General features: G+C 30.8%; 1 protein-coding gene and 1 non-coding gene across 2 annotated transcripts; one reads left to right on the forward strand and one right to left on the reverse strand.

Annotated features, from left to right (window-relative positions):
• Positions 1–22,332: 22,332 nt before the first annotated feature.
• Positions 22,333–22,406, reverse strand: TRNAI-AAU (transfer RNA isoleucine (anticodon AAU)). Its single transcript has one exon. It is a non-coding gene; the product is annotated as a tRNA-Ile (tRNA).
• Positions 22,407–37,554: 15,148 nt separating this feature from the next.
• LOC126685696 (MADS-box protein CMB1-like) lies at positions 37,555–57,481 on the forward strand. The gene is made up of 8 exons (XM_050379623.2): positions 37,555–38,013; positions 42,635–42,713; positions 51,480–51,541; positions 51,623–51,722; positions 55,076–55,117; positions 55,410–55,451; positions 57,030–57,166; positions 57,274–57,481. The coding sequence occupies exons 1-8, from the start codon at positions 37,829–37,831 to the stop codon at positions 57,359–57,361; spliced, it is 735 nt and encodes a 244-aa protein (XP_050235580.1). The 5' UTR covers positions 37,555–37,828; the 3' UTR covers positions 57,362–57,481.
• The last annotated feature ends 14,608 nt before the right edge of the window (positions 57,482–72,089 follow it).

Below are 72,089 nucleotides of genomic sequence, written 5' to 3' on the forward strand. Positions count from 1 at the left end.
AAAATCTCTCATTTTTTTAAAAAAAGTTTTTATGTCTATCTTTTTATAATTATCATTTCTATTTTATATTTATGATATATTTTTTCTATTATGTTCCTATACCTGCTAATTTATTCATTTTTTTCCTCTCCTGCTCATTATATTTTTGTTCACACTTGTTTATGGATTTTTTTTTTCATAGTCCCCTACCTGCTCATTTAATTATTTTTCCACTCCTGCTCATTTAATTTTTGATAACAACTGCTCATTAAATGTTTTTTATAAAAAAAAAATACGAAAGCCAATTGGAGGTTCCTTGGACTATAAAAACGATTCCAATCTCTTTTCTTGAAAAGTTCCGCCATTATAATAATATTTATTTTAATATATAATAATAATTATATAAATTTTGTATTACATTAATTTATATATTATTTAAATTAAAATTATTTATAGCCAAATACGTGGTGGTATAATCCGTTGTGATCAATATAAATTCAGTATAAATTTAATGTCAACGTAAAGTAAATAATTTAAATTAATTTTTTTATTAAATTGATTATAAATTTAAATTTGACTGTCAACAACGGTCAATGTTCAGAGCACCGCCAATCAACGTGGTCAACGTCCAAACCACATCCGTTCAACAACAGTCAACATTGGCGAACCACCACTGGTCGAACCAATAGTGGTTGATGGTGTGACCATTTTTAATGGTTGATGGTTTGATATTTAAAAATTATATAAAAGACCATTTTGTCATCAATAAGATTTGAATTCTCGACCTTTTATAAGAAAGACCATGCTTTGCCACTAAAATCAAGGCTTATTGTTATTAATATTTACTCAATAATATATATATATATATATATATATATATATATATATATATATATATATATATATTAATTTATTAGACACGACGAGACCCCTAGGACTCGGACATCGTCAGCTTTGGATTTTTGTCTTGGACGAGTCACTGGATTCACTCTGACGAGCGGATCCTATCCGACTCAGTTCATTGTACTTATTCTGAAATTCGGTTTCATTATTAACTAAACATATTTATTTTCAAAATAAAACTAAACTGAAAAATTCGATTTTTATAACATCAAACCTAACCAATTTTGTTTTTATTTGTTCGACTATCTCAGATTGTTTTATATTAGAATTTAACTAAAAAGAATTAAATACAAATTTTATGAAACATAAAAAAACAATTTCTTATATTATAACTAAAACAAAGTCTTATATTTTTGGCTAATACGAGTTGAGCATAAGAAGTAAGACTTAGATTACCAAATCTGAAATTAACCTTTTTAAAAAACAAATTGAACTGAACCAAAAAAATAAATATTTTGCTCCAGACCGGCCAAAAAATTTATGAATTTAGATTTTCCATATCGGACTTGTTAGCTAAGCCGAGTTTTGGTTCTAATATTTCGGCTTGACTTATTAATAATTAACTAAAAAAATTTAATGTCCAAAATCAAGTCGTATCAAATTGAAAAATAATATTTTTATAATATTAAATTAGATATAATTTAGTTCGATTTTTATACATGTCTACTCCTACTCATTATCATTTTTTCTCATTTCTATTTCTATTATCATTACCATTTTTAATCTCGAACCAAGCAATCTCTAAGAAATTTCGACGGACGAAGAAGGAGCGGCCGCCTATATCCCCACACCCTTGTGTTCTTTTATCTATCTTTCATTTCTTATTCTGTCATTGTATTTATATAGACTTAGGACCATCTAATATCACATAATTTTCAATGAAAGTTTTGATACTTTCATGATAAAGTATATTATGATAATATTTTGATAGTATGATAAGGTTATGATAAAAGGTTACGATATAGTTATGATAAAATACGTCATGATAATATTATGATAATATTTTATGATACTGTTATGATAAAGTATATTAATAATGTTAATGATAACTTTTATAAAAATAGGTTATGATAATAGTATGACAAAGTTAATGATAATAGTATGATAATGTACGAAAAATAATTTTTTACAGAAATATTATGATACCGAGATGATAATGTCACTGCTGCTTTTATGATAATATTATGAAAAAATTGTTTTTTACTGATCGTTTTTTTTTTGCATATTTTTAAATCAGAAACTAAAATAATCATTTTTAATTAATTGCAAGTTAAAATTAACATAAATTATTAAGTAAATAGTAACACATATTATAAAATTTATAGAAACATTTGATATTTTAATTAAAATGATTATATTTATAATTAATTTAAAAGAATAAAAAACATATAAACGAAAAAATTAAATATTTGGACAATTAAAAAAGGTCAAATTTATGATACTGTCATGATAAAGTATATTATGATAATATTATGATAGTATGATAAGGTTATGATAAAAGGTTACGATATAGTTATGATAAAGTACGTCATGATAATATTATGATAATATTTTATGATACTGTTATGATAAAGTATATTAATAATGTTAATGATAATTTTTATAAAAATAGGTTATGATAATAGTATGACAAAGTTAATGATAATAGTATGATAATGTACGAAAAATAATTTTTTACAGAAACATTATGATACCGAGATGATAATGTCACTGCTGCTTTTATGATAATATTATGAAAAAATTGTTTTTTACTGATCGTTTTTTTTTTGCATATTTTTAAATCAGAAACTAAAATAATCATTTTTTAATTAATTGCAAGTTAAAATTAACATAAATTATTAAGTAAATAGTAACACATATTATAAAATTTATAGAAACATTTGATATTTTAATTAAAATGATTATATTTATAATTAATTTAAAAGAATAAAAAACATATAAACGAAAAAATTAAATATTTGGACAATTAAAAAAGGTCAAATTTATTAGTAACTGAAATATGCACATTTGCAATTAATTAAAGAATGAAAAGATCAAAAGAATGAAGAAAATTAAACGTTTGAGCAAATAAAAAAGAATGTCAATTTTTTTAGTAATTTGTGCATGCAAGTTGAAGGATGTGTCAGAGAATAATGAAAGAGAAAAAAGGAAAAGAGAAAGAGAAAAGGAGAGATGTGTCAGATTGTATGTGTTATATGTCAGAGTAAATTCATAAGCTTTTAGACACGGGGAGTAAAAATATAAAAAGGTTAGAATCGTGATGTATTTTTCATAAGTTTCCCGTGTTGAGGTAAACTTTATAAATATTATTTTATTTTAGGTAAATATGTAAATCTCCCTTAATATTTACTCAATAACATATATATATATATATATATATATATATATATATATATATATATATATATATATATATATATATATATATATATATATATATAAATTTAAATGAATTTGTTAGATACGGCGAGACCTCTAGGACTCGGACCAGCTTTGGATTTTTGCCTTGGGCGAGTCACTGGATTCCCTCTGACGAGCGGATCCTATCCGACTCACTTCATTTTATTTATTCTGAAATTCGGTTCCATTATTAACAAAACATGTTTATTTGCAAAATCAAACTAAACTGAAAAATCCGCTTTTTTATAACATCAATCCTAACCAATTTTGTGTTTTCTTTTTAGTTCGACTATCTCATATTGGTTTATATTAGAATTTAACTAAAAAGAATTAAATACAAACTTTATCAAACATAAAAAACCAATTTTTTATATTATAACTAAAACAAAATCTTATATTTTTGGTTAATACAAGTCGAGCATAAGAAGTAAGGCTTAGATTACCAAATCAAAAATTAACCTTTTTAATAAACAAATTGAACTGAACCAAAAAAAATAAATATTTTGCTCAAGACCGGCCTAAAATTTTATGGATTTAAATTTTCCATATCGGACTTGTTATTTAAGCCGAGTTTTGGTTCTAATATTTTGGCTTGACTTATTAATAATTAATTAAAAAAATTTATGTCCAAAATCAAATTGTATCAAATTGAGAAATAATTTTTTTATAATATTCAATTAGATATAATTTAGTTCGATTTTTATACATGTCTACTCCTATTAATTATTATTTTTTCTCATTTCTATTTCTATTATCATTACCATTTTTAATCTCGAACCAAGCGATATCTAAGAAATTTCGACGGATAAAGAAGGAGCGGCCGCCCATATCCCCATATCCTTGTGTTCTTTTATCTATCTTTCATTTCTTATTCTGTCATTGTATATATATAGACTTAGGACCATCTAATATCACATAATTTTCAATGAAAGAATAGGATTTCCAACTTTTTTGCAAGGATGATAGTTTTAATTAATTGTCCACATCAAGTCTCATACTTGCAATGAAATCTCATTTTGAATAAGAGCATGTTTGGTCCCTCCACCCACTAATTGCTTCATATGCTTTACATTACATTATCTTTTGATGGCTTGATATGCATCATTTACTTGGCATCATACACTCTCATGAGCCTTATTGGTGGTGCTTCCTTCATCATTCTTTCGAAAGCCTATCTTTAGTGCTCATCATCACTCTCCTACCTTTAAGCTTTATACATATTCATGTGTTATATTTGGCGATATTTATACTGTTCTTGCATATTACGGTTGGAATCTAAAGTTTCTATCACTAAAATAATCTTGCAAGCTACGATATTATGGTTCAGTATAATTTGTAAAGGCTTAATGCTTTAAAAAACCTCGACCTTTCATCTCCTTTTTAACTATACCATGACGTTAAAAATTTGTCAATTTTATGCCATTTTACAATTTTTTTAATTTAAATTGTACCCTAAAATATAAAATTGATCTTTATTTATTTGACGAAAATTCAAAATAATTTTTCAAAAATGAACAATTTAATATAAAAATTTAATTTAATGTAAAAAGGATCAATTTAGAAAAATTTTGCCAAATAAAAAAGGTCAATTTTATGTTTTAGGGTACAATTGAAATGAAATAATACAAAATAGGGTAAAATTGACTGATTTGCAACGTTAGGATAGGACTGAAAAGGAGATGAAAGGTCAGGATTTTTTAAGACATTAGGTCATTCGTAATTGATAGATTTCGCCTTTATGCAAAATTCTGGACCAATCATGCGTTTTCTTATTCTATTTAGAATAACAATATAGTATAGAGAAATATTTACATACACTACCAGTCATACACGGACAAGGCTGAACAATTCAAAAAATCAGTTATTTATATCACATTCAAAATTAGGTAATATTAAAATACTATTCTCTCTCTTTTCTCAAACTCTCTCAACTTAAAACCCTAGCCGCATATCTTCAAGGGAGGTGATTTTGGCCATTTTTTGGTCTAAAATCACCTCCCTCACTCTCAAATCTCTTCTATTGTAGTGTTTGCTTTCAATAATTTTAGATTTTAGTTTTATTTTGTGCTTCTTCTCTTCCTTTATGGAGTTTTTGTCTTCCTTTGTGGAGTTATTTTTACCCTTTGTGGATTTTCTTATTTCCTTCATGGAAATTATCTTGGGGTGTAGATCTAAAGTATTATCAAGAGAATTTTTATTTCTATTATTCTATCAATCGGACTCATGCAAAGACCAAAGAGTCGATTTGTGGTTTAAAATAATCACCGAGTGGAGCGGGCGGATCGCCGAGTTGCACATCCAAAGAGCTCCGTCAACGCGTTTGAAGAATTTAGATATAAATTTCTGCTATTTTACTGATGTCCTACTCTCTATGTACTTCTTGAATGTATTGTTTAGCTTACATTTAGATCAAGTTGTACGTTTATTTACCTATTAATGAAATATTATTATTATTATCAAAAAAAAAAATTAGGTAATATTAGAGAATTATTTATACACACCAACGGATTTGTTATATTACTAAAATTTAAAAATATCAAAAAAAATTGACTTATTATAAATTTATCCAAAAATTTTAAAGTTACCAAACCTATTCAATTTTAATCATTTTGTTGTAATCATATTCAATTTTTTCTAATCAATTTAATTGTTTCAATTTTCAGTTAAATTTCTATACTAAATCCATATAAATTTTTATATTAATCCAATGAAGCTATCGTGCGCCGAGAGAAGGAGAGAAGGAAAGAGAAAAAATCATTTTTCTATTTTATAAAATTATAGAATAACAATATAAAAATATTTTGTGAATCAAGAAATAATTACTTTATTCTTCGTCTGAACCAAATATATCGTTAAAGTGTTTAAAAGTTGGCAGGGTGCAATAGATTTAAAAATTCATGTGTGGACCTAGGTTGCATCAGTTTAAAAACAATATAATAACGTTTTATATATGAACAGGACTTATTTCAAAAAAAAAAAATATATGAACACGACACAATTGATCATATTTATAATTAGGCTAAATCTTCTAAAAATGCCAAATCTTTACTTTTTGTTAGTTATAATCAAACATTTTAAATTAGCAAATCTAACCAGTTTTTACATATTATATTTTTTTTAATAGGCAAATTCGAATCAACCCGATTTTTTGCCAACATGGCTACCATATGTATATAGGATTAATACAGATTTAATCACAATAAAATATCAAATATTTACGTGTTGTGTCACAATAAAAGGTTTAATCACAATAAAAAAAACCGAATCGATTGAAAAAATAGCTATAAAAGAAACATAATGTGCAAAAACGGATTATATTTACTAATTTTGAAAGTTTTGATTATAACTGACAAAAATCGCAAAGTTTTGATATGTTTTTAGAATTTGGCCAATAATATATAATTCAAATGCAACTTGCTTAAAACACGAGTCTCGTGACACATATATAATATTTTTTTAACTAGACATGTTATTGAATCAATTTGTTTAAACTAAAACTTTTACGTCATATGTCTAGTTATTTATATAAATGCATATTTATTTAATATTATATTCAATAGATTTTTCAATGTCTACTGAAAAATAACATAACAATTATACATAATGCGAACAAAATATACATATAATTAAAGACTCAACAAAGTTTTAAAAGTTTAAACTGAAAAACATTTATTGAATCAATTCTAACCATTTATTCAAGTTAGAATGAAAAAAGCTTCAAATATGCCTTTTTTGTTTTAAATTTTTGAATGTTAAAAAAGTAGCAATATAAAAAATAGGCTAAAATTAACAATTTCAAGAGTTGCTCCATAAATAAAAAAATGGAAAAAATAAAATATTTTTGGATGATTAAAATTTAAAAGTATTTACCATATTTAAATAGATTGTAAGTGTTTAATCCAATTAGAAACAAAATAGGCCGTATCATAAACGGATTAACGCGTTTATTATACAAACATGTTTCTATCAAACTCAATTCCCTTAACATCATGTGAAGTTGTATCATTTAATCGCATTCTATGTAAAATTATCAGTTACAAACCACTGCATATAAGTGTTAGATAGTAGTGCTTGTACTGTTCGAGGGAACATATAATAATAATTGAATCAAAGTCCCACCAATAAAGATTTAAAAAGAAATGTTGTTTAACTATATAAAGGAAATATTATTATAGATATGTTTATGAAGAAGAATCATATAAAGATGTTGTATACATGAATCGTACACAACTTTTTCTTTTAATGCAGGCTAAACTTGTTATAAATTTGGTCCATTAACCATCCCTTGGTGTTGGATGGAACAATGTGGTGGCATGTGTGGGGGTTTAAGCACGTGGGAGTGGACCGCCCATTAAAAATAAGTCAAATGTCGTAAAAAGACTAAATTTTTCACAAAAATTTTACAAAAATTCAGACCTTTCCATTTTGTCGATTTTGGCCAAAAACTAATTATTTGATTTCACAAAAGTCCTGACTTTTCAATTTTGTTGATTTTGACCAAAAATGGATTATTTAGTTTCACAAAATTCCTGACCTTTCAATATATGTGCATGCCACGTAGGCGCCACATCGGCAAAAGTGAAATCAAATTGAGAGTTGACCACAATTGAAACCAAATAATCTGTTTTTGGCCAAAATCGACAAAATTGAAAGGTCAGGACTTTTGTGAAACTTTTATAAAAGGTTTGGCGTTTTTACGATATTTGACCTTAAAATACACACATGACATCAATAAATGTTAAAATTTTATCAGTAAAACTCATTATTTTTTTTCTTTTTTTATCAGAAATTGAGCTACTCTATGTTAGTTGTTAGCAGAAATTAGAGTAAATTAGTATGCATTTTTCAAATTTAAACCAGGCAAATTACGGTCTCATGCAATGGAAGGACTTGGCCATTAGGCCAAGCCTTCACATGTTCATTAATTAGATGTATCATCCCAAAAGAACTGCTAGGGCAAATCTGAGTTTATGATGATGATGACAGTTCAAAATTGATCATAAGGTATAGTCAATTTCATGAACTTGAACTTATTAAAGAGTGTAAAATGGGATGGTCCATTTTATTAATGTTGTTTATTAACTATAAAGTAGCACCACAATTTAGTATCAAAATGAATCCCTTAAGAGAGTGACTCCTTACTGTCTTTTTTCATAACAAGATCTGTAGCAATCTATAATGTCAAACTACTTGTTCTACCAAAGGCTTTCAAAACCACAGAGTGTTAGTTTTGAGTGTGACTTATTGTTTCATTCTGCTCTCTCGCCCATGGCTACTAAGGTTTTTCCCAATTTTCTACATTGATCACATGGGCCATTGGCCTTATTAGGCTTGAGTAGAGGTGTGCACGAACACGAAATTAACCGACTGGACTGGCGTGCTGAATGATTATATACACATTTATCTATTTTTTCATGACAATCTTAAGATTTTTAAGTTATTAATTAAAGTGGAACTAAATTAGGTGATTATTACTTCTTAATTAGATGACAATGCAAACTATAAATTTGGATCATGTTAATCTGAATTTTTGCATTCATTTTGGTACATTAAATTCGCTCAAAAGAGTTCCAACGTATCCATTACATTAGTCTATATATGCAGGCTAATAATGCCCCTCATCTTTTCCTCAAACTTCACTAAACCTCCTATACTTTTAATTAAAATGGTCGCTAAACCCCCTGATCTTTGTGGCGGCGCTCATTCACAGTCCTTATGGACGAAAATACCCCTCAGCGCCGTCTTTTGTTGCGGCCGTAATTCTAAAAAAAAATTAAAAAATGACGGCGCCACGTGGCCAAATATCTAAAAAAATTGAAACACCCAAAACACCTCAACAACTATAAAATTTAATTAAAAATATAAATAAAAAATCAAACTAAATCAACCTATTCAAACCACCCAATGACAGAAACCGAACCGCCGCCTACGGTCATCTGTTCAAGTGAGAAAACGACCAAACTCGTCGTCTTCTCACATGAAAACACGGCCGTCTTCTCCGGTTGTGAGAGACGAGCTGCTACTCGTCTTCTCCAGTTTTGAGAAGACGAGCAGACGAGTTGCTACTCGTCTTCTCCGGTGTTGAGAAGACAGTCGTCTTCTCAGGTGAGAAGACAACGAGCTTGGTCGTTTTCTCACCTGAGAAGATGACCGGAGGCGGCGGTTCAGTTGCGGTGAGTGGTTCGGGTTGACGGTCGGTGGTAAATAGGTTGACTAGTGAGTTGGGTTTGATTGAGTGTGGTTGAATTTTGATTTGGTTAAATTCTTTTAGGGAGTATTTTGAGTATTTTAATTTCTTTTTTACATTAAATGACATGTCAACTGACATGTGGCGACGAAACTTAAATCACAACCCCCAAAAAATAAAGGGTCGTGAATGGCGCCGCCACAAAAATTAGAGGGTTTAAGGACCGTTTTAAAAATATAAGGGGATTAGTGAAGTTTGAGGCAAAAGTGAGGGAGCATGGGTGATTATTAGCTATATATGCAAGATTATGACTATTTTTAAACTTATTGAGTTTTTAGATTTTAGTCTAGAGTTCTTTTTATAATTAAAGACGATTAGAACAACTTTTGGTCTCACATATTTTTTTGAAACATCAACAAAATACATATACAATCATAAAATCATATAATTGATGTGAGAATTGAATTTGGATTTAAACGAAGACAAATATTTTTTCGGAAATATTATCGATAGAGTGGCATGGTGGCACTCTAAGGTGGCGGGATGCCACTGTGTACAGATTTATAGGCAGGTACGTTTTTTTGCAGTAGCTGATTTGTATGCAAAATACAATCAAACACGTTCAAATAAATCATAAATTGATAAAATAACATTAAAAATGTGATTTTTGGTCTAATAATTAATATAAACATATATAATGCTAGATTATACTGCTTATGAACGAGAAACGGAAAAAATCATTAAAACAAGAAATTAAATCAAAAGTAATTGACATGTGTGTGATTATTTTTTTGGTACAAGAAAGGAGGCAAAAGCCTAAAACACAACCAAATTTTCAGCATAACATTTAGATCCTTTAAAAACAATTTGGTTAAAATATCATTTTAGTCTCTAGAAGTGTTAAAAATGCCTAGTTGAGCTTTAAAAATTTGGTTTTCACACACTATATCAATCAATCTCCACAATTAAACAAATTGGTCCGTAAATTTCTCTTCTTTTTGGATTAGTTTGATTTTTTCGAACTTTAATCCATGATTTTTATTAGACTTCTATGGGTTATTCGAGACAATTACTATACAATCTTTATATATGTCATTATGTCTCAATCTGATCCTTCAAAATTTTCTCAAATAAATCAATATCTTATCATCTAGACGTGTTTCACTGCAAATCATCAGTGGACATATATAGGAAATTCTATTAGAAATTTTTGAATTCATTTTTCCTATACGATCTTAATAATAAAAACTAAATGGTCTAACGTTGAAAACTTGTCAATTTTTTCATATTTCGTATTTTATCATTTCAATTGTACCCTAATTTTTTAATTTTTATCAATTGTTTTACTTAAATGATGAAATCATTCAATTAACCATGTTTAAAGATAAAATTAAATTCATTTTTATTCAAAAAAGTATAAAAAAGTTCTTTATTGTTAAAAATTAACTAAAAACTATAATTGTTGGCAAAATACTGCAAGCGTACAGTGTCAACTCGTAATATAGACTGTAAAGTCCGGATATCGTACCCACAGAGAAAGCTTCTAAAGACAACCAATTAGGAGACTCGATTCGGATAGTTAAAAAGATAATTTGGATTGAAGTATGTAAATTTAAAAACTAGATTAAACAATTAAAGAATAAAGTAAATTAAGGCTGTAAATTAAATAAGATTTAAACAATAATGAGAAAGATCAGGGATTATTAATCTACTTTATGCCATTAATCTCATGGTTTATGGATTTCGTTATCAAATTGCGGTTCAGGCTGATCTAAGGCACCTATAGCTCTCTCTCAAGCCGCTACAGGCAAAAACAGTCGATTAAACAATTAATAGGCAACTATTCACTCTCGTGTTATAATTAACCTAAATAATTACTTGATTGATGTTTGTTAAGCAAACCTAAAGAACACACATTCGCTAATTCACTCTCGTGTTGTTAACTCCTGTGTTATTGATTACACGGTCTATTTCAATTCAACTCTCTCAAGTTACAATAAAAACACAAGCCAATAGTTTAAGTGATCAGATTAAACTAAGCATTAAGAACAGTAATTAATACGCAATTTTAATAAAAACCCAATAAACCAATTAATTAACAAAGCATAAATTCAATCAATAATCTCCGACGATGGGTTTAGTTACTCATGATCAAAGATAAACCAACAATATAATATATAGAATTCATAATTGATAAGTTAAACAATGAAAAAGATCTCTCTGAATTATCATACCTTAATCGCATAAAAATCCCAATATAATATCGAAGAATAAAATCCAGCTCAAAAAGTAATCAAATCGAAGAACGATGAACTAATACTGAAATAAAGCTAATCTATTGTTTTTTAGTCTAATACAATGATAGTCCAACTAAGCGAACCCTAATTTGGTTATAAACACCACTATATATACCCGTTGTCAGCCTTAGATTTGTATTTTGGTGAAGTCCCGAAGTCGCCCCTTCATAATTTTAGAATCGGAATGAAAGATCGGGGTCAAAACGTAATTTTGGACAACTCAACAATTAGGCACGATGGAAGGCGCGTTGATTCCATCGTGCCCTAAAATCTCAGCATAAATTTCCCTAAGGCACGATGCGAGGCACGATGCTACCATCGTGCCTTCCATCTCGCCTCCTCTTCAAGTAAGAAAACAAACAGAGGCACGATGCGAGGCACGATGCCACCATCGTGCCTTCTGATAGGAGTAGAAATACTCCTATATTATATGTGTTTTATATGTCATATATGTGCATTTTGACGTTGGTTTTGAGCTTCTTTGTACTCATTTTTGTGTTTGAGTATTTCAGGCAGAATGTGGAGTTTTTCATGATATTCAAGCCATTTGGAAGCCATTGGGATCATAATTGAAGCTTTGAGGAAAGTTGTGCGAAAATCCGATGAAAATAGGCGCCGAGAGCACAAGTTTCTACTTGTGAAATTGACCCCTCTTCATTGATTTAAGATTTTGGAATATTTAGAGACTTCAATTGACTTTATGTTCTTCACAAGAAATAAAGTAGACATCCTAAGATTTCCATAGAATCAAGAATCGACTCATTCCGACGTTTCTACACCGAGTTATGACCTTTTGAAGTTGACAGTTGTGCAGCAGAAAAAGTGCACGAACGTGTAACCTAAAGTGCACGAACGTGTACTTTGGCCGAAGGGAAATTGAAGGCGAAACTGAAGAAAAAAGTGAAAAATTGGCTTAAGTGTTGGGGTGCACGAACGTGTACCCATGGAGCACGAACGTGTACCCCCAGAATCAACAAAATGTGCACGAACGTGCACCAAAGTGCACGAACGTGAACTTGAGGTTCCTGCGACCTGTTTTGGACAAAAATGCCCCGAAACATTGCCAAACACCACCAAACTCGAGGGCACTTCTGGGTTTTCACTTAAACTCGACCTAAAGTCATTCTCTGAGCCAAAAGACATATAAAGACCGCATTAAAACATTGAAGGAGGGGTTCGCTTAATTCGCCACATTAGACATTAGTTATTACATTAGTTTAGCTTAGTTTTTGATATTCGTTCATCGTTTTAGCTTGTATTCTGGATTTTCTACATTGTTGTTTTGGGATTATTGTCGATCAAGGTACGATAACTATTAAGACATTAATTTTATAGTTTCTTATTCAGCCATGAATTCTTACTACTTTATTGTTGAATTATCTTTGAATATGTGTAGCTAAACCTTTCATTAGGGATTATTAATGGGATTTATGTCTGTTTAAACGAACTGGATTTGTGGGTTGTTGTTATTACTATATTTTAATTATTGTTCTTAACGCTTGAATTTATTTGGCCAATTTATTCATTGTCCTGTGTTTTGGTTTTAGCTCGAGAGAGTAAAACTAGGATAGACCAACATAATTAAGAACGTATGAGTTAATTGCGCGAGAGTGAATTGACGAGTACGTGTTCTTAGGGTTTACTTCATAAACATTAATTGATTAGTAATTTAGGTTAATCATTGTGCGAGAGTGAGTAATTAGCCTGTTACTAGTTTGTTATCTGTTTTTGCCTGCAATTGCTCGAGAGAGAATTTTAGGTGCTTACGATTAGCCTGAACCTTAGTAGAACAACCAACTCCATATTCCAATCTGATTAAACAGCATAATGAAAGTTAATAATCCCTGTTCTTCCCATCATTGTTAAAACCTTATTTTCATTACAGCTTTAGTTAATTTTATCCATAATTGTTATTTCAGTTTATTTAGTTTAGTAACAACATTCAAATATCTTTTTGGCTATTAAATCGAATCTCCTAACTAGTTGTCCTTAGTAGCTTTCTCTGTGGATACAATATCCGGACTTCGCAGTCTGTATTACAAGTTGGCATACGTACGCTTGCGTATTTTCACCAACAAGTTTTTGGCGCCGGGGAAAGCGTATCTTTAACAACTGAGTTAGGATTGCTTGGCTTGTTTTAGTCTTTATTTTCTTGTTTTACGCGTGGGTTTTGTTTATTTATCTCCAGGTGCTTCTTCTATGGTGTACTTATTTAAAGAAGTGTAATGGCTTGGAATCAGAATTGCGTTGTTTGTGGGAGTTTCTATCACACTGAGGCCGAATGTCCTATACTTTTTCCAGCTTCAAATGAAGATGTCAACTCTGTGGGCAGTCAATGTCAAGCTATTGATCCCTATTCCAACACGTACAATTTGGGGTGGGACAACCATCAAAAGTTTTATTGGAACAACAATTGGGGGGAACTCCCATACATATCAAGACCAAGACTCTAATTTCAACTTTGGCGATGAGGTGCAGTATTCATATGAGACTGAGCAGCATCAAAGAGCTCTAGAAGAGTCACTTTCTCGCAAGATGGATATGCTACTTGATATGATGGAAAAGAGTGATGCTGAGTTCCAAAAGATGTCCAAGATTCAGTCTGAATCTATTCACAATCTTGAGGTACAATGTACTCAATTTGCTAGTGCTTTACAAGTTGAAAACCAAAATGGATTACTAACAACAATGGAAGTTACTCCAAAAGAACAAGCCATGGACATGGAGTTTGAGTTGGAAAGCGACAAGGCATTAGTGGAATGTCATTCCACAAAGGTGTATGCAGAGGGCGAGAAAGGACAGTGTGAGGGTAGTAATCTTGAAGCTTCAGTTTCTGACCCACTTACTTTTTCCATGAGCTTCAATGAGAAAAGTGGGGAGGAATTTGGTATTACAGTACTCTATGAGGAAATCGACAAAACCTTTGATTACAAGGATCCATTCTTAGAATGGTTTAATTCCGAGTATGATGGAAATAATATCAAACATATGAATATGCTTAACACTCCTCCTGTTCTTTATTACAGGGACAATGATTATTCTGTATTATCTGATCTATATTTGAAGAAACCATCAAAGGAAAGGAGGGAGAAGATGTTACCAAGACGGCTTCCTCATGTTAGGTTGTATTATTAACAACCTTACACGAAGAGTCTAGCTTTGGACTCTAACTAAAGCGCGCTTGGGAGGCAAACCCAAGGGTACCTTTCCTTTCACCCTTTACACTTTTATGTTTCAATTATGCTATTTTTTTATTTCATTGCATTGGGGACAATGCATGAACTAGAGTGAGGGTGGGAAAAACATTATGTTTTATGTTTTTAGCTTAGTTTTTGTTTTTGGTTTTCGTTTTTTGTTCATGTTTGGTATGTAGGATGATTTGTGGCGAACCTCTTTATAGATGTTTTTGTATGTCTTTTTCTTAGCATGTCATGCCTTGCTTGTTTGGTTTGTCCTCTATATCATGCCTATGTCGTATTTCTTGCCAAAGTCAGAATTTTGAAATTTTATTGTTTTTGTTGCCCCTGTTTAATGAATTAGTTAATTTGTGCCATTGTGATTGAACAACATGTTTAGAATGACAGTCAAAAAAACTTTGTCTTTTAGCCGACATAATCTAATAGGACTGAGGTGAAAATTTGTACTTCACAAATGCATAATTTATATTGAAACTCATTTTTTAGGGCGTATGAACTTGGCAAAAACAATGTTAAAAACTGAATTTCTGAGCTTTTAAACAGAATGTATAGCAAATCGTAGAGTATTACCCCAATTTGTGAGAGGTTTTGAGCCATATCGAGCATATTATTTTTATGTCTCATTTGTTGTGGTGTGAGTCAATGCATGTTAATTCTCTAGAATTAGCCATGTGTCCATAGTAAAATTGCATGATTGGTTGAATAAATTGAAAATGATAAATGGCACCTAAGATTACCCATTTCCTTAGACCACTTTAAATAGCCTACCCAATTTCCCCTAGATAACCCAAGTTGAGCCTTAACCTTATTTTTTGTTACACCTATGTTTACACATTTTCCTTTTCTCATTTACCTCTTTCTACCCATTTGACTTGTCAAATTGAATAAGTATTAAAAGAACTAGTGTGAGGATGGTAAACATCCAAAGCTCGTGTTGTTAGTTGATTATCTCTTGTGCTATATGATTAGTATGACTTGTGAAGTTAAGAAAAAGAAAGCGAGAAAAAGAGAAAAAAAAAACTTGTTGGTAAAAAAAAGTTGAGCTTAAAAGATAAAAATTATGAAAAACAAAAGTGTAAAGCTTGAGGCATGAAAAGTAAAGAAAAAGAGATTGAAAGTGTTTATGAGCTAAGAGTTTAAGTGTTAGTTTCTTTTGATATTTGTTTAGTTTGTCAAGTCACACTACCCATATTTGTTTATCCGTACCACACCTTTACCTAAACCCCGTTACAACCTGTGAAAAGCCCATTTTGATTCTTTTTATTTGATGTAATTAGCAGTGGAATTGTGGACTATTGGCAAACTTATGGTAGAATTGCATGTTTTCGCATGAGAGTTTTATTGATTACCCTTAAACACTTGTGTGTGAGAGAGTACCTTGTGAGACACATACTTCTTAGTTGCTATGCATGTTGTTTTTCCGCTCAGAGTTTGTTGTTCATCGTTGTTTTAAGATTGTTTAGACCGCCCTAGAGATTGAATTGATTTTTGAGTTATGCAAGAGTGAGTACATTTGAGTATTCTCGGTGTTATTATTTCATGTGTGAGCATTGGACATCGTTATTTGTTGTTTTTCTCTTTACGTTGTTCTTCTCTAAAGCATAATTTGATTGATTCATTACTTAGGGGGGGTGAAAGTGCTTTAATTTCTTATATTCTGACATGGTTGTGTGATTAGCATTTGGGCATTGTTCGGTATTTGCTTGAGGACAAGCAAAAGGTAAGTGTGAGGGTATTTGATAGGAGTAGAAATACTCCTATATTATATGTGTTTTATATGTCATATATGTGCATTTTGACGTTGGTTTTGAGCTTCTTTGTACTCATTTTTGTGTTTGAGCATTTCAGGCAGAATGTGGAGTTTTTCATGATATTCAAGCCATTTGGAAGCCATTGGGATCATAATTGAAGCTTTGAGGAAAGTTGTGCGAAAATCCGATGAAAATAGGCGCCGAGAGCACAAGTTTCTACTTGTGAAATTGACCCCTCTTCATTGATTGAAGATTTTGGAATACTTAGAGACTTCAATTGACTTTATGTTCTTCACAAGAAATAAAGTAGACATCCTAAGATTTCCATAGAATCAAGAATCGACTCATTCCGACGTTTCTACACCGAGTTATGACCTTTTGAAGTTGACAGTTGTGCAGCAGAAAAAGTGCACGAACGTGTAACCTAAAGTGCACGAACGTGTACTTTGGCCGAAGGGAAATTGAAGGCGAAACTGAAGAAAAAAGTGAAAAATTGGCTTAAGTGTTGGGGTGCACGAACGTGTACCCATGGAGCACGAACGTGTACCCCCAGAATCAACAAAATGTGCACGAACGTGCACCAAAGTGCACGAACGTGAACTTGAGGTTCCTGCGACCTGTTTTGGACAAAAATGCCCCGAAACATTGCCAAACACCACCAAACTCGAGGGCACTTCTGGGTTTTCACTTAAACTCGACCTAAAGTCATTCTCTGAGCCAAAAGACATATAAAGACCGCATTAAAACATTGAAGGAGGGGTTCGCTTAATTCGCCACATTAGACATTAGTTATTACATTAGTTTAGCTTAGTTTTTGATATTCGTTCATCGTTTTAACTTGTATTCTGGATTTTCTACATTATTGTTTTGGGATTATTGTCGATCAAGGTACGATAACTATTAAGACATTAATTTTATTGTTTCTTATTTAGCCATGAATTCTTACTACTTTATTGTTGAATTATCTTTGAATATGTGTAGCTAAACCTTTCATTAGGGATTATTAATGGGATTTATGTCTGTTTAAACGAACTGGATTTGTGGGGTTGTTGTTATTACTATATTTTAATTATTGTTCTTAACGCTTGAATTTATTTGGCCAATTTATTCATTGTCCTGTGTTTTGGTTTTAGCTCGAGAGAGTAAAACTAGGATAGACCAACATAATTAAGAACGTATGAGTTAATTGCGCGAGAGTGAATTGACGAGTACGTGTTCTTAGGGTTTACTTCATAAACATTAATTGATTAGTAATTTAGGTTAATCATTGTGCGAGAGTGAGTAATTAGCCTGTTACTAGTTTGTTATCTGTTTTTGCCTGCAATTGCTCGAGAGAGAATTTTAGGTGCTTACGATTAGCTTGAACCTTAGTAGAACAACCAAATCCATATTCCAATCTGATTAAACAACATAATGAAAGTTAATAATCCCTGTTCTTCCCATCATTGTTAAAACCTTATTTTCATTACAGCTTTAGTTAATTTTATCCATAATTGTTATTTCAGTTTATTTAGTTTAATAACAACATTCAAATATCTTTTTGGCTATTAAATCGAGTCTCCTAACTAGTTGTCCTTAGTAGCTTTCTCTGTGGGTACGATATCCGGACTTCGCAGTCTGTATTACAAGTTGGCATACGTACGCTTGCGTATTTTCACCAACACCTTCCATCTTGCCTTCCACCAAACATGAATAAAACTAGGGGCACGATGCGAGGCACGTTGCTTCCATCGTGCCTTCCATCTTCCCTCAGGCAAAATCTCAGAAACAGCTCTGAAACTAACTCGAAATGCCTATCCAACTCCGATCTTACTTAAACTTCACCGTATTGCTTCGATTAGGTTCGAAACTCCATGAAATCTACGTGGTAGTACCTGAAACGCTCAACAAAGAAATGAGACCCAATATGCATAAAAATGATCACTAAACACACGTAAATAACTCGTAAAACAACGGTAATATAGGAGTAATTTTACTCCTATCAATAATCAAATTAAATTTATTAATTTAATTAAATTTAAATAAATTTTAAACATGTAAGCTATACAAGGAGAACTTTTTTAATTTTTTTCAAATAAAAAGATGTCAATTTAATATTTTAGGGTACATTTGAAACGATAAAATGCGAAATAGGATAAAATTGACAAGTTTTCAACGTCAGGGTAGGATCGAAAAGGGACTCTAAGGTCGGATTTTTTAAGGTATTAGGCCAAATTAAATATTTAGATCTTGACAACTATTATTTTGGAAAAAGATTTTTCAAATAGCAAAAAGATTGTAGAATATGGGGGAAATTAGTAACCACAAAAGTAAAGGGTGTAAAAAGAACACAATTAAATTAACCAGGTGTGCAATATGCCTCAAATTTAAGGTCCATGAAGGACCTACATACAAGCCAGATTGAATAGTGTCCACATGTATTACACTGGCAATAGCCAATAAAAGAAAAGTTGTGGATAAAATCTTCACCCCCTTTACCCTATTTGTACATAACACTGGATAGATACATGTTTGATGTTTGGTTGCTTTCTTTTATTATCAACCATCCATTCTTTAAAGTTACCTTCCATGGCCACCCTTCTTCCATTAGTCCTTTCTATTGCATTTCTTACCAATTATCACATTCACTTGAAACCTTATCAATAGAAATGAATAATTGATTTTGGAGACTATCGTACTTTTTTCTATCTGCAGTTTGATTATTGACCTTCAAAACATTATAAATTGATTAATGTAATGTATCCTTAGTGATTGCGGCAGATTTGTAATGAATCTGATCAATTTAGGCTTACGTGGCAACCTGTTTTTATTCAAATGTTCTCTCATCTCTACAATAACTACTCAAATAGAACTCGCACATTTTACCATGTTACCTTCACCATTCTTTCAAATTTAAAATTTTAGACTGAAATTCGGCTATAACGTAAGTATAAATTGGCCGAATTTTATGTAAAAACATGCCGGAATCTCTAAAAACAAAATACAATAACTAATTTGAAATGTTTTAAAATTCAATATCCAAACTGCAGAAAAAGGAAAATATGGTAACCAACACAATCAATTATCCAAATAAAAATCAAACAAAAGTTGAATTTATTAAAGATAAGAAACCATGGGATCTTATCTATGTTTCTGCTTAAGATGCTGACCCAACCCTAACTTGTTATAGATACTGTACCTACTCTTAAGTAAAACCCAGTCTTAGTCCATCGAATTGGTCCTTCATTAAGGGCACAAAAGCCCACTATCTTGGCCTACCCAGGCCCACTTTTGTTCCTTCAAGTTGTGCAATATGGGACATGGTCCTAAACTGTCTCCTAAGCTTAAAATTGGTCCTTGATAGCAATTGGTTACTCTCTTTGCTTAGTAAATAGTAGGGTTTGATTATATTTGTGGATATACAAGATAAGATAAGAAATTAGATGATTTTATACATTAATGGAAATAGAAGATAAGATAAGAATTTGATGATTTGGCTGTATGGCCATGTTGGAATAAACTTGATGGCAGTTTACAGAAGAAGAAAAAAATGAAATAAAATGGTAGCTAGATGAGATGACTATAAAAATCATTTTGCATGAAATAATCATTGTGCAACCCATTTGGTGATCTTGACACTTTGATATTGCATAAAAGTAAGCTTTCCAAAAACTTTGGTTAGTGGTTTCTCATGAGTAAGTGTGTCAAAATATGCTACACATGTTATGTAGTAACTATTGAATATGATTATATAAATTATTTTCCCCCGTAGAACATCTATAAGAAAAAGTTCAATTTTACCCCTAATGTTTATTATCAAAGTACGGACAAGCCCTTCGTAACTAATTTATCCAAATATACCCTTAAACTTAAAAAAAACAACTCAATCATACCCCTCTTGTAAATGATGCTAACACTCCGTTTCACAAGTAGGAGCATAACCGATCTATTTTCAAGACTTTGAAGGTATATTAAGACAAATATGTCATAAAGGGGCATATTTATCATGAGATAAACATTAGAGGTAATATTGTCATGTTTCTCTAAAATAGGATTAAAAACTTTACAAATAGAGTTATATTACTTAATTTAATGTAGGTAAAAAAATAAGATTTTTAAGTTAAAATTATCATAAATAGTATAATTTAAAATGTTTAATAAATTTTTTTAACACAAAAGTAATTAATATTTTTACCTAAAGAATTATATTTACTTTTATGGAATTTATTATTCGCGAAATTTTATAGGATAACATTAATTTATATTTTTAGATTTTAATATTCAGTATAATTTATTATTTATTATTTTGATTTATGGTTTAGAATTTAAGATTTAAGGTTAAGATTTAGGATTTGAAATTTAGAGATAGAGTTTAATATTTAGAAATAGAGTTTTAGGTTTATTATTTAATGTTTAAGCTTAAGAGATTATGATTTAGGTTTAAAATTTGAGATTTATGAATTACTATATAGGATTTAGAGTATATTAGGATTTATGATTCAGGGTTTTAATTTAAAATTCATAGTTTAATATTTATGGTTTATGATTTAGAGTTCGTGGTTTATCATTTAGAATTTAAGGTTATGATTTAGAATTTAGAATTTAGAATTATGGATTTTGGTATAGAGTTTAATGTAAAAGCACCCTTAATATCTCTTCTTTTGAATTCAATAAACACCTCGTGACGTATCAATCTTACATACACCCTCAAAGTTCTAGCTAAAATAGATCAATCGATCATGCTCTTCTTGAAATTGAAGGTTAACACGGTTTGAAAGAGGGAAATTATTGAGTTATTTTAAAATTTTGAGGGTGTATTTAAGATGAATTTATCATGAGTGGCTTACTCATATTTGGGAATAAACATTAGGAACCAAATTAAACCTTTTTCCAAATATAAATTCATACTTTTAACATACCCTTGAATCATAGATTATAATATAAAATCATTGGGGTACAGCTAATGCAAGCATGGAAGGCTACATACTAACCATAAGAATTTGATATGATATACCTGGTGGAAATTAGGCTATCAAGATTAGAGACATCATAACTAACATGAAAGATTTTGTGCCATTGTCCTATCCATTGATTATTTTTTGAGAGAAAGACATTCACTTGCTATACAAACTCAAAATGTAATCATACAAATGCTTAACAACAACAAATTTATATTGTCATTTTATGCATATTATGTACTTGCAAAAATTGATGGAACTGGGAAAAGAATGGTTCATATTGATCAAGGGAAAGCCAAACAACTAAAGATCAAGTTATTACCTCGACTATTGATGGGGTTGTACATGTGGAATTAGAATTTTTGGGCAATCTATGGGTTTAATTGTCAAAAAAGAATCTGAAAATGATATTTTGAAATTTTACCACAGAATGAAGAGGTGAATTGATCTTTTATTCGAGAACAAAAGGAAGAAACATAGATAGAGATTTGCTTGTAAATACTATATATATATATCAATTTGATTCATAGTGTAATGTTTGGAAAATGGAAGACATGATTAAATGGATGGATACATCTCAGCCACAAAACTCACTAAAACGCATCATTTCTGCTTTGACTGTCCTTTTTGATTGCTATGGGAAATATGAGGATGATAACAAAAAATGAAAGAAAAATATTATGGCCCATGCAGGTTTCGAACCTGCGACCTTCGCGTTATTAGCACGACGCTCTAACCAACTGAGCTAATGGGCCAATTGTGATGATCGTTCTAGCAATTTATTAATTAAATATTATTAAATTACGCCTATATATCCTATATTCGAGACTTCCCTTTAGAGTTTTTTACATAAATATTAATAACACTCAAAATATTTACAAATATACCATAAATACTTCACCTTTAGAGTTTTTTTACATAACTATTTCTCTCATTTCCACAAATCATCGACGCAATCAAATTTTCAACGCCTTCTCCAAATTGCAGAAATATACGTTTTAGATATTCAACTCTATATATATATTGACAATTGAATATTATAATTTTGAACTAAACCATTTTTTATTGTTTTCTAAGAGATCTAGGTTGATTGTAAAAATCCAATACCGTTGAAAATGATTATGAAATTGCAAATCTAAATTTTTTCTAAAAACAGACACATCCACATCCCTTCATATTTTCTCATCAAATACAGAAAATTGTATGTAAATTGCAGAATTATAGACAATGTACGATTTATTTATGTATAAGCGCTGAGCAATAAACTGTTAGGTCGTGGTTTGATTCCTCCCATAAGCGCTCCCCCTCCCCAAATTATCAAAAAACAAAATCTACTATTTATATACAATATATATAAATACAAATAATTGTATATATTTTCTTAAAACTATATACATATAGTATATTTTATGTCTAATGATTTAAAAGTGAATAAACAAAAAGTGAAAGGATGATAACTTATTTTTACATTACAAAACTGAAAAGGAAACAAGAGTATTCGTAAAATATAAAATGAAATGCTAAAAGTATATAAAATATATATCTGTTTATATTTTATATATATTAACATAATCAATTTTAATTATTTTCAGATATAATCTGTTTAAAACTTGCATATATTCGGTATAATATTCATTTATTTTGTATATAATCTATATAATTTATATATATTCAGTATAATAGTCATTTATTTTGTATATAATTTGTATTATTATTACACATCATTTGTGATAAAGATGAACACGAAAACAATTGTTATAACAAATATATGCAGATGATGCATTACCAATCAACAAATTCTTCAAGTTAAATCAAGTCAAAATAAATATATTTGGAGTTTTATTTAACAAAAATTATAATTAAAAAAAAAATTAAATAAAGATGAGAAAATCTTTCAATTATATTCAGATATGATTTTGTAGTTTAAGATTACTTTGATTCTCTAAAAACGCAAGCCTGCACAGACTCAAAACTGGATTCTGCATCCACTTCGGCAGTAAACGAGCCAAGGACTCAGACCGGTGATTGTGAGGACCCTCTATATTTATTCCTTTGATTTGCCATGCCATGAATATCATAATTGCTGTAATTGTGTATTTTAGGGTGTATGCTAGTTTATGTGTTAATTTTAGCCATAAAATTGTCTTATTAGGGATGGCAATGGGGAGGGGATTCCCCGTTCCCCGTGGGGACCCGCCCCTAATGAAGTGGGGAATTCCCACCAATTACCCCCATGGGTACGGGGATGGGGGAAAATCATTCCCCAACCACGGAGATGGGGAGGGGACGGGGAGTATAGTCCCCACTCTATGGGGATCCCCATCCCCGTCCCCATAGAGATCCGATTTATATTTATGTATATTTATATTATATTATAAGTTTTAGTATGTTATTTATAATTTTAAATAATTTAACATAATTTTTTTTATTAGTTTCTATTTAGTTATAAATATATAATATTATAAAAGGTAATAGTATTTTCTATAATGATTTTTTTTTTCAAATACCTTATGAAAATAATAAAATTATTTATAAATTATATTTAATTGTACCGGGAACGGGGATCCCCATGAGGATGGGGAATCCATGGAGATGGGGACGGGGATGATCTTATCCCCATTAATTAAATGAGGACGGGGATGGGGATTCTCCATAGACGCGGGGATGGGGATGGGGATGGCTTCCCCGTCCCCACCCCGCCCCATTGTCATCCCTATGTCTTATTTAGCTTAAACATTAAATTGCCAATTTGCCATAAAATTCAATGATAGACCTATTAATTAGCTGTAATTAATTGTGTTTATGATCAAATCTAGTAAACTAATCGATTTAAAGCCCTTAGAATGCATGTTTCTAGGTGTTTTTGGCTTTTTTGCCATGAAAACCCTTAAAAGTAGTTGCTGTCCCGAAATAATTTTTTGTCTAAATGAGTTTTAAATACTCTGAAATTGCTATATTTGGATTCTTTGTTCGATTTTATGCAGTTTTGACTATTTTTCATGAGAAATGGACTTGAAACGAGTGAGAACGAAGCGAAATAAAATCCCAGAACTGCTGTCAAAAATCCCCCGCCACCGCCGTTGTAACCGGCGGCGGCGCCACATCATCCTGTCGACGCCGGCAGCTTAAGCTGGCGCCGTGTTCTTCGCTGTCGCCTCTTCCTATATTTGCTTCCAGATCCTTTCAGATGTGAACTGAACTTCAAAACGTGTTTCCGAGCTCATCCGGACTCCAAATCAGGCCCAGTTTGAACTCAGACATAGATAATTTAGTGTAGCATTATATTATGTATTGTAACGGACCATACCCCATGTAAAACGGACTCAGATGTCCAAATATGTAACATAATGTATAAACCGGGCCCACGAGTCTGAGGCCTAGCAAACCAGCAACTTCCTGAGCCGATTCCGGACTAACCTGAACTCGGAATCAACTCCGGATCAAACTAGTAGAACCGGATCGACGAGACGCACAACTCCTGTGATCTGACCGAGAGCCCATTCTGACTGGACCGATGGTCAAAACCCGCGCGAGTGTCAAGCACTCAGAGTCAACGAGCTTTAAAAATATCTCTAACCTTGTATCTATATTCAACTGCCCCTAAGCATGCCTGCACTGTTTACTGTTTTCCAAAAACATTCCAAATCAATAATAACCAGTTAAAGGACTAATCACCTAAAATTCCAATTAATGCAATTTCAGCCCATCACTTAGACATCGTACGACTAATACAAAAACGTAGTAACGGTTGTATAGTTTTTTCAAGACTCACCTCAGAAAATCAATCAATCACACTTATACATCCGGTTTTAGCTTTGTGCATGTAATCAGTCCAGACCAGCCAGACTTATGCTATTTGCTAGATCCTCTAAGGTTAGATGTATGCTTAGGAGTACCTGCTGCTTGCCTCAAATGTCAGTCCAGATCGAATCATATGCGCGCCAAACGTGTTTACTGCATTCATGAATGTTTATTTACAACTTTCATATCCTGTGAACTGCATATATTTTTGAGATAAGATATAAAACGAATACGTCCAGTAAATAAAGCCGGTAATAGATAAGTCAAGCACAAGAGTCTCAAGGAGGTTCACGAACCCTAGTCTTTGGTCCGATGCACGATAGTCATACCAGAGGCAAGTAAGGCTATCTAGTCGGTTAAAAGGCATTTCCTAGTTGAACTAGGTGGCGACTCCATTTTTCAAACCATTTTTATATCGAGAAGTCAGCCATAAGCCTTAGTCGAGCGGTACCCGGAACCCGCTCCGCTCACACTTGTCTTTAAAGCTGAGGTTGGGCAATGATTTTTTGTCCCAAGCCCGGCCCGAGCTCGAGCACGAAAAGAGCCGGCTATTTTATGGGTGGACTCAGCCTTTTATTTTAAAGAATTTTCATGTAAATTCCCCCAAATCCGGCCCGAGCCCGCAAAAATATAGCGTTATGGCCGAATTTGTATAGGAAATATAAAGTCTGAGCCTGGCTCAGGCCGAGCTTATATAAAAAAATTAAAAAGACTGCGGACTGGACTCGAGCCCGATTAAAATCTTATTATTTATTTCCAGTAAAAATCTTAAAAATTAATTTTATTCTAATAAGATTCAACTTTTTATTCAAAAAAAATATTAACAATTATTATGATATCTACAAAGGATAATAAACGGTTTTTTGGTCTTTATATCCATTGTATCTTTTTTGGCCAAAATAAACATTAAATAAACTATTATGGTAAAAAAAGATCTTGCCTTCTATCTGTGTCAAAGACTTCGAAAATTTAAGATGACAATTTAAAGAATTAAAAATTCATTTGTATTTCATAAGTTTCTTTTTTCTCTATTTGAACTATTTTTAAATTTAATACGATTATAACATCATTTATAAATAGAACTTGGCAACCAACAAGTTGTAGTTCAAATTGTACAAAAGTTAGACAGTAAACTATTAAGATCGTGGGTTCAATTCCTTTCACAAGCGTTCTCTTTCTCAAATTATCAAAAGAAAAATAGAATTTGGCATATTGATGTGATATATAATGATGTATTATAACATATCCTGTAACTATTTTATTTTTTGAAAAAAAAAAATGATAAACAACTTTTTAACTAATCCAGTTAATTTTTAGGTAAAACCTATCCTATAGTTTATGTCCTTTTATTTTTTTCTTTAATTTGTTTGTAATTTTTTTTTATTTGATCCTCCTATTTTTGAAAATAGTTTTATAGACATTTTTTATTAATAAAAATGTAAAAGTGTCAGAAAGTAAGTAAATTATTTTTAAAAATACAATTATTAAATAAAAAATAAAAAGACTACATAAAACTGTCTTTAAAAATATATGGACCAAATAAAAAATTAAAACGTAAATAAAATAAAATAAAAAGTAGATAATTTTTATAATAAGTTAAGCCTAATTTCTAAACTGGATCGAACTTAGTCTGTATAAGCTCAAACATACAACAACTATTAGCACTTTAGGGCATTTCCAACCCAACTCTAAAAAAGAGTTGAGTCCCACCATTTAGAGTTGGGCAACTCCAATTCAACTCTAAAAACCCATTTTTTTTAGAGTTTTTGAATAGTAAATTCTACATGTAGAGTTTTACTATTCACATCTCTATAAGGGCTATTTTGTACTTTTTCATGTTTACTAATTACTAGTTTAACCCATTAACTTTAATTTATACAATTATATTCTACTATATTCAAATATTAAAAATTTATATCTCTATTATATATTTTATATGACTTCTTAAAAAATTATAAATATTAAAAAACCGCATATATATAAATTAATAATATATAAAATTAACAAAAAATATATTTTAATAAATAATACAAACAATTATAAAAATAACAACAACAACAACAATAAAAAAATAACAACCGCCATAATAATAATAATAGTAATAATAATAATAATAATTTAATTTTCGTGTGAGCCACTTCCACCTCCAGTAACATTAGTATAGTATTCACCAAAAGAATGGGGAACGAAAAATTGTTGTCGAAATTGTTGTGCTCTTGTCTCTAAAATTCGTGCTTGTTCACTTTCAATATGAGCACGGATTTTAGGATCTTGAATAGCGTTCAAGATATATTTTATTAAAAATATTACTCCCTCCGTCCCATTTTAGAAGTCTCATTTGACTTTACACACAGATTAAGAAAACATTAATTATTCTTGTCTTTTCATGTTTTGCCCCTATTAATGATAGTGGAATTTTCTATAGAGCTCTTTTAAGATAACTAAAATAAGGGTAAAGTAGGGTATTTAATGGAAAAATATTCTAAAAATAGTAATGGGACATTTTAAACGGGACATCCCAAAATAGAATATGGGACTTCTTAAACGGGACGGAGGGAGTAACATTTTATCTAATTTTATTTAGTAAAATATATATAATAAAAATATTTATTTAAATTTATTATTTTACTATTGATAAAAAAATATATGTTTTTATTTTTAGGATGAATATGTAAAAAAAATTAATTTGGGCTAAATTGTTAAAATAATAAAATAGTTTAGTTTTAAAATATTGTTTAAGAGTTAGATATAGAGTTTGTGGTTGGACGAAAATTTGTTTAGAGATAGAGATAGAGTTTGTGATTGGAGAAAAATTTACTCTATCTCTAAAAAATAGAGTTCCAATTATAGAGTGGGTTGGAGATGGCCTTACAAATGGTTTCTTACCTGCAAAGGAATGTTAATTCTTTTTTTTTTTTTTTTATAAAAAGTGGAGTTCAAAAGTCATATGAGAGAATGTGAATAGTTGTAGCCAATGTTTTTAAAACCGGACCGGAGATCAAACCGGCTTCTCCGAGTGTTTATGGTTCGACCGGTTCAACCGGGTTCAACCGGATTTTTTAATTATAATAAATATAAATTATTTAAATTAAAAATATATGTATTATAAATTAAAAAATATGATTAAATATTTAAATAAATAATTTTTAAATTTTACTATATAAAATATAATTATAAATAATCAATGTTTAAAAATATATAAAATACTTATTCTAAATGGAAAAACTAAATTTTAATTTTAATAAAAATTGTTATCAAAATTAGACAATTATTTACTAAATGCGTGAAATACATTTATAATTGAGTAACATTTAAGTGTATATAGAATAATAATATTGTATGAGAAAGAAAAAAACTTTTAATTTAACATGTCATCATATTTTTATTTAAAATTTAAAAATAATTTATTGTATAAAAATATAATCATAAATAAGTATATAAAAGAATTTTTTTTATATGGAAGAGAAAAATATATAAATTTTAAAATTTAATAATTAATAATTATTAAATTTAAAAAATATAATATGACATTTTATAAATAAAATATATAATTATAAATATAATTTTTTTATGTATAATAGTAATATTAGAGAGAGTATAATTATTTATTTGAGTGAAAATATTATTTTATTAAAGTTAAAATGACATGTGAGAGAGAGAAAATAATTTGTGTAAGAGTCATAATTAATATGAGAGATAAAAAAGTGCATATGGGTGAGAGAAATAATGAGAGAGAAATAAAAAGACACATAGGTAGGGGACCACACATGCATTTTTTTATCAAGAAAAGTACCTTTTTGGCTAATTTTCTGAAAACCGAATTTGTCCGGTTTTTATGAAAAACCGGATTTTTCTGGTTAAATCCGGTTTTTGACCGGTTTTGACCGATTTTTATAAAAGACGATTTTCACCAGAAACCGGACCAGACAGGCAGCCGGTTCCCGGTTCCCGGTTAATCCGGTCCGACCGGCCGGTCTGGTCCCGTTTTCAAAACATTGGTTGTAGCCGGTTAAATAGTGCTCAATGCTCATACTAGAAATTTTACTCTAGGTTTAAGATACGTTAGGCTTTTGATTTGGCCCAGGTCTAAGAAGGCCTATATAGTTTGATTAGAACACAATGCTTGATTGCAAGTCAACATTAGAGAAGGCCTAATAAAACATGCAGGCCTATATGTACATTTTTCTGGATCCTTTTATATAGGGATGATGATAAAAGTATTTAAAATTTTAAAATATTTACAAAAATATCTATAGATTTTTTTTTATATAAAAATATCGACTGATTTAAAATTATTTACAAAACTACAAAAAGATAATAATTATTTACAAAAGTACGATGTGCATAATGTCGATATAATTATGATATAATTTTGATATACTATAAACCAGAGAATTTGAAAATAGTATTTGATTTATTATTGGTATAATTTCAGTATACTTTCGGTATATCGATTATAATTTTTTTTTTATATTTTCTAGTTGATAACATGTATATTTTTTTATATGTATTTTTCACTATAATTGGTAATGAACTTGGGGATTTGTATATTGTGGTATAGTTTTAGTATATTGTTAGCTTAATTTTTAGTATATAATGTGGTGTAATGTTGGTAAATTTTTTATATTTTGATGTGTATACTCTTGGTATATTGTTTGTATAATTTTAGTATATTATTAGTTTACCTTTTAGTATACGATTTTATATAATTTTGGTAAATTTTTTATTTAATACTCCCTCCGTCCCAGTAGAGTTATCCTCTTTGCCTTTATCACACAGTTTAATAAAAGCAATTATTGTGTATAAATTTTATAAAATTTTACTTACTATATTTTATAATACCCCTATTTAATGTAGGGTCCACATGCAATTTACTTTCACTTTATTCATTTGTGGATTTCAAATAGGGGTAATATATGAAATTGAGAATAAAAGTTAGTTACTTTTTGAATTGGGACAAATTTTTTTATCAAAGTGGACAAATCTATTGGGACGGAGGGAGTATTTTTATGTTCTGATGTGTATAATGTAAGTGTAATATGGGTATAATGTTCATATAATTTTACTATACTTTTAGTTTATTAGTATACTGACATTATACCAACAGTATACACCGTATCTTTGTAATTATTTTTTATTTTTAATATTTTTGTAAATATTTGTAAATCAACTAAAATTTTTATAAATAAAAAAAGTCAATATGTATTTATGTAATTATTTCCATTCTTTTTGATAAATGCCCCTTTTATATATAATATTATTATATTTTTACGACATTTATTTTTATACTACCTTTTTTAAATCTTGCATTTCACATTAATATTTTCTATACTAATTTTTTAAAAAATTTACTTTCTATGTTAACTTTCATTTTTTTAACATTTTCTTTCATTATTTTTTTACACTTAATATTTATCATATATTTAATTTTAAAATTTTAAATTTCTTTTTGATTTTTATTCTTGACTTTTTCTAATTGTTGATTTTTTAGTTTGTTCTAACATCAGCACAACATCAACACAATATCAACAACATTTAATAAACTGAGTAATATCAATTTGTAAATCTTTTTTATACAATTTTTTATTTTTTGCTCGTAATTAAGCAGCATTTACTATTTATCATATATTTAATTTTTTTTTTCATATATCAACATAAAATCAACACAAATCAACCAATCTCAACAACATATAAACTAACTAATTTACATTTTTAACTCTTTGTAAACTAATTTTTATGTTTTTAACATTGTTTCAATTTAATTTTAATTTTATTATTTTATTTCACGTATAATATGGCCTTCTTCGCTAATGCTAAAATCAACCAAATATCAACATAAAATCAATTGATTATCAACACAACATCAACATAAAATCAACAACACTGTAATATTATAATAATTCAGCAATCAACCATCATCAATAAATCGTGCTGCAAAATAAACAAAATGCAGAAATACAACCAAACACAATAAAAATGCAGAAATTAATAATTGAATTTAATTCAATAAAATCATAAATGTAACACAAAAAATAGTAGTATTATTCTTTAAAGATAATATTTATACATGTTTCATGATGAAAAATTACTGTTATATAAAAATAATAACAAAAAAAAAGAAAACTATAGATATGAAAACGAAGAAGAAGAAGAAGATGAACGAGGAATTTCAGATCTGAAATCAAAATTGAAAAACGACGACAATGGCTTCGACGGTAACAAACGGAGAGAATGACTTCGACATCGAAAACCATAGTGAATGTGAAAGAACGGTACCAACAGTATAATAGTGAAGGCGGAACGATGGCTGTAACAGAGCAATAGTGAAGACAAAATGACAATATTAGATTCAGATCTGAAGGTGAAAAGAAACGGGACGGTGGGACGGCGACGGTGGAACGACAACGGCGGCAACATAATGATGAAATACCGGTGCTTGTCGTTTGTAGATTTGGAGATGAAAAAGGGGAAAAATAGAAGACGAGAAGAGCAAGCAAATGAGAAAAAAAACATGGAGAAGAAAGATAATATACTGTATAAATGATATATTAACAAGCGTGTATCGTATTATAGAAAATGAAAAGTTGGGTCTGTATAAATATAAACCAAGAGAGAATTTTGATTGTTTCTGAAGAAAAAAAAACCCCATCTTTCTGTAAATCTCAAAAATTCCAAGAATATTTATACCCTATACTATAAAAAAGTGAAATATTTACAAAAATACTATCTTATTTTTTTTAATAAACAATACTAACCTAACTTTTTAATTTATAAAAATATTACATTTCTCTACTCTTCATCTTTTTCATCTTCTACTTTTCTTAAAACCATAATTTTTTTTTCTTAAAACCTCAGATTGGGCAACCTGCCTTAACACAAGAAGGTCCATCACAGGATTTTGCATATTCATTGGAGAATCATTAATCTCCTGGCAAGTTAAAAAGCAAGCAACCGTTTCCAAATCCAGCTCAGAAGCTGAATACAGGGCATTAGCTAATGTCTCTTGTGAACTTCAGTGGCTAAAATACCTTCTACTACAAATCACTTCATCATTGCCAGCTATGTTCTATTGTGATAACCAGTCAGCATGTCATATAGCTCACATCCCTGTTTTTTATGAAAGGACAAAACACAAAGACATAGATTGTCACATAGTTAGACATAATCTGGAATCTAGACTCATACATATCTTTTCCATCTCTTCCAACCAACAACTAGCAGACTTTTTCACAGTGTTTATTGTCCAATTTGAGGGGAGATGTTAAACATATGAGGATTACCAGTTCAAGAACATGAAGAAGCCTTAGTCCAGTAAACAAGCCTCACTCCAGTCAGCATTATAATACAAGTCAGCAACACAGAATGCGTGTGTTAGTGAGTTAGTTATAATGTTAGTAAGTCAGTTATAGGTCTGTTAGTTTGTTATATTCTGTTAAGTATCTAACAGAAAGTTAAGTTAATAGCCGTTAGGTTTATAGCCGTTAGTTTACCAGTATAAAAGTCAATGTACATATTTTTTAATGGTTAATTGGTATTTTACTAATTTTATTTTTCAATCTACTCAACTCTCTATTTCTAACATAGTAAAAAAAATAGCATAAATTATTGTAATTGACGTTTCAAATTGAAGTGAACTCTTGATATTTTTATCCCATCCATTTTTCTATCGGGTACAATTTTTTTTTTTTTTAAAAAAAGAGATTACATTTGTATTAGAAGTATATGAAAATAAGTTGAGTTAGAAGTATGAGATCAGAATTTGCCATCTCTATAGTTGATAATGGTTTGAACAAAGGATCAATTCACCCCCTCAACTTGACACGAAATATCAAATAGGTCATTCTCGACACTTTTGGTACAAATAAATCCAAAAGTTGCGTTTTCGTATCAAAAAGACCCTTCGACAGTCCTTAGCTAGTCGCATTCCAGTGAGTGTATTACACTCTCCATTTTGAAATGGAAAAATATTTAAAAAGATGCTTAACATTTATTTTAATATTCAAATTGACATATAATCATTTACAAAATTCAATTATAACCCTATAAATTTAAAAGTTTAAAAGTCATTTAATTTTTTAAAGAAAAATTTAGGGATTTAATTTTACCTTTTTCCTACCCTACCTTTCTTCTTCCCATTTTCTCTGGGGTTTTTTTAATTTCTTCTTTTCTCCTTTCCTCACACACCACCCTCCATCCACCATTTCCACCTACCTTCATTGCTGCCGCTGCCAGATCTGTTCTTCAGCCCAACGGAGCAGACAAACCCATCTGGGTTCGTCTGCTTCTTCATTGATGAAGAAGCAGACGAACCCAGATGGTTCGTCTGCTTTGTCTCGCAGTAGAAGAACGGAGCGGTGTTGTACGAGGAGTAGCATTGAACAGCAGCAGCAACGTTGAACGGCAGCAGCAACGTGACGACAACATCAGCGTGACGGCAGCAGCAGCGATTGTAGATCTTTGATTTAGAGCACCAGCAACACTCATCGCCTCCAGTAGCAGCAACATCACTCTTCACCTCCGGTAGCAGCAGCAACGGAGTATGGTCCCCAAAAAATGATGGAGGCGGCCATTCGATTTATGCAATTGATTTTTTTTTTGTTATGAAATTGAAATAAATTGCTTAGTTCTTTCATTCTATATTCTGTTATGAAATTGAAAAATTTGTTTAGATTATACAGAGTTGTGTAGGTTAGATTTGTGGAGGATTTTGATGTTGAATGGGAATAGTTTGATTTTGGAATGATGTTGATGCTGTTGAAGACGAGTGGACGAACCCAGATGCAGCAGATCCAACATAAAGTTGACAGCGGGAGAAGGTTTCCGGCATAAGGAGGCAGTGGCGGCTGTAATGGATTATAATTAATTAGGTCTAATTAGGGTTTAGTTATATTTAATTAGGTTTAGTTAGGAAAAAGGGTGAAAAAGGTCCCTAACTTTTTATTGATTAGTGTTTTAATTAATTAACTAAATTAGAGTTTAAATTAAGGTTAATTAAGGTTAATTAAAGTTAATTTTGTTTCATTAAGTATCTCACTCTCTTTTTGTGTCAGAAGGGTGAATTTGAGTCAAAAACGCAACTTTTGGGTCTGTTTGTACCAAAATCGTCCAAAATGACTTATTTGATATTTCGTGCCAAGTTAAGGGGGTGAATTGATCCTTTGTTCATAATGGTTTTGTGATACAACTCTATCTATTGCTATCAAAATCTTAAAATATTAACTTAAAAATGTCATGATGTAGTAGAATTAAAATTTTGTTCATATCTAAAATTCTCAATCACAATCAATTAATTAATCATATTAGGTATGATTGATTGGTATGAATTTCACAAAAGAAGCATAGTTGCTCGCACCGTACTTCTCTTCTCTTTCTCTAAATAACCAAGACATCTTCTGTATTGTCATTGTCCGACACCTGTAGCCACTTCTATTTCATCTACTAATATTTATTTTCAATCTTATTAACGAATCTTTATTATTTATCATTATTTTTTGTGGTTTTGTCAGCTTCTTATTTCAGCTATTTTTTCATAGTTTTTAACTGCCCTTTTATGCATGCTATTTTCTTTTTGAGGGAAATAGAATAATTATTTTGAAAACTACTTTTGTTACTTCCCTCCACTCCAAGAATCTCCCAAGTCACGAGTTAATAAGAATAATAAATAGAAAGTTTCAAAAAAAAGAAAGAATAATAAATAGAAAAAATTATAACAGTAGTGTCTAAGTTGATGTTTTAAATTAAAATAATGGGCTACTATTATATTTTTTTGATGAATAATAGTATATTACAAGTTATAAGAAGTGGCAAAAAAATCAAACTAATTTAAAAAAATTCACATAAAAAGTACAATTTTTTTATTATTTCAGCTGTTTTTTCATAGTTTTTAACTGTCATTGAGCATGCTATTTTCTTTTTAAGGGAAATATAATATTTGTTTTTGAAATTAGAATAATTATTTTGAAAACTACTTTTGTTACTTCCCTCCACTCCAAGAATCTCCCAAGTCACGAGTTAATAAGAATAGTAAATAGAGAAAAATTATTACAGTAGTGTGAGTTAATAAGAATAATAAATAGAAAAAACTATAACAGTAGTGTTTAAATTTGTTGTTTTCAATTAAAATAATAGGGTACTATTATATGTTTTGATGAATAATAATATATTACAAATCATAAAAATGGCAAAAAACTCAAACTAACTCAAAAAATTTCGGCTTAATCACCAAAACTCCCCCACCTTTTAGCCCCTTTTCAGTTGCATCCTAACGTTGCAATTTTGTTAGCTGCACCCTAATTTGCACCTTTCGATTTCAATTTTACCCTTAAAATCAAATTGGACTTTTTTTCACTCGGAAAAAATTCATAAAAATCCTTATAAAGTACTCGTTTGAACTCTTTTTCACACAAAAAGTCAAAAATGGATGACTTATTTTAACTTTTTCCAAATGGAGAAGAGATCAATTTAGTACTTGAGGGTGGAATTAAAAATCAAAGGTGCGAATTAGGGTGCAGCTGATAAACTGCAACGTTAGGGTGCATTTGAAAAGGGGCTAAAAGGTGGAGTTTTTTTTGGTGATTAAACCAAAAATTTCACATAAAAAATGCAATTTTGCTATTATTACAACAAAAAAAATAAAATTTGGCTATTATTATAAATATTAAAAAAATTGATTTAAATTATAACAAGTCGTAAAGTTTTTTTTTTCACCATTAGACTAATAAATAATGTCTTATATCAAGGTAGAATATTATTTTCGCAAATAAGCCACATACTTTTTCTTTTTGAAAAAGTGTAGAATTTAACTGCTTTTATATTATTAATAAAAAAACATTTGAACACTCAAAATAAATTTTAGACTATTAATTCTTTAAAATGAAAAACAAATGAATCACATAAACCTATTAGCTATTAGAGTTCAATAATATTATTTACTTTCCATTAATTATGTATTTTTTTATAATGTATTGTAATGGTGACATATATATATATATATATATATATATATATATATATATTCTTCTACTACTAAAAAAATTCTTAATATTTTTATTGTTCAACATAGTACGGTAATCAGAAAAAAATTCTTACATAAATCTACTTTGTCGTGCATAATTATGAACAATAACTAATAAATAAATATAGTAACTAATCAATAAATATCTTATTAATTGATACTATTTTAACTAGAGTTAAATGATATTATTGATCGATTATTACATTTATTCTTGCCATGTGTCATTAAATTTATATAGGTTAGAGGTGGCCATAGGCCGGGTCAGCCCGTGAACCGGCCCGGAACCGGCCCGGTCAAACCCGGCCCGGAACCGGTCAAACTCGGAACCGGACTAAAACCGGCCCGAAACCGTACGAATGGCGGTTCCGGGCCGGTTCCAGATTTGTTGAACCGTGAACCGGCGGTTCCGGATCGGAACCGGCGGTTTAAGGGTCGAACCCGTTGATAAAAAATATATATTATATATTTGAAATACATATTATATCTTTATTATATAATATATTTATTTTTACAATAAAATATATGTTATATTTGTTTTATTTAAATTTTTGTTTAATATTTTAATTTTTAAAACAAAATTCTTTATTTTCTTATAATATTATCTCCGTGAGTTATTTTATTGTTAAATTATATTTTTTAGTAATTAAATTTTAATTTTATTTTAAATTATTTTTCTAAACCGTCCTGAACCGGAACCGTCCGGTTCCGAACCGTCATGGAACCGTCTCTTAGACGGTTCTGGGCCGGTTCCACTTTTTCTTGAACCGTGACCCGGCGGTTCCGAACCGTCATGGAACCGTCTCTTAGACGGTTCTGGGCCGGTTCCACTTTTTCTTGAACCGTGACCCGGCGGTTCCGAACCGGAACCGCCGGGTTATGAACCGTGGCCATCTCTAATATAGGTGGTTCACAATTCTACTTGACGATTTCTCGGTGAGATTATATAAAAAAAAAAACAAGAATACATAAAACTAAACAAATACCAAATGAGTTGAAAAGTAAATAATACACTGATGGAAATACTATGATCCTTATTCTTTTTCTGGCCAAGAAATTTTTACTCTCTGAATTAATACAACCTAGCAAGCAAAAACATTAAGCAAAAAATAACAAAACCCAGAGATGATATAAATTTGGAAAGAGCACCCAAAAAAAAGAAAGATCGAGTGACCCACCATGTTCAATCTTCCTATCAATTCAAAAAGCAAAGAAAATTAAAGATACCCCATTTGCCATTACCCTCTCACTCTAGCTACCAAAAACCTAGCTGTGAACCACCTACTTTGGTAATAAAGCAGCAGAACCGGTTCTTGCCCTAAAGAAGAAGCAGAAACATATCAGACAAACCCTAAATTCAGTACTATGGGAAGAGGAAGGGTTGAGCTGAAGAGGATAGAGAACAAAATCAACCGACAGGTCACGTTTGCTAAGAGGAGAAATGGTCTGCTTAAAAAAGCTTACGAATTATCTGTTCTTTGTGATGCTGAAGTTGCTCTTATTATTTTCTCTAACCGTGCCAAGCTTTATGAATTCTGCAGTAGCCCCAGGTTTTTTTATTTCTCTTTTTAATATCATCTTCTTGATCATGAATTAATCTGCAGTAGCTTAGGTTTTCCTTGGAGATCTGGACAATAATAATATTTTGCATATGTAATTTTCTGGGAGATTAATTGACTAATTTTTGTTTCATTTATAACTTTACTAAGAGACTACTACTTGGATTAATAATAATTAAGCTGAAGTGAGATTAATTTTTTTTAATCTAGTTCTACCTTTTTATGAATTTTTTTCACAGCAAAATATCTTTTTTTTTTGAGTTTTTTTATCAAGAAATTAATGTTTAATTAGTTGATGTTATAGAAATATGTTTGTGAGATGGGATTTTGGATCAATTTACGTTTCAAGGAAAAGAAAATGATAAAATAAAATAAAAATAACATTCCTTTCTTTTCTAAAGCTGCAAACTTTCCCTGAGTATGTTTTTGATGCGCTTCCATTAGTTCAACAAAACATCTAGTGTTAATCATGCATATTTGTTTCTTGCTAATTATAAAAAAAACCAGTTAAATACTTATAATCTCTATTAGAAGTATTTTGTATAACCAAAATTTGTTTTAAATGAAACAGTACTATATAATATAAAACAAAAACCATGTACTATTATTTATGTATATGAACACTGAATCTATTTTGTGAATTATTACATTTATATTGTTATAGATAATTGATATAGTGATTCTTTTTCAAATGTTGTACTTAACAAAACAAAATATGCTAAATTTATTCCGAGGAATGGCATGAAACAGTACTAGAAAAAAATAAAAAATACAGTCAAATTAGGATATTAGGATTCAACATATACAGTGGTATGAGTTATCCCATTAAATTTATTCTGCTCAATCCATAACAAACATTACAAAAAGATACAGTCAAATTATGTCGACATAAATCTGTTATAAATTTATATTTTAAGAAGAATTAAGTAAAGAATGAGACCAGTGGATGCTGCAATATGAGATAAGTTTTAACAGTTTGAATCAAAGTAGTATTTTTGTATTTTTTTACTTTAATGGCTTACTATTTTATAATTTAATTGAACATCGTTGATATTTTTCTCATTATTTTTCTAATCTTTCTATATAAAAATATATTAATTGAAAGACCCTTATATTGTTGAATTGTGTTACATATGCATTTCAATCTACTCTTATAAAGCTATTTGACATTTAACAAAATATTTTTTTATATTCACAATGTTGACATTTGTCAAATATATTCCTAAAATATAATTTGAACATTATGATCCGTCAATTTTATAAATAGGAATAAAAATATCCAACCTCAGTCTAAATCTATTTTCGGACACATAATTTTTATTTTAAAACCATTTCTATCATTTTTAAACGAATTGGTACCTCACATTTCATTCCATTAACAATTTAGTACCTATATTTAACAAAAGGGCCTTATAATTTATAAATTCAAAACTGAGGTATCAAATCGTTTGATTTTCAAAAAAGAGGTAACTGTGAATTATGACAAATGTGAGGGGTCTGAGAATAATTTGGTTAGAATGTTCTCTGAAGAAGAAATTTGTGCGGCTTTATCTGATTGTGACGATAATAAAGCTCCGGGTCCAGATGGGTTTAACTTCTTCTTTTACAAAAGAGCTTGGAGTATTATTAAGAATGACTTCTTAGAGTTGTTTTCGACTTTTTTCAGCTCGGGTTTCTTCCCTCCGGGTTTGAACACAGCGTTTCTTGTCCTTATTCCGAAGTTGAAAGGTGCCTCTGATATCAAAGATTTTCGGCCTATCAGTCTAATTAACGGGGTCTTCAAGCTTATATCTAAGGTATTGGCTAATAGATTATCTATTTTTCTTCCTTTAATTATCTCAGAGAACCAATTCGGTTTTATTAAAGGAAGAAACATTCATGATTGTCACATGATTGCTTCAGAATTGATTCACTTAACCAACAGAAGAAAGGATCAAGTCTTTTTAATCAAGCTTGACTTCAAAAAAGCTTTTGATTCTATTTCATGGGATTTCATTTTGAAAATGTTATCTAAGATGAATTTTGATAAAGTTTGGATTAAGTGGATTTCTTCTTTTTTCGACTCAGCCCAGTTATCAGTTTTAATTAATGGCAGTCCTTCTAAGAACTTCAATATGGGCAGAGGTGTTAGACAAGGTGACCCGATATCTCCGATGCTATTTGTATTAGCAGTTGAAGGATTGAAGGCAATTATTTCAAATGCAATAAACTTGGGCTTGATTGATGGTGTTCATGTTGATGGGTATCCTGAACCGATCTCTATACTGCAATTTGCTGATGATACTTTATTATTTATTCCTAATGATCTTGGCATGATTAGGAATTTATTACGCATTCTTCGATGCTTCGAGTTGGTTTCAGGATTGGAAATCAACTTTCAGAAGTCGGCAATCATTGGGCTTAACGTTGACGAAGCTTCTACTTCTGCGGCATCAGAAATTCTTAACTGTAAGATTGACTCTCTGCCTTTTGTTTATTTGGGACTTCCTCTTTCAGCTAAGTCCGTAAGAGCCAAGCTTTGGGACCCTATAATTGACAATTTTTCGACACAATTAGCGACTTGGAAAGGTAATCTACTTTCTCCTGCAGGCAGGCTAACTCTGATAAAGTCTGTTCTTAGTAGCCTTCCTGTTTTCTATTTGTGCTCTTTCTCGATTCCTCAGTCGGTGATTAATACTCTTGAACGTTATATGAGAAGATTTTTGTGGAGTGGCTCGGGCAATCATATGGGTTTCAGCAAGGTCTCTTGGGTCGATATATGCTCACCGATGGCTAATGGTGGTTTAAATATCACACCTATGCGTATTAAGAACCAATCTCTTCTTTTAAAGTGGATTTGGAAGTTATCGACTCAAAGTAATTGTTCTCTCTGGTCCTCGGTTATTTCATGTAGTTCTAATATTTCAGATTGGCGTGACCTCGACTCGGTAAATACGACCAAGCTATCTCACCTTTGGCGTGGAGTTCATTCATCTTGCGTTAAAAATGTTCAAATTTGGAATGTATTTAAACAGGGACTGTCAGCTCATCTAGGTAATGGTGAAAACATAATATTCTGGACGGATAAATGGCTTGGGGATCAATCTTTATCTTCTTGTTACCCAAGGCTTTTTAGTCTTGCAACAAACAAAAGGGCCACGGTCTTGGAGCTCTTTAATGATAATCTCAGCTGTTACAAGATTACCTGGAATAGGCGTCTTCGTGTGGGGGATCAACAGCTTCTGGATACTCTCTTAGCTCAGCTACAAAACTGCTTACCAAGACCTGATGATACCGATTATTTCTGCTGGAATAAAAAGAACTGCTACACTCCAGCTTGCTTCAGAGTTCTTTATTCTGCTGCTAATGTCAGTTCACATCAGCCAGCTCCTTCTCTTCGTCAAGCAACAGTCCATCGCACAACTCCATCTGCTCTCCAACATGCTTCATCTACTGTTCAGACTGATAATATTCACAGAGCTGCTGGTTTAGGTCGATACAATGCAGCTTTATTTTCGTTCTTTTGGAAATTCAAGCTCCCTCCTCGCATTCTCTTCTTCCTTTGGCTGCTTGCCAGAAACAGAATATCGTCCAATGTCGTTCTTGCTCATAGAGGTATAATTTCTCCTGAGAATTTGGCTTGCTCGTTCTGTTCTTATGATGAGGACAGCCTCCATATAGTTATCCATTGTCGTTTTGCTTGGCAAGTGTGGAACAAGTTGCTTCGTATGTGTAATATCGCTTCGGTGATGCCGGTTTCATTGATTGATTTCTTCTATTTCTGGGATGATTTAGCTGCTAAGAAATTCAGAAATATTTGGCAAACAATATGGTTCTATGTTGTGTGGGAATTATGGAAGACTAGAAACAAGAGAATCTTTAAGAATGAGTTCTTAGATGTTGAGTCGGTGGTGTTTTCTTCGATTTGCAAAGCGGTGGAATACTACAAAGACAACAATCAAGCTTTTGTTTACACCGGAAATGATGTGTATAGGAATTTATTTTTCTTTTGTAAATTCAATTGAATTTTCGCCTTTCTTAGGCATTTGCCAATCACGACTTTGTGATTGAGCTAATAAACCCATCATTTATCTAAAAAAAAAAATTATAAAAATAAATCTTGAAAATATGTACAATTTGAGGTTTGGATATATATATATGTCCCAATTAGCAAAACTGACGGATTAAAATATTTAAATTATATTTTATGAATATATTTGATAAAATAGAAAACATTGTAGATATAAAAGAAATCCTTTTTTAGATATATGAAATAAAAAATTATTTTACCTTAACATTTGAATATGTAAAATTTTAGAAATGTTAATATCAACTTAAGCTGCACTAATATGAGAGCGTTCTAAATCTCTTGAAAACTTACATTAAATGCACTAATATTGATAATGGTATACATAATCATTGATAGAATTCAGATTATGAATTTCGGTCCGAATTGTGTTCAACGTTTGGCGAGTTTGGTTTGAGACATTGATATATTATACGAAAAAAATGTTGAAACAAGAATATAAGATAAATTAGAAATCAACAAATTTACGAGTAAATGCATTAACTTTTAAGAATTAGTTGACAGACTCATTTTTTCTTTTTTTGTTGTATATTCACCGACTGACAGTATGGCAAAGACAATTGAGAAGTACCAGAGCTGCAGTTATGGAGCACTGGACTCCAACCAATCTGCGCATGACACACAGGTAACTTTTTATTTTTATTTTTATTTTGCAGTCAGTATTTTCATTTTTAAAGTTTTAGTCCATCTAATCAGAACTCAGAAAAATTAAGGGATTGATTTTTTTTCAAGATAATTTTTCTTCAATGGTAAAGGTAATTTTCGAATTAATTTGCATGCGAAGTGAGGCCTTGTTTATCTAATCCGAAAATGACCTATTAATGCTTCAAAATGATGTAATGATTAATTCATAGTCTTAATATGAATTAGCATCAATTCCTTTATTCTTATTTTTTTAACTTTTATTTTCCTATTCTATTTGACAACATTTTAAACATACAAATGATGATTTGAGACTCTTGTGTCATAAATTAAGGTATTTTAGAATTATAGTAGAAGTAATTGTTGTATAATTCAGAGAGATGAACAGAATGTAAAAGTTTTGAGGCGTGAAAATGTTTCACTGACCTAAAGTATATTTCGCTATATTCAGCGTATACCCCAGGATACAACTAAGCCATCTATTTAATTCGAAAATAGGATCAGAAGTAGCAGTGAATAAAATATTTGATACGATTTTCGTATCCCACTAATCCAGCCATGATCTCATTTCAATTTTAAATTCGTAATCAGCAAGTAAATGAATGAGGACGTAAAAGAGATTAAGTTAAACATAACCGAAATCAGTGAGTGGAGGATCCTTAATTAAAAACATGGTTAAATAAATAAAAACGTTTTAATTAAACTCAGTCAAGATTTGTTCCAGATTTTTAGGCTTCAAGCAAAAATAATTTAACATATGCTAAAATAGGACCTTCTCATATAAGGCTTTAATTATTAAATAATAAATAAAGTTATAACGGGCTGCAAAAAGTTTAGTCAAGCCTCGGACAAGCCCACTTGACTTTCATCCCGAACTCCAACCCTCAAGCCTACTCCGGAGAGGGGGGGGGGGCGCGAGCCCATTGTTTCCCCCTCAACACACTTATGAGCCTATATTGCATAAACCCTTATAAACTCAATATTGGAGCTCTACACATCCCATGTGGGATTTATGTTGTTTTGAAATAACACAAAATGACAAATTAAGAATAGGACAAATTAAAACAATTTTTTCACAACAATCCCCCACTTATTTCAAAACAGAAAAACACTTGCTGGATTAGTTTCTCTTATAAATATAAATGCATCAGTTTCGGTGTCTTTTGGACTATGAACCAAAACCTGAAAAGAAGAGGTATAACTCACGGTAAGCCTGGTGAAGTTTTAAACTTCTATGAACCAAGAATTCCATTTGTAAGCTATAATTCTCATCCCTCACATCATACTTTCACAAACTGCTACTCAACGCGGTTGTGCGCATTTAGGCCGTGCGCGTACCTGTTTATTCATGAGTGCTCTAACGACTTAGCCACAAGTCATATAGGAGCGGCCCCACTCCACACTCATATAGGTGATTTCATCAAGTTTATATAGCAACTAAATATAAACTATCCTTAAGGACTATGAAATCATTAAGAGTTATAAACTCAACCTCACAATAGTTGCTTCTAGCACAACTCACACCATAGGAATGAACTAAATCAAAATTTTGTACTAGCAGGACTAACACATGACTTGTTATTACCCGTATGAACCAAATTCATGGGATCTCCAATCACAGAGGTCGGGTTACCATCACGGTTAATACTCAAATTGGCACAAGTCCCATTCCCCTCGATGTTTCAAGGATCATTTTCCTTCCCAAAGGTTTAGTCAGAGGATCGGCCAAATTCAGCTCTGACTTCACATAATCAATGGACATAATTCCATCCTTTTGCAATTGCTTTACCACATCATGTCTTAGACGTAAATGTCTATTCTTTTCATTGTAAGCCTTATTCTTAGCAATGGCTATTGCCGCTTGGCAATCACAATGCATAGACACTGAAGGAGTTGGTTTTATTCCCAAAGGAATACTGACTAAGAAGTTTTTCAACCACTCAGCCTCATTGCCAGCTAATTCCAGAGCTATAAACTCGGACTCCATAGTAGATTTGGCAATTAACGTTTGCTTAGATGATCTCCAAGCAATCGCACCTCCTCCAAGTGTAAACACATAACCACTAGTGGATTTTGTCTCATCTGAATCAGAGATCCAGTTAGCATCACTGTACCCTTCTAGTACAGCGGGAAATCCACTGTATAGGATACCATAATTCATGGTTCCTCTCAAATATTTCATTAGTCTGACAATGCCATTCCAATGATCACGGTTGGGATTATGAGTATATCTACTCAATCTACACACAGCATAAGCTATGTCAGGTCGAGAGAAATTCATCAGATGCATCAGACTCCCAATAACCTGAGCATACTCAGTTTGAGCCACAGGATCTCCTTTATTCTTCATCAATTGAGTGTTAGCATCATAAGGAGTACTCACAGGTGTGACATCAAAATGTCCAAACTTCTTAAGAAGTTTCTCAACATAATGCCCTTGTGACAGCATAATACTATCACCATTCCTTATGATTTTAACACCCAAAATTACATTTGCTTCACCCATATCTTTCATATCAAATTGAGAAGCAAGAAAAGACTTTGTCTCATGTATTATACCAAGGCATGTACCAAAGATAAGCATATCATCCACATATAAACAAATGATGACAGACTCACTTTCAGTCACTTTAGTATAAACACATTTATCGACATCAATAGAGGAAAACCCATCACTAATCACAACTTGGTCAAATTTCTCATGCCATTGTTTAGGAGCTTGTTTCAAACCATATAATGATTTCAAAAGTTTACAAACTTTGTTCTTTTGTTTTGAAACAACACAACCCTCGGGTTGAGTCATATAAATTTCTTCTTCTAACTCGCCATTTAAAAACGCAGTTTTAACATCCATTTGATGAATAAAAAGTTTATGAATTGAAGCTAATGCAATTAAAACTCTAATTGAAGCAATTCTAGTTACAGGGGCAAAAGTGTCAAAATAATCAATGTTTGGTTTTTGAGAAAAGCCTTTCGCAACCAATCTAGCTTTATATTTTTCAATTGAACCATCAGGATTCATTTTTCTTTTAAAAATCCATTTACAGCCAATGGGTTTTGCGCCAGGAGGCAAATCAACTAAAACCCAAGTATTATTTTGATTAATTGAATCAATTTCAGTTTTAATAGCTTCTTTCCAGAAAACAGATTCAGAAGAGAAAACAGCTTCATTAAAAGTTTGAGGTTCATTATCAACCAAATAAGTATAAAAATCATTTCCAAAAGAATTTTCAATTCTTTGTCTTTTGCTCCGTCTCAACTCCTCAGTAGAGTTCACTGTTATATTTTCAGTTTCATTTTCATTAACAGTGGGCATATGAGAAATTGACTCAGTCTTTAGTGGATACACATTCTCAAAAAACTCAGCATTTTTAGTTTCAACTATAATGTTGCAATCAAGTACATCACTTTTCAAAACAAGGAACCTATATGCAGCACTATGTTCAGCATACCCAATAAACATACAATCAGAGGTCTTAGAACCTATTTTTCTTTTCTTAGGGTCAGGCAACATTACTTTAGCTAAACACCCCCACACTTTTAAATATTTCAGGTTAGGTCTATATCCTTTCCACAGTTCATAAGGTGTTTTACCAGTTTTCTTATAGGGTATTCTATTCTGTAAATGACAGGCAGTTAATATTGCTTCACCCCACAAGTTGTCACTAGCAGAAGAACTAACTAATAGTGCATTCATCATTTCTTTTAGGGTTCTATTTTTTCTTTCTGCTACACCATTAGATTCAGGGGAATATGGAGGGGTTACTTCATGTATTATTCCTTCTTTTTCACAGTAGTCATTAAATGCTATGTATTCTCCTCCTCTATCTGATCTAATTCTTTTTATCTTTTTATTAAGTTGGTTTTCAACTTCAGCCTTATAAATTAAAAACATATCAAATGCTTCATCTTTATTTCTTAGCAAATACACCCTAGCATACCTAGAACAGTCATCTATAAAGGTCACATAATATTTTTTACCACCTCTAGTCATGGTCTGTTTTAGGTCTCCTAAATCAGTGTGAATTAAACTAAGTAGTTCAGATTCTCTAACAATAGAATGACAGGTTTTCTTTGTTGATTTAGCTTCAGCACATATTTGACATTTATCCAAATTCGTTTTATTAATGCCAGAAATTATTCCAATTGATTGCATTTTCTTTATATAGCTAGCATTCACATGTCCTAATCTAGCATGCCATAAATCAATAGAGTCAATAATATAAGCAGAAGGAGATGCAGTCTCTTTTATTATTTCAGCAACATTCAAAACAAATAAACCCTGATTACAATAACCCCTTCCCACAAAGACATTATTTTTTGTCATTACAATCTGGTCAGACTCAAATGACACTTTAACTCCACCCTTACCCATTAGTGCAACAGACAACAAATTAGCCCTAATATTTGGTACATGAAGTACTCCATTCAGAGCCAATGTCTTCCCTGATGTGAGCTTGAGAAGAACCTTTCCTTTTCCAAGAACAGGAGCTGTTCGGGAATCACCAAGGAACACATGTTCTTCTCCATCCCCCACTGGTTTGTAGGAGGAAAAAGCATCTCTGCTTGCACAGATATGCCTGGTAGCACCAGAGTCTACCACCCAGTTTCTCGCATCAGCCACCAGATTCACTTCAGAAATGACTGCAGCAACTATGTCATCTCCTTCAACCAAATTCGCATTTGGCTTAGGAGGATTGCCATTTCTCATTCTTTTTCTGCATTGAGCTGCAAAGTGACCTGGCTTTCCACACACAAAACAGGTACTCTTTTTTTTAAAAGCAGTGGAGTTAGCAACCTTGGGCATGTAATCGGAATTCACAACTACAGGGGGTTTTTGATCATACCTCTTGAAGTTCCCCTTGCTTTGCACCATGTTTGCCCTTGCTGTTAGTGCCTTATTTCGGGCAGCTTTGATCTCCTTTCGGTTCGTCTCCTCAATGATGATGTGAGTGATCAGTTCCTGCAAAGTAAGCTGTTTATGCTTATGTTTCAGATTCTGCTTATAGTCATTCCATGATTGAGGCAATTTCTCAATCAGAATTCCAGCAACGAATTCCTCAGGGAGTGCAATCGATTCTCCTTTAAGATCCTCCAGCAGTTTGTGGTATTCATTAATCTGCGAAATCATATCCTTATCCTCGGCCATCGTCCATTTGTAAAAGTTGCCAATTACAAACTTCTGTTTGCCAGCATCCTCAGCCGTGTACTTGCTGATCATGGACTCCCATATCTGTTTTGCTTCCTTGTACGCACAATAAACGTCAAAAAGTTCATTAGATAATGTACTGATTATTGTGTGTCGACAAACCTTATTGGCATAAAGCCATGTTTCGGATTCCTTGACAGCAGTAGGAAGAGGTTTTGCCTCAATTAATGCAGAGGCAACACCATGCATGTCGAGAACAGTAAAGATCCGCTCCTGCCATCTACGGAAGTTTTCACCGTCAAAGACTTGTATCTTTGAGATGTCTGGAAAGGGTTTGGCGTATGGAACGGTTGCCATTAAGGTCGGCGGAACGACACCAGTAGGAAGGGCGACCGTAGGTGGAGCGTCGGTCTTGTCAGCACCAGTAAGACTCGTATTCATCGTCTCAGTAGTCATAGCAATATACTTTAGATTGTTGTATAATTCAGAGAGATGAACAGAATGTAAAAGCTTTGAGGCGTGAAAATGTTTCACTGACCTAAAGTATATTTCGCTATATTCAGCGTATACCCCAGGATACAACTAAGCCATCTATTTAATTCGAAAATAGGATCAGAAGTAGCAGTGAATAAAATATTTGATACGATTTTCGTATCCCACTAATCCAGCCATGATCTCATTTCAATTTTAAATTCGTAATCAGCAAGTAAATGAATGAGGACGTAAAAGAGGTTAAGTTAAACATAACCGAAATCAGTGAGTGGAGGATCCTTAATTAAAAACATGGTTAAATAAATAAAAACGTTTTAATTAAACTCAGTCAAGATTTGTTCCAGATTTTTAGGCTTCAAGCAAAAATAATTTAACATATGCTAAAATAGGACCTTCTCATATAAGGCTTTAATTATTAAATAATAAATAAAATTATAACGGGCTGCAAAAAGTTTAGTCAAGCCTCGGACAAGCCCACTTGACTTTCATCCCGAACTCCAACCCTCAAGCCTACTCCGGAGGGGGGGGGGGGGGGGGGGGGTGGCGCGAGCCCATTGCTTCCCCCTCAACACACTTATGAGCCTATATTGCATAAACCCTTATAAACTCAATATTGGAGCTCTACACTTCCCATGTGGGATTTATGTTGTTTTGAAATAACACAAAATGACAAATTAAGAATAGGACAAATTAAAACAATTTTTTCACAACAGTAATCACCTTCAAAGTTAGGATACATAATGAAGTTTCTAGTTTTGAGTTAATTAATTTTTGGCATAATCATTCAAAATCCTCTCACCTTTAACCTCTTTTACAATTGCACCTAACATAGAAAATTTTCTTCTTTTACCCTTATTAAGGTTTTTGTATTTCAATTGTAATCCAAAATATTAAATTGACTTCTTTTTATTTGTAAAAACATTTAAAATAATCCTTCATTTTTATCTTATATTCTAGTTAAACGCTAATATTACTAATAGGTAAAATGAACTTATCTACCCACAACTATTGAGGTTTCATCAAATATACCATAATTTTCGAACTTTACCGATTTAATCCGTCATTTATTCAATATTTGCAAAATATATCCAAGGCTTGGATATTTTTGGATATATTTGGCAAAATTTAAATGAGTCTTGGGTATATTTGGAAAAGATCGAATAAATGATGGATCAAATTGGCAAAACTAAAAGATCATGATATATTTGACAAAACCACGATAGTTGTTGGTAGATAAGTTCATTTTGCCTTACTAATAATATAAAAAAACTTTCTTTCTCACTAAAATCAAATAATAATTATTTTTTGTAATTTTTTATTAATTATCAATAATTTTTTAAAATCAAAAACCGTAAAAAATATCCTTTACACAAAACGAAGTCGATTTACAAAAAAAATTAAAAACACTTCGACAACAAAAGAACATAAAAAAACAAATTTGTCGAGCGGGCTTGAAGAACAGACCGGTCGGGTCTGTTCTTCAAGGAAGAACAGATCTGGTTTGTTCTTCCTTGAAGAACACACCACAGACATCTGTTCTTCCTTAAGAACAAACCACGATGGTCATTCAGACGGCAATGTGGACGACGACGGCGTGAATGGCGGTGGTGTTTTTGATGGACGATGGCGGCCTCATACATTGAAGGAGTACGGTGGATGGTGAAGGGGTTTAAAGAATTTTTCATTTAATAAGATATTTAATAAAATTAAAAAAAAATTATTTATTTAAAACTTATTTGAATGTTTTTAAAGATTAAGGATTTGTTGAAAAAATATAATATTATCCTTTTATTTAGTTGTTTTGAATTTTTCATCCTTAAAGTAATTAAATTGTCTTTTTTTTTTAATTTGAGATACAATTGAAATATAAAAACCTAAATTAGATTAAAGTTGGAAAATTCTTGTGTTATGATGCAATTGTAAAAAAGGCTAAAGGTGGGAGAATTGTAAGTGATTATGCCTTAATTATTTGATGAAATATTAAAAATTTACTACTAAAAAACCTAAGATGGAATCTTTAACATTTTTTGTTTGCTTAATCAAATATATAAAAACAAAATAAGGCAGATCTTTATATGTATTAAGATGTCTCACATTTTGCACACCATGGGACAATTAAAGTGTTAATAAGGTGTGCAAAATGCAAAACATCTTAGTTGTTGCTAATCTTTTAATATTAGAATTAAATTAATTATGGTTGTTTTGTTTAAGAGCATATTTTGTACAGATATTTACTATTTATTGATTTTTCATCAATCGTGTACTTTTATTTTATGAATAGTGGATGGTTCAATTTCCCAATGAATGTAAATTTTATTGTCAAACTATAAATAATTTTTTGCCAAATGACTAAAAAAATCCAAACTTTTCATTATAAAAATTCAAATTTTTTAATTTTATCTTATTTTGTCTTGAAAAGCGTGATTTCGTTTCAATTATGTCTAACTATACAATTTTACTTATATGACGTTGATGTGTAACAATGTCACATTAACGCCACGTAGGCGCCACATGAGCAAAATTACATAGTTGGACATTATTGAAACGAAATCATGCGTTTTAAGACAAATTGGATAAAATTGAAAAATTTGGAGTTTTGTGAAATTTTCATAAAAGATTTAGTCTTTTTCATATCAAATAAACTTATCTAAATGTATATCATTAAAAAAATAAAACAAATAAAGCAAACTCTGATGTGTCATCTCACGTGGAAAAAAAATAAAAAAATCATTCTTGTTTTGGTTGTCACATTATTAAAAATAGCCGAATTATGTAAAAAAAAAACTGATCCGAAACAAATTAAAGAACATTTTGATACAAAGTACAAAGTTTAGTACCGTTTTGGCTAATAACCCGCTCTTCGATCTACTAGCTTTTCTTGTCTTCTATTGTTAAATCATCTCGTCAAGCTATGGCAGCTCGACGAGCTTGTTGGGTATAAACTTCATTTTACTGTCTTTGCTTTTCACTTGGATGAAGTATAATCAAATTTTGTATATATGTTCTTATTTTAATTTTATAGATTGGTAATATTTTACTTAAAAGTCCGCATATTAATTCGATAGTACCAACATATATGATTAACTGCGACAATTAACGTGCATGCAGAAGAACTATCAGGAATATTTGAAGCTAAAATCCAAAGTGGAGGTCCTACAGCGTTCACAAAGGTAATGCAGTATATAATTTATGATTGACTATAATATCCTTTTCAAGTAGTGCTTAATAGAGTTTTAGTTGGGATGTTATAGGAATTTCCTTGGGGAAGATTTAGGAAATATGGGGACAAAGGAACTTGAGCAGCTTGAATACCAGCTTGACTCATCTTTGAAGCATATCAGATTAACCAAGGTATTCTTCTTTCTTCAATCTTTAGTTGCTGCTTACAACTTTTAATTTCTTCTTATCTGAATAGTAAAAACTACAGGAGTATATTTAATGGTTATCCTTTTATTTGTTATCTTTTAATAGAATTTAAAGGTGGGAGAGTTTTGAGAGAGTTTTTCAACATCAGAGTGCAATTGAAAAAAAGTTTAAAGGTTGAAGGTTTCTGAGTGATTAGGCCTAATATAAAAGTGAACAACTTTATTGGGTTGGAGTAAGTATAATATTCCATAACTTTTTAAAGGAATAAGGGTTTATTTAATATACGCATCAAATACAAAAGACACATTTGTATCTTTTTTCTAAATAAATTCTATTTAAAATATTAAGTACAATTGAGACTAAATATTTTTTTAAATTTGAAAAAAATTGATAATTTTTATTTTTTTTAAAATCAAAATCAAAATAAAAAATATGAGACATTTTTAAATGATTAATTTTTTACTGCAGTCGGTGGAATGTTTCTACTACGTGATTTGGAATAGCCAGAATTATAATGATTTTGTTTTTGGCGAAATGATCAAATAAATTTAAAGGCTTAATCACCAAAAAATGCCCTATACGTCTTGTGAAAATTATAGCCAAACCTTTAAAAATCACCAGATTTAGCCAAATTTTATATGTTCTGTTTCTTTTTTAGCCATTTTTGAATCGAACCGGTTTTTGTGACACCGTGTCGTCCACGTCACCGCCAACTAAGCAATTGGCTGACATGGCAGCTGAAATATATAAATAAGGTTTGGCTATAACTGACACAAAATATATAGGTTTGGCTATAACTAACACAAAATACATAGGTTTTGTATTTTTTGGTGAATAAAACTAATTTTAAAATTAAATTATTAAATGATTAATTATATTATAATAAAATTCATATATATTTAAAAATAATATTTTTATTTAACGTTAATTAAAATTAATGTATTTTTTTACTATATTTAAATAATTTTAATAATTTTTTTTTACATATTTGATGGATATATAATTAATTTAAATTCTATTAAATAAAAAATGTCATATTCATCTTAAAATTTATTTTTTTTAAATTTCAGTCGTCGGTTCTTTGACACCGCCGCGTTTGAGATCCAATTGTTCATCTTCCGACGAACAATCTGAGAGTAATATACACAACAAACATACGACAGTGTTCATAATTCAACTATACACACATAAACATAAAAATAATCACTGAATAGACTGCTTATTTAAAGGACGAGTGTAATTATTGTCTCATTTTTTCTTTAAAAAGTGAAGCTCATTTTAGTGTAATCAATATATATCATGATGTTTATAAACATAAACGCATATGTCATTTTACTCGGCATAGCCAAAAACTTATCTTAATTTACACATAATTATTTTATTTATTATCTAAACCCAGTCATAATAAGATCTCAACAACATTAAAAATAATAAATCAAGTTCAAAATCATCATGAACATTAAACCCTTTCACCAAATTAAATTCAACATTAATTGCTAAGTAATACATTAATATATTTTTTTAATTACATATTCATTAAAATATATTATAATATAAATTTATTAGATTTAATTAGGTTTAATAAAAAATTAAAATTAATTTTAATTAGTATTAAATAGGAAATATTAATTATTTTTAAATATATATAAATTTCATAAATGATATAATTAATTTACTAATTATTAAATTTAAAAATTGGCTTGAAATTAAAATTAGGTTTATTCACCCAAAAAATACCAAACCTATTTTTTGTGTCAGTTATAGTCAAACCTTATTTAAATATTTCAGTTGATATGGCAGTCAATTGCTTAGTTGGCGGTGACGTGGACGACACGGTGTCAGAAAAAACGGTTCGATTCAAAAATGGCTAAAAAAGAAACATAACATATAAGGTTTGGCTAAATCTGGTGATTTTTAAAAGTTTGGCTATAATTGACATAAAACATATAGGTTTGGCATTTTTTGGTGATTAAGCCAAATTTAAATATCTATCAACAATTTTAGTTCTGTCATGATATTTTTGATTGTATTAAGAATAAAATAGAAAAAATTATGCGTTATACTCCATTAAACTTAAGTATACCATCGTGCCTAATTTTTCAAAATTTGATTTCAAAATTACGCTTTTCAATGTATAGAAGTTTGATCACTGTTCTCTTATTTCTCTATCAAAAATAATTTTTATTATATCATTGTTTTTGTATAATCCATATTTTTGTCTTATTATATTTAAATATATATAATTTAATTTATTAGTAAATTTTAATTTTTTTTATTCGATTTCATTTATCTGATTCTTGTTTTTCATTTTTATTTTTTAATTTCAATTTCAATTTTTATTTTTATTATTTTTTATTAGCATGATAAATATTAAAGTGAATTTATTCTTAATAAATCTAAATACAATAAAGTGTTACATGATTAATTATAATAATTAAATTTTATCATTGTGCACATATTTAAATTTTAATTATTTTTATTTGAATACTCGTTATTTAATTTTAGACACTTGTTTTTTATAATTAATTATTTATTTTTTAATGTTTTTAATTTAGACACAATTGTTTACTATAGTCAAACGTATCATTTTCACTTTTATTTTTTTAATTTAAACATTTGTTTCTTGTAGTTATATATTTGTTATTTTAGTTTTAGCTTTTTAATTTAATGTTTTAAATTAGTTTTATCATATAAATTTTTTTATTTGTTCAGTTATTTGTTTTTTGTTTCGTCATTTATATACTTTGAAATATTTTTTCATATGAAGACACTTTTTATAGCATAAAAATATTTGTAAATAAAAATAATATTGTTAAACGATTGTAATTGTGTTCAAATGCTATAAAAATGAATGACCAACTAAAAGGAACCAAAATAAAAGTATAACGGACTGCGATTCCCTCAAGTTCATTTATTGTAAAATGAACAGTATAAATTAATTTGATTAAAATTATATTATGTACCCATTAAAGTTTCAATTAATGATTAATTATTAAAATTAATTAGTTTTTAACAATGCATCGTACCCATTAAAGTTTCAATTATTTTAAATCTAATTTAAATTGAATTTCCATTTTCAAATAATGGTATCATTCTGGAGACTACTTTTTTACTTGTCCATTGTAAATCTACGTGTCTTAAATATATATCTCTATATTTTGATATAATTTGCATTGAATTCGACCAAATAATTAATCATTTAGTCTAGTTATATTGTTTAAATGTTTGGCTTCAATGGGTTTTTTAAATCCATGACTTCAGCAGTGACTAGTGAGTAGGCTAATTTTATTTATATCTTTCATTTTTTTTTAAAAATAAAAATGTTCATTATTTTGCAGAACCAATCCATGATTGATCAACTTTCTGATCTCCAAAAGAAGGTAAATATATGAATTAATTTCTCTTAACACTTGCGTAAACAAATAAAAAATACTCTTTAACTCATCATTTTATACCATTTTCAATATTACTTCTTAAATAGTAGTATTCTATTCGTCCAACCTCTCTTTAAAAAATATATCTTCATTTTTTTCATTATCACGTCAGATGGATTTAAAAAAATAGATTAAAAAAAAATTATATAGCATTATTCCAACCAAAAAAATTAATAAAAGCTCTCATTTACATCCACTTGTGACCTTTATATATGCTATAAAGTTTCATGCATTGCAGGAAGAAATGCTATTGGAAACCCACAATGCCTTAAGAAAGAAGGTAGTTTATCTTTCGCCATTATGAACTATTTAACTATGTTTCTAGATATCAATTCTGTCATAGCAACATCTTGTTGCAATTCTTCAAATAAGATTTTAATTTAGACAAAATAAACTTATCTATCTATAATTATAACTTTTTTTTGTCAAATACATCATGATTTTTGAATTTTGCCAATTTGACGCATCATTTAACCGATCGTTTTCAAATATACTCAAATCTCATTTGAATTTTACCAAATATATCCAAATATATATCCATGTTTTGGGTATATTTCGAAAAAATCGAATAAATGACAAATCAAATTGGCAAAATTTAAAAATTATGGTATATTTGAAAAAAAAAATTATAATTTGTGAATAGATGAGTTCATTTTCCCTTAAATTTATCATAAAACTAACATAAGATAGTAATTTGCATTTCATTTGGATTAATTATTTTTAGAAAATATTTTGATTAACTAGAGTTTTAACCCAATTTTTGAATATTATCATTACAGCTCGTAAAATTGACGGACTAGACTATCAAAATTATTTTAAAAAACTATCATCAATTTGTCCATAATTATTAAAATTATTTACATATTTAATTCTGACTTTTTCTGTTTGTAGCGATTTAAACATATTGCTTAAGACATTGCATAACTCGTCCCATTCTTTTAAAATTTGATATTTTATAGCAAATTTCCATTTTTCAAGAAATATAAAACAGAAATTTGCTATAAAATGTGAAATTTCAAAAAATGGAGGCCTCGCTTGGTTCGTTCTATAGCAATTCCTAGAAAGTAACTTCCTGGGAAGTGTAGTTTCTGGGAAGTGTAGTTCCTGAAAAGTTAACTTCCTGGGAAGTTTGATAAATGTTATTTGTTTCAATTTTTACTTCCCGGAAAGTACAAAATTAATTTTAATATAATATACTATATTTTTAACTGAAAGACATAAATGTCCTTTGATAATTTTTATATTGTTAAACAAATAATTTTAATTTAAAAATCGAGCAATAAATAATTTAATTTTTTTATTATCTTATTTTACGATTCAAGTACTATTTAGAAGAGTTTTTAAATATTAAAAATTAAAAATTATATTTTTTTATTTGAATTTTACATAATATAAAATATTTAATAAAAATATTTACGTATTATAAATAACAATTATAAAATAATATAAGTATATTTTTTGAAATAAAAAAAAAATTATATGAATTTTAAAAGAAAAAAAGAAAAAAATTAAAGTTAAATTAGGAAAAACGAACAAAGTGTTAGGAAAGTTCTACTTTCTTGGCTTTTGCTAGGGAAGTTACTTTCCTAGTAAAAGGGAAGTCAAACGTCCAACTTCCCGGGAAGTAAAATATAAAAATCGAACCAAGTAAAAAAAAAATTGCTACTTCCCGGAAAGTACAACTTCCCTAATCTATTTACCCCCAACCAAGCAAGGCTGGAATGTGATGGAACATTTTAACCGATTAAAAGTCAGGATTAAATACCCAATTATAAATAGATAAACTCATTTTGCCAACAAAATTATTTCCAATGATCTTTCCTAATCCGAAAACATTTCCATACTGTTATGGATACAGTTGGATGAAACTAATGCAGCTCTTGAACCACCATGGGAAGCTAGGGACCAATGCGTTCACTATGATCGCGGCCAGCCTGCTCAATCATCGGAGGATTTCGTCGATTCTTTACAATGCAGTAATCACGCGCAGATCGGGTAATAATCGCTAAATGCAGTGCAACATTAATTCTAATTCATTATCATTAATGGTTTATCCTGCTAGATTTTTTAACTTTGTTATTTTATTTGGTTTGGGAATGCAGTTACAGTACTCCAGTGGAAACTGATCAAGCGACTGTTGCAAGCTCAAGTGAAAATATCAATGGATTCATCCCTGGCTGGATGCTTTAGTTAATTAATTTTTCAAAATTACAGGCAATAATGAATTGTTATAGAATAAAAAGTGAACGAAATCAATTGCTAGACACTAATAAATTTTTAATTATCACAATTATATTATTTATATTGGCATCCGGGGCAACTCGATCTGGATGGTGAACTATGCATTTACGTTAATGTTCTTGAATAATTTATGTGTAATATAAATCTGCCCTAACCATGAATTTTCTTCCGTGTTACTGATAGAGCGGAAGTTACAAAAAGAAACAAGAATAATTTAAAAATGTAAATTAACAAATTATACAATCAATTAACTTTTAAATCATTTTTTTTATGAATAATATTATATTAAAAAAGCCATGAGAAGTGGCAGCCCCCTAACTCAAAGCTTACGCACATAAGCAGCATAAAATGCTACTAAAGGCTACGACTTTGAATCAGGAGAAAAGAATACAATCGGGACTCCTTAAAAAATCTAAACCCGAGTAACAAAAATCAGAGTTATAACATTTATAGGAAAAAACAGCCTGTAAGAAACTACTCTGAACTATATCCTCCGAAGATGTTTGCTTCTGCTGAAAAATCTTCATGTTACGAGCCTTCCAAATTTCCCAGATAAGAAAAATCATATTTATTATAAAGAACAATACTTGAATTTAAGAATTAAACTTTGTTAATTCTATTAAATACCGATATTTGGAAAATATATAAAAATTGTCTAAAAAACAAAAAACTGCTCTTGATATCGTCTCATAATATTATTTAAAAATTAAAATAATGAAAACCCTACTATGTGCTCAAAAGAAAATAATAAAAATTTGCCCTAATCGAAAAATTATGTTTCAGAGGCTCAAACTATAAAATTTAGTCTGTTGGCCAATTTCTAAAAAAGTTAGGCCAAAAGATCGCATGAATTGCACGTTTTCAACTTTGACAGAAATATGCAAATGTCATTTTGCTTTTCTGTGCTCCATTTTTTCCATGAAGTCCAACTCCGCATCCGCAACCGCATTAGTTACTAATATAAATTTCAATCTAATACTTTTTTCTTAATTGTTTTACTTCTGATTTTTATTTATTTTACTTATAGATCAATTTTCTTCAACTGATTCTATCTTTAAGGTTTGAAGAGTAGTCTTGCCATTTTTTCAATTATTTTTTTGAAAGATCATTTTTTCATTTTTTGAAGAGTTTTTCTTTAACAATTGTTTATGACCTCGAGACGGTTATCTAGGGGGTTATGTAACCGTCTGTTGCAATTTTTAAAACACAGACAATCGTCTGGTCACTCTAGACAATCCTCTACATCTCGAAATACCTGAAACTCGCATTTTCTCAACTAAAACACATCGGATTAGTCCCCGGATAAAATCAAAACTTCAACACATTAAGGAACACATGTTGAACATCGATATATCATATGTCAAAACATCAATCAAAATCCGACAAATTTTTCAAATACAAAAAACACATTGAGACTACGTGTTTCATGTCAGAAACTCGACAGAATGTACATCACATGTCATAATCATACGTCAGTAGGGCAATGAGGTATTACACGATCCTCCCTTTAGGATAATTTATCCTTTAATTTCAAATAAACAAGTAATAACACTACCGTACCTTAAGGAAAAGATACAGATTCCACATATCCCATTTGATTTTCCACGTACATTCTTTGATAGGAGGTGTTCTTTAAAGAATTTTCACCATCATAATATTTATATTACTGATGAAATAAGACAAAATCTCACATGATGGAATAAGACAAAACCTCACATGGCCACTTTATACTAAAATCCCACATTGCTAGTTTATAACGAAGCCCACTCAAGTCTATATATAAAGGCAGGCCAATCTATTACTATTACAAGTTAAGTTTTATTACCTTTTTTATATAATACTTTCCTATATTATATGGAGATTAATATAGACTTAAACTTCGGAGTGGATTTCAGATCTTATCTGACCTTGTTTGTCTTGTAGGACATTACTCGGAATTCACCTAAGTATCAAGTTTCTCACAAAGCGACTCGTAAGACAAGACGATCTTAGAGCGGATCCATCATTTGGCGCCGTTTGTGGGAAACGAATGATTTTCCTAAAAATAAATTCTTAATATTCAGATTCATGTTTAGAGCTACATCTTTCAGAAGTCTTCATGAGCAGAAAGAGGTTAGTAGATTTATTGAAGTAGTTCCTTAAGTAAATCGGTGTATAGTAACATGATGTAGGAGATGCACCTAGCGATTTATCTTAATTTGATAAATTAGATCATTAGATTAAAATATCTTTACTAGCATGTATGTCCATGTATATTTTAAATATTAGATCCAAGTATAGAAGAACAAATGTTATTCCACACGAGACTAGTTATACATCCAAGTTGTATTGCGTTACTTGATAGGAGTAAAATACTCCTATATCTAGAGTCGTTTCCATTACGTTTTGATACATTTTAGCACATCTTTTGAGGCATTTTGATGTCTTATCGTATATGTATGCATTTCAGGAGGATTGGAGCGTAATGGAGACTATTTGGCCTAAAAAGCGGAAAGAACCGGCAAAGAATCGATTCAGTAAAGTCTTGAAGCAAGAAAGCGGCGAAGAGGCATTTTTAAAGGAGGTCACGATCTGGACTTTGAGGGTCACGATCTGGACCAGGCATGAAAATGGTACTGAGAGGAATGCTATAAGGAAGGTCACGATCTGTACCTGAGGGTCACGATCTGGACCAGTGCAAAATTAATTCTCAGCTTTCAAATTTCAAAGGCTCAAGATTTAGGCCCACTTCCTTATTTGGGCAAACACTCTTGTAATAGGTTGTCTTTTATTACTTTTCTAGGAGTACTATATAAACAATTTTATCTCTTCTTTTAGGGTATGCCTCATTAGTGTAGGAGACATCAATTTTTACTGTAGTTGTAATTCCTTTTTTCTCTCTACTTTTAGAATAGGATCTTCATAGTTTTTGGTGTTTTTCATTTAATTTCCAGATTTTGTAATTTGAGTTTTATCTCCATTAATGCAAGCTTTTGGTTTTCTATCTTCATTATCTTGTTTATGATATTGCTCCCCTTCTTACTTAAGGTAATTACTCTAACTTTTATTATGTTTATTGATTATTGCTTAGTAGTTAATGCTAGATTAGTGATGGTTGGCTAAACCCCTTGTTTGGGGGTTGATATGAATCCTAGTTAATGCATGATTGGGTTAGGGTTTGGGTTAGTTTGGTTGTTCTAATTAATGCTCCTAAGGCTTGCTTAGACTAGCTACCTAAGTATTGTTGTTAGATTAAGACTCACCTTGAGAGAGGGTTTATTAATTGGAAAGAGTTAATTAGATGCTTAATTAGTGACACCATGAGAGTGGGTTAGTAATTAAGTGGCCTTTGAGTTGCGATTTATTATAATTGCTCTAATTGTGTTTAGTGCTACGAGAGTAGGTTAAGCTTGATTAGTTGTGGTTTTGTAGCTCTTTGAGGCTCGAGAGAGCGGGAGTTGCGATTTAGAAACACTCGGCCCTCGTTTTATGATCCTAGACCCGAATACCGAGAATGCATGACTTAGGCGGATTGTCGACCTCCAAACCTCGTTTATTAATTGATTTATCGTAATTGTTAATCGTTCTAGTTTTAATTAATCGCCAATTTAGTTGTTAATTGCTAGACTAGTGTTAGTTGTTGGTTAGTTGTTTAATTGTTACTAAAAATTAATCTCTTTTCATTGCTTTCCGAATTGAAGTTCAAAATCATATTTCACTCACTTTAAACCTCTCATCTCTGTGGGTTCGACAACCCGGACTTAAAGTCCACTTTATTATAACGAGTTGGCTTGGATCTAATATTTTAAATATTAGATCCAAGTATAGAAGAACAAATGTTATTCCACATGAGACTAGTTATACATCCAAGTTGTATTGCGTTACTCATTTATATTTTTACATCAGTTTACAGAATACCTTGTATGGGTATAGATACGCTCATGTTGATGTGCAAAAATATAATTCATTGTAAAGAATATGTTATGTAATTACCATTTCAGAGTTATGATGTATGTGATCGTCATTTTGAGAACTCCAAATATATTTAATGCTACATCATGAATTCTTACACGATCTAATCATCTATAAAGCAGAGGTTGACCAATCATAGTTATGATTATTCATTAAATTAAATTCAAGATAATATTGGAAATGTAAGGGTGCCGCCCCTCATAAGCAACACCGATGAAGAAAACAAAAATTCTACAAACGGGCAACGTCCCGTAATTTATTGAGAAATGTTTCTTAAAGGCAACGGCCGAACTTATTGAGAAACATTTCTCAAAGACAACGACCTAATTTATTGAGAAACATCTCTCTATAAGAAAAATATAACAAAAGACAACGGCCAAAGTACAAGTAATAATCAATCAAGAAAAGGAAAATTCTACAAACGGCCACCTCCCGAACTCAAGCGACAATCGATCAATAAAAAGGCATAATGCCACAAACGGGCCACGTCTCTAACTCAAGCGACAATCGATCAATAAAAAGGCATAATGCCACAAACGGACCACGTCTCTAACTCAAGCGACAATCGATCAAGAAAAAGGTATAATGCCACAAACGAGTTACGTCCCGAACTCAAGCAACAATCTATCAAGAAAAGAAAAATTCTACAAAAAGTCCACGTCTCGAAGTCAAGCGACAATCGATCAAGAAAAAGGCATAATGCCACAAACGGGCCACGTCCCGAACTCAAGCGACAATTGATTAAGAAAAAGCATAATACCACAAACAGGTGTTAGCAAAAATACTAACTTGTAGTAATCCGGAAATACGGAATCGATCCCACGAAGACAAGAGGTTTAAAGTGAGCGAACACGTATTTTGAAGTTCAATTCGGAAAGCAACGATCAATTGGAATTATAGTAATGATTACGGAATTTAAAACTAGTGAAATTAACACTTGAAGCAATTGAAAACTAAAGCAATCAAATAATAAACGGGATAAAACAATAGGTAAAAGGCGTTTAGAGGTTGTTAATTCGATTTGAAACGTTCTAGCTAACCGGGGTTGATTTGGTAATTAGTTCGGGTCAAGTTTTTTTCTAAAATGCCTAATCCGCTCTCTCGAGTCCGCAATTAGAACTAATTGTAATTAAATTAATACCCTGAAATCTAAATCGCTCTCGCGTAATTAGATATCGACTATACCAATTTAATCCAATCACGAAGTTAACCTATAACCGATTAAGCCCTAAACCGCTCTCGCGTGATTAAGCCCTAATTAAGTGATTTGCTAATTCCGGGTTATTAAGTGACTCTCGCCTAATTAATTACCCTTTTAACCTAGGATTAGGAGATCAATCTATCCTAGGCATTAAGCATACAAATCACTACAAACCCTAATACCCAAATCAAACCCTAGTCAACTAATCACAACCAAACTTCATCAACAACCCCTAAACTAAGGATTTAGCTACTCATCACAAACATCATAGCAATAACTAATAAGTAAGCATTAGGAGTAAACATAGTTTAGAGATTAATTACCTTGCAATAATTGAAGATCCAAGCATAAAAGAGATAATGAAAAACAATAATAAGGAACCAATAATCTTCTATTCATAATAATAATCTTCAATCCATAACAAAAGCTCAAAATATCACTAAGAACAAGTGTAATTCAAAAAACTGAGAATAGTAAAAGGAAATGGGGGCTACAAATCTAAATCTAGTGCATAACCCTAAAAAGGAAAATAAGGTGTCCTTAAACAGTACTACCCAAAACAAGGAATAAAGTACAGCCCAATCTTGGATGTTTGGCCCAATAAGAAAAAGTCCAAAAGCTGAAATCCCCTCTTTTCTTCTTGTCTCGAATCGAGACACACAACTTATGGATGTGTCTCAAATCGAGACACATCTTGCAATTACTTCTGCTTCTCCTTTTCTAGTGTCTCGAATCGAGACACACATATAAGTGGGGTGTCTCGATTCGAGACACCTCTAACAAGGGGGGGGGGAATCACGTCGCTTGCTTCCGGCTTTAGCTCCTTTCGCGCTTGACTTCCGCTTCCGCTCATTTTCCACTATTCCGGCCTCAAAACTCTCTGTAATGCTCTTGATTCCCTGAAACATACACACCCTCTATAAGGTATACAATTCCAATGAAAAACGAGGTGAATGCATATAAAAGCATACGAAAAGACATCCTAAAGATAGGAGTATTTTACTCCTATCAACAGGCCACATCCCGAACTCAAGCGACACTAGATAAAGAAAAGACATTCGCCAAAAATGTGCCCCCAAATTCAAGAGACATCCTTGTAAAATAAAAAAGAAGAACAGATATATAAGAATAGAAAAGAGGAAAAAATGATAAAAGCTACATAGGGGCACTGTCCAGACACAAGAAGAAACCCTAAATAATGATAAGGAACAAATACTTACCATAAAAGTACCGCATGAATAGTAGAACCATATATAAATATCTTCAAAATTCAGACCTCCAGGTGGAGAGTGAAACTCCTCACTCAAGATTCGAGAACACTACAAAAGATCTGACACAAGAAATATTGTATGAAGACCAAATCACTAAAATGATGCGATATACGAACATGCAAAAAATATAATGAGAAGATTGGATCTATGAAACAATAAGAGATCCACACATACAAGATTATATTACACGTGAAGTTGAAGATCATATTTCCACGATGATGAGAGATCCGGATATATAAGAATAACAAGGAAGAAGTTGAAGACCGAACCTCCAAAGTAATGAGAGATTCACACATATAAGAAGTTGAAGACCGTATCTCCTAGACAATGAGAGGTCTGGGCATAGAATAAAATTATATGTCGTTGAAGACCAAACCTCCAAAGTGAAAAGAGATTCAGACACATATGAAATTGAAGATCGAATCTCTGAGGTAATGAAAGATTCGGACACAAATAAAATTGAAGATCGTATCTCCAAGACACCAAGAGATCCGGACATATAAGAAGATTATATGTCGTCAAAGACTGAAACTCTAAAATAATGAGAGATTCAGACACATAAGAAGTTGAAGACTATATCTCCTAGAAAAACGAGAGATCCATACATAGAAGCAAATTATATGTCGTTGAAGATCGAACCTCCAAAGTGAAAAGCGATTCGGACACATATGAAGTCTTCAACTATATCTCATAGACAATGAGAGATCCAGACATAGAAGAAGATTATATATCGTTGAAGACCAATCCTCCAAAGTAAAATGAGATTCGGACACATATTAAGTTGAAGACTGAATCTCCGAGGTAATGGGAGATTCAGACACATATGAAGTTGAAGACTGAATCTCCGAGGTAATGGGAGATTCAGACACATATAAAAATGAATATCATATCTCCAAGATTATAAGAAGTCCGGAAGTACAAGATACTATTATATAAAGACGTTAAAGACTGTATCTCCAAAATAATAAGGAGATCTGGAAGTGCAAGTAAAATATTATATGAACAAATTGAAGACCGTACCTCCAAGATACGAAGAAATCCGGAAGTACAAGATGATATTATATAAAAAGTTGTAGACGTATCTCCAAGGTAATGAGAGATCCGAAAGTACAGGTAAAATTTTACACGAAGAAGATGAAGACTGTATTCTCACAATGATAAGAGGTTTACAAGTACAAGTAAATGCTTTAAGAAGTTGAAGACCGTATCTCTAAATGAGATCCGTCCATTTTAGAAAAATATAAAGAATTGAAGACCGGACCTTCAAAATAAAGTGAGTCTCGAGTATATACGAAGTTGAAGACCGTATCTTTAAAGTAATATGAGATCCAGATATATGAGGGAATTATAAAGCAGTGGAAGGCCGTATATCAAAAATTATGAGAGATCCGGAAATACAAGAAAATTATAAAAATTGAAGACTGAATCTCCGAGATAAACAAAAATTGGAACATGTACGTATCATGAATCAAACCAACATAAATATTTGTAAAATACGATACTACAGGGGAGGGGGGGAGGGGGATCAATGATGGAATAAAAAATCTTAAATGGTAACTTTATACCAAAATCCCACATTGCTAGTTTATAAGGAAGCCCACTCAATAAGTCTCTATATAAAGATAAGCTAACCTATTACTATGACAAGTTAAGTTTTATTATCTCTTTTATATAGTACTTTCCTATATTATATGGAGATAAATAATGACTTAAACTTCGGAGTGGATTTCAGATCAAGGGTCTGAGATCCTATATGACCTTATTTTTCTTGTAGGACGTTACTCAGAATTCACCTAAGTATCAAGTTTGTCACGAAGCGACCCGGAAGACAAGACAATCTTAGACCGGATCCATCAATTATGAAAACTTCAAATCTGCATATCAATAATTTGCATTTGTTCCTCTTCATATGGTAACTCTTCATTCACTTCGACACTTTGTAATTATATAACACATAAAAGATTGGGAATATACTTTTGCAATATTGAAATGTGGAATAAAGAACGTACTTATAATGTATCCGGTGGTAGAGCTAGCTTATAAGCTACATCTCCCACTCGCTCCACAATCTCATATGGCCCGGCGAATCTTAAAGCCGATTTTCTTTTTCTACAAAAATTTATTATTCCTTTCATTGACGACCCTCTTACAAATACAAAATCTCTTGCTTAACATTCCACGTCTTTCCATTTTGAGTCTGCATATCTTTTCAGTCAGCTGAAAATGGTCTCCAAACATTGCTTAATTAGTGGCACATTTTTCAGAATTAACTTGAATAATGCCAGTATCCGTCACTTCCATTCACCCACATCCTTCCAATCCACCAGAGATTTCCATTTACAACTATATGGAGATTTATACAATATCATTTCAATACTCGAAAGGTAGTTATTACTCTTGTCCTTCAATGTCTAGATTGTCTCTCGGATTGCCCGTCTGTTTGTGGATGAAACGCCGAACTAAAATCCAACTGCAAGCCCAAAACTTCTTGCAGTTTTCTCTAAAAATAGGATGTAAACATTGAACCTCTATCGGAAACAATTTATACTGGCATGCCGTGTAGACATATAATTCGTTCGATATAAATCCGTGACAATTTTGACGTCGTATGACAAATCTTTATTGGGATGAAATGTGTCGATTTTTTCATTCGGTCCATATCACCCAAATTGAATTAAATTCTTCTTGAATTCACAGCCAACCGATAATAATATCCATACTGACTCTTTCCCTTTTCTACTCAAAAATTGCTAGTGGTTGTAAATACATAAAGGGTCTTTAATGTTCAAGCTTTAATTGTTAAAACAAAATAGCAAGAAGATCACTTTGTCACATGCTGAAATGATATGTAATATAAAAAATCTCCACTGTATTTTTTACATTCGACATAACCGTTCTTCCAAAGGAGGAGCTATCAATATGGACATAATTTTGTTTTCTTCCATTGCTGCTTTAATTTCTATGAGATTGTTTAATCAGTACAACAACATAGAATTTTACCTTTTATATTGTTGCGGAATCCAAACAATTATAATAGCGATTGAAATATTGTACCAAATAATTACACTAGAAATATTTTTCTGAAAAGATTGGATGGTTACAAGTAGACCATTTAAATATTAACTTTCAAGACATAATTTTTCTAAATGTAACTAATACTACAATATATCACTCCAACTAGCATCAGCGGTAGCTATTAAATAGACAGTAAAGAGAACACCAAAGGTTTAACGATGTTTGGCCCAAATCAATAGCTTACGTCCTTGGGCCTTATCAAAATATTCCACCAATACTTGTAAAAGAATACAAACTGGAAATGAGAAAACAAACTAAAAAAGAGAAAATAAACTAAACCCTAAAAGTTTATGAACTTATTTGTGAGATGAGTTTCAATGTCTAAAGAAAACTCTCAGTCAAGAAAGTATTCACCCCTTCACTCCTTAGTAGTATGAAAATATTACTATATATATAAGGTCTAATGGTATGAAGAAGTAAAATTCTTTCGATTTTTTAAAAATACATCCGAACCTTTTACAAGTTCTATCCAAATTTGAAAAATTCGTTGTAAATCTATCAATTTTTTAAAATTGATATAATTATGCCTACAGAAGCAATTGAATATGTGAACTTTTTTCAAAATGAAAAAGAAAAGAATTATCAATTGAGACGCCATATGATTCGGAAACTTAGATAGATTTCCAACAAACTAATCAGATTGGGATAAATTTATAACTTTTAAAATAGGTTTTACAAAGTGAAAAATATTTGGCTTTTAATACCATTAAGTCTATATATAAAGCTCAATAAATACAAGTTATTTTCTTACACTACTAAAAAACATCGTTTTAGCGACGGAATTTAGCGACGGATTTCAAATCCGTCGCTAAATATGTTTTACCGACGGATCATTGTGTGGCGTCGCTAATTCATTTAGCCACGCCACATAACGTCCGTCGGCAAATCCGTCGGGAATGCATTTTCCGACGGAAATCTTCTTTTTAGTGACGGAAAAATCTGTCGCTAAAAAGCAGCTTTTTAGTAGTGTTAAACAATGCGAGATAAGTCTAAAATGAGTTATATCTAACTGTTAAAACCAATTAAATACAAAATAAATTTTTAAAATTACATATGACTATATATAATTGATTATTAAACAAGCATAAGTGATATTTGATACCTTTTATCTTCATAATATTTCGTAATAATAAATTGTTCACTTATTGGACGTCAAATAATCATATAAAATATATATTACTGTTTTTTGGGCTAACAATAGTGATAAACCCTCTAACTTTCAAAAACGATGAGTAAACCCCCTGACCTTTATGCCGGCGCTCATTCACGGTCCTTACGGACGAAAATACCCATATCGACGTCCTTTTTTCAGAAAAAAACTTCTCAGAAAAAATCCAGATGGGTTTTCCCCTGATCTTTTTTTGAAGAACAGAGGACCGCCGGAAAAGACGACCGGCGGCGGGCGACGACGGGTGGTGGTTGACCGGATGGTTTGGTTGGATTTAGCGTGGTTGGGTAAAGGGTTTGATTGAATTGAGTGTGGTTGGATTTCGATTTGATTAAATTCTTTTAGGGGCTTTTTGGTTGTTTTAATTTTTTTTGAATTTTTGGTGACGTGCAGAGACGGAGACAAGGCAGGGCCAGGCAGTGCCTGGACCCTACCTCAAAAAAATTATCTTAAAAATATCTAAAAAATAAATAAATTATATAAAAATTGCTTCATCTTGAATTTTTACTAATTATATTTTGTAGTATATATTTTTATGGTATTATGTCTAATTTTTTGAGTTATTAATTAATTACATACATGAATTTAGGTCTGAAATATTATTTATATTCCTAAAAGAAAACTCAAATGTGAGGGAAAAATTATATTTTTTTTAAACTCCTGAGTAAATAATATTTCAAACGAAACTTCATGGATGTAATACTCCTTTTGTCCCAAATTTTTAAGTACTATTCAAGTTTTTTTGTCTTAAATTATAGACTCTGGATATCTTTTATTATAATTTTTTTGATGAATAAAAATAAATTAAAAAGCCACAAAAAGGCCAAAAAAAACAAACCTAAACTTCCGCACAAGAATTGGCACACAAAAAGTGGCGCATTAGAAGCTACGGTTTAGGGAGAGGTCAGAGAACAAACACTAGTTCGAGAATAAAATACACTGAGGATTTCAAAAAAAATCCAAACCTGAATAACAAAAACTCCTATTACAAATTTTGAAAAAGAAAACCGCCTTCATGAAGCAATGGAAGATCACCGTATCCTTGCTAGATGCTTCTCCTGAAAAAAAAAACTCTATCATTTCTGCACTTCCAAATCTTTCAAACCACAAGAAACCATAAAATATTCCATAATTTACGGTAAGGGCCTTATGAAAATACTTTCCCATTGAATCATGAAGTCTACAAAATCTCCTAAAAAAATCCAAGCCAAATCAAACTTGTTAAGGATACCGCACCATATCGATCTTGCCAAATCAAGCTTGTTAAGGATATCAAATCATGAAGTTTACTAAGTAATTGTTAAATATACCCTCATTAATTATAAGGTATATTTGAAAAGATAACAAAATCACAAATAAAAATAAAAATTACCACTATATTAAATGAGGACAAATATATAACTTTTTCATTCATAAATTCATTTTATCTAGAGAATTTAAATTTTTTTAATATCTGTATTTATTCTAAATTGTCTATTAATTTAAAATGGAGTAAATATAAATTATTTTTTTAACTATATAAATTGTACCCTATCTGAAATTTTAGTTCCGCATCGTCACTGGTGACGTGTCAGCTGTTGTGGTGACTCCAATTTTTTTTGGAAATGACAGCCGCCATTGAAAGACGGCGCTAGGATTATTTTTGTCTGTAAAGACTATGAATAAGCACCACCATAAATATCAGGAGGTTTACTGATTGTTTTTAAAGATTAGAGGATTTACTGATAGTTTTATCAAAGGTTAGAGTTTATACATTTATAAAAGGTTAGTGTTTTTAAAGATTAGGAAGTTTACTAATAGGTGTTTTTTTGTAAAGTTTTGATGGTGCCCTGCCTAATGGATAGTCTCTCAAATTCAAGAAGGGTTAACATATGATTTGAAAGGCTTTGCCCCCAACTCGTCGGCATGTCTTTAAGCTATGAAGAAAACAAAAACAAATAAGTTAATGGAAAACCGTCCAAATAAATGATTTGAAAGGCTTTGCCCCCAACTCGTCGGCATGTCTTTAAATAAGTTTATTTAAAATTACCACTATATTAAAACATGAAATGCTAACTAGTGGTCATACATTTTACCCACCTTACGGGACAAAAGTGGGACTATCATGCCATAAAAGGCATGCGCAGATACACTAGCGTTGAGTGCTTACATTCCTCAATTTGTAGTGATTGGCTATGAGTTGAGAAAAAAATAAGGATCTTTGCTTTTTACTTAATTTTTCTTAGGTACTTTGAAAAAAAAAATTGACCTTAGGTAGAATTCAAGTTGTGTTAATAGCATTCCAAGTATAATTTGATCAAAACATAGATACTTTTAAATTAAAATTAAGATTTATTGGCTACAAAATCCATTATAGATAGGGGAAATGACAAGTGCTCTTTGTGTGATATGGAAGAAACTTAAGAACATTTATCCATCCATTGTCATTTTGCGAGAAAAGTACGGTGTAATATTCTTTATAAGTTGGATGTCAAGTAGATTTTTCCGAATTTTTTTGTTGATTTTTATGAGTTTTGGCAAAACATTATTCCAAAGGGTCCTTATTTAGAGTTATGGTAAATTTTATGATTTCTGATTGTTTGATAGATTTAAAAGAGTAGAAACAACATAGTTTTTCAGGATAAACCGGTCTCAAAAGAAAATGTCATCTTTAGCTGTTTCTCTAAAACGGCTTTTATCTAAAAAAATTATAATAGAAATTTTTCTTATTCAAAATTGGATTTTTTGAGAATTTCTTACTGTATTTTATTTTCAGACTTGTAGACTCTTTTAACCTCCTTTTCAAATCGTAAATTTTAGTACGCCGCTTAGCCAGTGCCACTTTTTGTGCGATTGAGTTGGAGTTTTCTGCCACTTTTTATAGCTTAATATACATATTAATTCATAAAAAAAAGTCTTAGATTTAATATTTCTCCTCCTATCCATAATAAAAGTTTAAGAGGATAACTTAGTTAATCAAAATGTACTTCAAATTCGAAATCATTTTTCTGATTATGACTAATTTATTTTTGTAATTTTTAATGAAATAAAAAAATATTTAAAAAACATAATGGTAAAACATGTACACGCAATTATATATATAAAAATAAACCATAAATAGTAAATGAAAGAAACAATAAAAACAAGGAGTGGAAAATGCCCTAACAAAGGGCAATCACTGTGCATTGAAGTCCCATCTTTCAGGAAAATGTGATGCAAGAATGTGACTCTCCACCCACTTTCCTACGCTTCTCTTATTATCGATATCATTCATTCTCCATCATATATTTTTGTGGTGCTCAAACAAAAGCTTCCTCCCCTTATTCTTTCATAACTCCAAAGTAAGGTATTAAATCATGTGTGTTGATAATCAAACTTTTCATTTACTATAAAATGGAAATTAAATTACATTATATTATATTTTTATTTTATTTTATTTAGTTATCTTTTTTTTTATGAATTGTAAGTATATTAAAAATTACAAGAAGTGGCAAAAACTCCTGTTTCGAGAGTTTATGCACAAGAGCGGTTCACAAATAAGGCGCACTAAAGAGTACGACTCAAGAGGACGGGAGAAAAAACAGAGTACAATCAACAAAATAAAATACAATTTGGAATTTCTGCAGAATTCCAATCCCGAATAGGGAAAACTAAGAAAAATACAATTGTGAAAGAAATTTGATGAGATAAAACATCGAAAGACTAGATCTTCGACCCCAGACTTTTTTTGATCGAAAATTCTCCGCTTCCTACTATTTCAAATTTTCATACACTACTAGAAAACAGGGCATTAGCGCCGTCGCTAATGCCCCAAAATCCGTCGCAAAACACGGTTTGCGACGGATTAGTGACCGACATAATCTGTCGCAAGATTTTGTGTTTGCGACCAATTTTCAAATCCGTGGCAAATTTAGCGACGGATATTCCATTGCTAATTTTTTTCAATCCGTCGCAAATTGTCAATCATAGAGACGAAAATGGAGACGTTATTTGCGATGGATTTGGAGCTTTAGCGACGGACTATTCTGTCGC

Source organism: Mercurialis annua, linkage group LG6, assembly GCF_937616625.2.
Source record: "Mercurialis annua linkage group LG6, ddMerAnnu1.2, whole genome shotgun sequence".
Lineage (NCBI taxonomy): Eukaryota > Viridiplantae > Streptophyta > Magnoliopsida > Malpighiales > Euphorbiaceae > Mercurialis > Mercurialis annua.

Excerpts from the sequence above, each read along its gene's own strand:
- LOC126685696 (XM_050379623.2), top strand. The coding sequence starts at position 37,829 with ATGGGAAGAGGAAGGGTTGAGCTGAAGAGGATAGAGAACAAAATCAAC. Across the intron at positions 38,014-42,634 it reads GAATTCTGCAGTAGCCCCAG|TATGGCAAAGACAATTGAGA; the intron begins GTTTTTTTATTT and ends ACCGACTGACAG. Across the intron at positions 55,118-55,409 it reads TTTCTGATCTCCAAAAGAAG|GAAGAAATGCTATTGGAAAC; the intron begins GTAAATATATGA and ends CATGCATTGCAG.